This window comes from Erigeron canadensis, chromosome 4 (assembly GCF_010389155.1).
Source record: "Erigeron canadensis isolate Cc75 chromosome 4, C_canadensis_v1, whole genome shotgun sequence".
Classification (NCBI taxonomy): domain Eukaryota; kingdom Viridiplantae; phylum Streptophyta; class Magnoliopsida; order Asterales; family Asteraceae; genus Erigeron; species Erigeron canadensis.
Genome location: NC_057764.1, coordinates 25,708,301 through 25,779,810, shown reverse-complemented (window position 1 = coordinate 25,779,810; position 71,510 = coordinate 25,708,301). Strand labels below are relative to the sequence as shown.

At 33.1% G+C, this 71,510-nt stretch overlaps 7 protein-coding genes and 1 long non-coding RNA gene across 8 annotated transcripts in view; 2 read left to right on the top strand and 6 right to left on the bottom strand.

The window, feature by feature from the left end:
• The first annotated feature begins 6,096 nt into the window (after window positions 1–6,096).
• Window positions 6,097–8,101, top strand: LOC122594870 (peptidyl-prolyl cis-trans isomerase FKBP53-like). The gene is made up of 5 exons (XM_043767171.1): window positions 6,097–6,324; window positions 6,734–6,818; window positions 6,898–6,939; window positions 7,041–7,089; window positions 7,952–8,101. The coding sequence occupies exons 1-5, from the start codon at window positions 6,202–6,204 to the stop codon at window positions 8,037–8,039; spliced, it is 387 nt and encodes a 128-aa protein (XP_043623106.1). The 5' UTR covers window positions 6,097–6,201; the 3' UTR covers window positions 8,040–8,101.
• A 3,008-nt stretch (window positions 8,102–11,109) lies between these two features.
• On the bottom strand, window positions 11,110–18,837 carry LOC122596051 (CAAX prenyl protease 1 homolog). Its single transcript, XM_043768555.1, has 14 exons — window positions 18,702–18,837; window positions 17,817–17,964; window positions 17,614–17,698; window positions 17,433–17,528; window positions 16,875–16,940; window positions 16,628–16,726; window positions 16,438–16,551; window positions 15,858–15,968; window positions 15,378–15,440; window positions 15,070–15,162; window positions 14,452–14,565; window positions 12,836–12,907; window positions 11,885–11,950; window positions 11,110–11,502 (listed from the first exon to the last, which is right to left on the bottom strand). The coding sequence occupies exons 1-14, from the start codon at window positions 18,733–18,735 to the stop codon at window positions 11,386–11,388; spliced, it is 1,278 nt and encodes a 425-aa protein (XP_043624490.1). The 5' UTR covers window positions 18,736–18,837; the 3' UTR covers window positions 11,110–11,385.
• A 5,467-nt stretch (window positions 18,838–24,304) lies between these two features.
• Window positions 24,305–25,327, bottom strand: LOC122597240 (F-box/FBD/LRR-repeat protein At1g80470-like). The gene has a single exon (XM_043769858.1). The coding sequence runs from the start codon at window positions 25,325–25,327 to the stop codon at window positions 24,305–24,307; it is 1,023 nt and encodes a 340-aa protein (XP_043625793.1).
• Window positions 25,328–34,585: 9,258 nt separating this feature from the next.
• On the bottom strand, window positions 34,586–36,800 carry LOC122597725. The gene is made up of 3 exons (XR_006323450.1): window positions 36,190–36,800; window positions 35,159–35,241; window positions 34,586–34,697 (listed from the first exon to the last, which is right to left on the bottom strand). It is a non-coding gene; the product is annotated as an uncharacterized LOC122597725 (long non-coding RNA).
• A 4,684-nt stretch (window positions 36,801–41,484) lies between these two features.
• Window positions 41,485–49,534, top strand: LOC122597902. The gene is made up of 14 exons (XM_043770489.1): window positions 41,485–41,683; window positions 43,217–43,275; window positions 43,395–43,503; window positions 43,683–43,789; window positions 43,870–43,938; window positions 45,042–45,602; window positions 46,088–46,644; window positions 47,084–47,148; window positions 47,518–47,597; window positions 47,919–48,023; window positions 48,109–48,248; window positions 48,341–48,469; window positions 48,780–48,932; window positions 49,134–49,534. Exons 1-14 carry the CDS (start codon window positions 41,500–41,502, stop codon window positions 49,297–49,299), a joined length of 2,484 nt encoding a protein of 827 aa, XP_043626424.1. The 5' UTR covers window positions 41,485–41,499; the 3' UTR covers window positions 49,300–49,534.
• Window positions 49,535–49,813: 279 nt separating this feature from the next.
• Window positions 49,814–64,023, bottom strand: LOC122597239 (calmodulin-binding receptor-like cytoplasmic kinase 2). Its single transcript, XM_043769857.1, has 7 exons — window positions 63,565–64,023; window positions 54,481–54,871; window positions 51,493–51,728; window positions 51,199–51,367; window positions 50,853–50,942; window positions 50,463–50,764; window positions 49,814–50,385 (listed from the first exon to the last, which is right to left on the bottom strand). The coding sequence occupies exons 1-7, from the start codon at window positions 64,021–64,023 to the stop codon at window positions 50,179–50,181; spliced, it is 1,854 nt and encodes a 617-aa protein (XP_043625792.1). The 3' UTR covers window positions 49,814–50,178.
• Window positions 64,024–66,256: 2,233 nt separating this feature from the next.
• LOC122597238 (protein SRC2 homolog) lies at window positions 66,257–66,700 on the bottom strand. Its single transcript, XM_043769856.1, has one exon. It carries the CDS (start codon window positions 66,698–66,700, stop codon window positions 66,257–66,259), a length of 444 nt encoding a protein of 147 aa, XP_043625791.1.
• A 1,939-nt stretch (window positions 66,701–68,639) lies between these two features.
• LOC122596050 (probable mannitol dehydrogenase) overlaps window positions 68,640–71,510 on the bottom strand; it is a 3,187-nt gene continuing 316 nt past the window's right edge. Inside the window, exons 2-5 of the mRNA XM_043768554.1 lie at window positions 70,987–71,100; window positions 69,691–70,195; window positions 68,997–69,150; window positions 68,640–68,888 (exon numbers count right to left, since the gene is read on the bottom strand). Coding sequence (XP_043624489.1) covers window positions 68,686–68,888; window positions 68,997–69,150; window positions 69,691–70,195; window positions 70,987–71,100 — 976 coding nt within the window. The 3' untranslated portion in view covers window positions 68,640–68,685. The remainder of the gene's footprint in view (window positions 68,889–68,996; window positions 69,151–69,690; window positions 70,196–70,986; window positions 71,101–71,510) is intronic.

The window sequence follows — 71,510 nt, the reverse complement described above, 5'->3', positions numbered from 1 at the left end:
ATATAACTATATTTAATATCTAATTTAAAAAACAAAAGTTACCTGTGTCCTGGTATCGATCTGTACGTGTTAGATATTACAAATTTACAAGTATATCATGCGCGCATGTACGTCTATCCAAATTGCAGTCACCAACTATGATATCATAGTACGTGTTGCTCGACGTCAACACCGTTCCTTAATTAGCATTCGATCATTTTAGTAGTTTATACTTAGCAATATATATATATATAAGAAGAATCAGTTTAATTGGTTCGATATATTGGCCGGCCGGAAGTGCTTCAACTATTAACTCAGAATTCTACGAAGTATTTGACATAGCATATAGTACTATAAATAGGAATCAGTTTGATTAGTTTTATATATTGGCCGAAAGTGTTTCCACTTTTAACTCAATTTTATTTGACAAAGTATACTTATTTACAGAACCTTTTTGTTTCAACAACTTTGAAATTAAAAATCCTAAATTATGTATTAGGGCCTTAGGGGACTCTTTCACAAGGGATTTTCAGGGTTGGGCATAAGTTTTCTGAAAAAGAAGCTCTTTTTTTAAGAAAGCTTTGTTTGGATAGGATAGAGTACCTGGTTTGGGGATATTTTTTTTATTGTCAGTATTTTCTTCAATTTTTCATATAAACAGACAAGTGTTATATATACTAGAATGGTTCATTGCGACAATAACTGTACCAGTGAATGCTGATGGCAGAGTTCATCTGCTCAAAGAAGTGAAACTCGATCAAAGGCTTACAGCTAAACATAATTAACTCAAAGGATGGGTTGATTGGTTAACGGGTCAAAATGTGCCATTTCCTGAAGTGTCTACGGATTAACTTGACCTGTTAGGTTTTCTTATAATTCATCTACGTACGGCACCAGAAATTAATTTGATGCCGCCGGTTGTAGCATGTTTATAGTCCTTCACTAAGTGAACACCTCGGTCTTACCAACTTACCATGAGCTTCCTAAAACGTACGTCACTAGCATGTTCGGAACTACAATTATTCAGGTTAGTACCTGACAGCTTACATAGAAATATAGAATGTGTTATGTCAAATTTTTTAGTTTATTGCTCCTTTGAAGGATATCATGTTTGGAAGTATGTAGGCAAAGGACATGACACAACATTTGTGGAATGGAGCCGTATTGATCAAACGCTTCAGTGGCCCAAGGTGGAAGGTCCCATGAGTTTCAAGTCATTATTGGAGTCACTAAGGTTCAAACTTTTTCCTCACCCTTTTCATTGGACTCATATGGATCTTCAACCCTTTTCGTAAACAAAAAATCTATCTAGGTTGTGGCAATAAGTGGTATTTCGGGTCAAGTAATACATATAATAATCGTAAAGATGAAGAGATGAATAATATCCCAATTCGGGGTGAGCAAAACCGAAAACTGAATGAAACTGATTTTTGGTTTTCGTATTCTAAAATCCGAACGGATTTGTTCGGATTTCGGTTTTATATGCAAAAAACAATCAAAAATCTAACCGAACCCAATATATTATTATTTATTACGTATATATTTATATCATATTACATTTTTATTTTTAGTTTTTATATCATATTTTTCCTTATATTGTAAATTGAAAGATAAATTTATAACATAAATAATATACAAAAAGCGTAAAAAAACCATTTTTTTCCAGAAACCAAAACCGAAACGAGCCAAACCGAATTGAAAAAACTGACAAACCGAACCGAACCGAACCAAAATTGAATTTAACGGTTTTGGATTTAAAAACTGAACACATTGATTCGTGCTTTGGTTTTAGGCCCAACTGACCCATGACAGCCGTTATATAGAGTCTGTTTCCCCCCTTTTCTAACTTCCGTACAAACCCTTTTCTAACGGCCCTTAAAATGTCACCATCAACCACCGCTAACGGCCAGGTTCTTACCTCAATCCACAAACGCATCCGCACCCTACGCAAACAACTTAACCGGCTCACCAGACTTAAAGGCAACTCCGTCACCAAAATCAATGCACTCTTAAAACTCCGGCAACCGATAACCTCTGCTCTTGCCGCCATTGACGAACTCTAAAACCTCCGGAAAGAAATCTCCCTTGCCGTCAATACCCATGTTTCCGTTTCCGACGCTGCAAAACCCGATGCTGACGTCAACAAACCCAATGATGACGTCATCAATACGAAGTTAGCTGATAATAATAATAATAATAATGAGAATGATGATAAGAAAGATGATGGGAAAAGGGATATTGAGAAGACGTATCAGATTAGACAAAAGGTAGTATCTTTTTTTATTTTATTTTTCGGTCGATTTTCTTTCGTTAATGTAGCACATATATAGATACTTAATTATGTGAGCTCATAGATGTTGAAAGTGCAACACTAATAGTTTTAGACTGTGCTTATAGAAGTAGACTTTGCAAAGTGCATAGCTAAAAGTTCCATGACCGTAGATTGTGTTTAGGGGTCGTTTGGTTCCCATAATGTATGTAGATTTGGTGGAATGGAATTTAGAATTTTTACTGTTAACCTATCATGGTATGGAAGAAAATCCAAATTGCATTCCATCAAATTCCCTTTACATTCTGGAACTAAACGCCCCTTGTGCGTTGTTTTTTAACAAGACTATTTGTCTTGGAGTTGTTTGGTATTGACCCATTCAAGCTATTGCATTTTGTGGATGCTCACACGAATGTGTGTTATCTCAGTGTCTTGGTGTAGTTTAAGCATTAGTGGGTCAAGGATAACCCATAAAATACCAATGGGCAGCGATGCAAATAATAACATGAGGATGGTTCTTTGTAAGGTTTGAGTAACCAAATGTAATTTCTTGAACCATAAGCCAGGCTGCAAAGTGGCTCCATCCCTATAGCGAGCCCTGATAGAACCGAGTAGCCAGTAATGTTAGTAAACCCTATTGGTAGTGCATCACCAGCTAGCTCAAGGCTTCCTAGCTTTCCCAAGCATGCAACCGCAACCATGTTTTTTAAATAACTCACTAACCCTGTGGTGAAGAGTGGGAAGCCTATGGCTGTCATGATCTTCATTTCCGCCATTACCTACACAAATCGATAACATATAAGTTATATAACTTGAATAAAAAGTTTGATATGAGCATAATCCGACATCATTTGCTTGTATATGTTGAAATTCTTATATTTGATGCAAGATATTGATGTTTTCATGCATAAAAAGTGATGCTAGAATGGAGGGAGAAAGTTGTCAATGTTTATAAAGAATTTGTCACGGTTTTATAGTAGTGAAAGGTAGTGGGTGATACCATAGATGTCAAAGAAAAAGAGACGGATACTTTTAGTAGCTAAGAATGTATACTAGAGAATGTGAAGATTATTGAGATTAGTATACATCAACACATGACATATACATGTTTTGGATACCATCTTTTTTATCAATGTGTTATGTTGGTGCGTTAAGGGCTGCAACATGTGACAAACTTTAGTTTCAGAGCATGAACAATGTGAAGCTTAAGCAATATGTTTACATAATAAGTATGTCTTACTTATTTCAATCAAGGACCACTTTAGAAATTGCATTTAATAATGAAAATGCCACATTATCTTGCTGTTGAGTAGCAAAAATGGCTTAAAGTGATGAAGAAGTTGAGAGTTGGGTTCAAGTCCATGTCAAAGTAATCAGACAAGTTTTTAACATGCTAACTCTGAGATTCTTTTACTTGATTGGCATTCAAGGATAAAAACACTCCTATTTATAGTGTCAGGCGCCACTTGATTCACAAAGTTCTAATAGCATCCTGTCTATGTACATCTTATCCGCTTTCTATGTTCATAACATGTTATAGGAACATGCACACACGTTATGAACATGTATATATTCTCATAACATGTTCATTTACCATGACACGCTCGAGTTTGCAGTTTTTCTTGCACAAGTCTATCTTGCTTTGTATATCTGAGGCACTATGTCCTTTTCAATTATTCATCATTTCATAATTCATCTCATAAATTTAAACGGAATCTATTATAATATTCTGTTATTCGTTTACTTGTGTCACGTACTCACGTTCATATTATACTCTCTCTGCACATGATTAGTTGACAATCACACTAATGGTAATATGTTATCTCATCAGTGCCATTATCAGTTTATCACACTCAAATTGAAAACCATACATGTGTATTTGGTTACAACCTATGATAATGATTAATCAGTTGTCACCAATCAAACTTTCAATAGGCCTGTAGAAAAGTTGAATACTATTGATTATTATATATCATGGAAGAGATTTTACAGCTTCCAATTACATCTCGTCGTAACAACTCTCATGATATAGTTAGTTAGATAGATAGAACCAATTCTAATGATCTCACTCTTTTTGTTCCTTTTTGGTCTCAAATCTTTTAGGCATTGCTAGAATTTGAGTATTGGTTTAGTACTTCCTTAGAATGATTGATTGGATAGTTTACACTTTATATCCTTTATATGCACTGAAAGTGAAATGATACCCTGCTCCCTGTACCAACCACTAATTGCATTTAGAAATCTTTTTACAAATTTTACCACACAAGTTGCATCCACTTCCCCACATTGTGTCCTTTTTCTCTACATATTGTTTTCTGGATTAGCAAAAACACTCCGTATAAACGATCATGATGGAATATTTACTGTCATGTTTTTATGGGCTAACATGATTATCAACCAAACACTAAATATGTAGATCACAAGTTGCCATGTTTGTCTTACCACGTAAAGCCTAACTCTGGGTGTGACATCCCTAGAAAAAACGTTGTTAATGGAGAGATTATTAACTTTTAAACTAGAATTATCGGCTCATGGTGCTCCATTTCTTAGGAAAGGTGCATCCACTTTGCTTTCTGGTACCAAGGAAACTGCGATTTATGGTTTAGGATACATGGTAAAACAGAGGAGGTTTTCCTTGTTAGGGTTACCCGGGGATGTCGAGTCATCTTTTTGACTCAGATGCAGCGACCTAACTCGGTTTTTTTCACCCAATGGCCGGTTCTAGCAATTTCTGTTGCCACATTCAAGATATATGCCTAGGGCATGATCCGAACCTTGAGACTTTTTGTGAGCACTTTTTGCGAGGAAAAAAATACTTTTTGCCTCTTAGGATGTCCTCTGAAAATTGAAACATGTTATGTTTTTGGAAAGTTCTCAACCTCCAGTCAGATATGTTATTCCATTCGTGTGATTACAGTACATTGATGTAGTACACCTATATCTCAACTTAGTTAAAGACATTATACATTCTTCGAAAGATGAAGACTCACAGAATCGTCCTACATCTATATCTCAATTGTGGCTTGAACCCGCAGCTTCTTGTTTTGATAGGCTACTCAGATTAAGCCCTGCCAAAGATCTCCTATTATACATATAGATCAAATGTTGCAATGTGTGGTACAAAGGGGGTACTTTGTATACCCTTTAATCTAACGTAGCTATAAATTGTTTGAAATCTAGTAAAAGGTAAATTACAAGCATAGCTTTAAGTCCTTATCAAATAAAGTGCTCAAGGACCATTTTGATCCACCTTGGCTGCCCCCTTCGGAAAATCTACGAAATATCATGAAAATGTTATCTACTCAAGAGCAATATATATTGCTTTGGATTTGAAATTTAGCCCTGAATTTATTGTGACAATGACCTATAATAATTACCAGTATATAGTTTATTCTAGATAAGAAACCTATATTTGGTTTTTAGTTTTTAGAATTATATAGTACTGTAAGTATGTATTACAGTGGTGTTTAGAATATCAAAACTTGCACAAAGTATTAATGTTGCGTCTCTATACCTTTCGGGAAGGCATGACTGCCATCATCCTTAGAGGATGACGAGAAACTTTCTCCAGTCGTTGAACTTTTAGAAAGACGAGTAATGAGTTTACAATGTCACAATCCACAAATAACCATGTATTGTGGCCAAACCTTGTTTCTTAATAAATTTCTTTTAAACTTTATAAATTCTTTTGACTTCTTGGTTGACTAAGCTGTCAATTTGCCATCGATGTGCAAGAAATTTGATTTGAGGGTGAGAACAGTCGGCGGAAGCCAGATTCATGCTTTGTAAGATCTTTTTAAACCCGGTTCACCTGGAGTTTATGGAAACACATCAATAGAGTCGCTTCTGATTTATCTTTTTTTTCAATCAGATGTATAGAGACTTTTCAACATATTTCTCTAGAGGTATAGGTTTATATATTTTCAGATGTACAATGACAGGGCCTCTTCTTGATGTATAAAGGATCAGCTAGTGAAGCCAAACTGTTGCAAAGTAAAACTTATTGTACTGGACTTGTTATTCAGAAGCTTCGTATGGGTATACCAAATGGAGAGCAGGCAATTAGAGGGAAGAAGGTGAGTTGAATTCAGATCTCATATGCAAAGTGTAAGGGGGTGTTTGGCTTTGCGTTTGGGAACTGATAATATAATTTTTGTGACTTCTAGTCACATAATCAGTTTTAATATTTTTGGATAAACAAGTTATATATATTAGCTACAATGGATCTCTTAAATTCATATATTTATCCATCCTTATCAGGTTATGCCAAACTTACAAATGATCAGATTATTTTGTTTATTTTTCAGAATAATATATATAACTTGTTTATCCAAAAATTTACAGATATTACCCGTGTAGCCATCATATTTATTAACACATAAAATATAACAACTGCCAAAGGCCTTTAATTCTTTATAATCTAACTTCACCAGCTTTCTTCTTTTCTTTTCTTAATTAACATGAAAAATATCCATTTTCCACCAGCTTGCTATGTCGTACATTGGAATGCTTGAGAATGGGGAAACCTTTGACGCAGATACTGGGTGGCCTTTTTACGAGTTTCGACTTGGTACGTTTGTGATAAGTTGGCATTTGTATATCTTTGCCACATAATGTTATATACTGAGCCTTATTCTTTTATATTTTAGGTGCTCGGCAAGCGATACTAGGATGGGAAGTTGGTGTTAAAGGTAGTATTTGTATTGTTTCTACTTTATTTTTTTATTTTTTTCTTAATATTACATGTTTCATCGTCTTGTAATCTGCTAATTATGTGTTTTTTTTTGTTAAGGCATGCGTGTTGGGGAAAAAAGAAGACTAATAATTCCTCCGTTCATGGGGTATTTTCCTATTCTAATCTTAATATCTGAAGTCTATTTTTTGATTTGTACAAATTGCCTCATTCAGAGATATATGTTATCATGGCAGTTATCATGTTTTTTAATCATATTTAGTGCATTAATTCCCCATACGCCACCCCTACAGGACTGGGTTTTGTAGTTTATTTAATGCATTAATTATATTTTTATAGGGATTATATATCTCGTTTCTATACTTTGCAAAAGGAATTGATCCAACGTGTTTTTACCAGCACTTAAAATGACCCATTTCGTTCTGAATTTGTTTCCACTTCTATATTCTTTATGTACTGAACAGAATATGGATCAAAACAATATTTTCAACCTTGAATCTCAATTCAAAGAAAGAATCTAAACAACCAAAACAAATTCTGATCTCAGAATAAGAACAATCACACCAAATCCATCACTGGTGATGGTGGCAGTGACTGTTGTTGGTAGTGGTGGCGTTGTCGTCAAGTGGTGTAGGTAAATAATGTAAAAATGTTTGATTTAAAGAGGGTTGTAGAGATATTTCAGAATATAAGGAACTTGTGGTGTCATTTAATTCATTATGGGTAGTCTTGACATTTAGCATGTCCCAATTTATGTAATTTTCAACAAGGGATGATAATATATATATGTTTAGTCTTCAACACTTCTAGTCCCTTATCTTCTTTTCTTCACCGCTTCAGTCCTTCTAAGCCTTTTAGTATTTCATCACTAGTCCTAACTTTAGATAACATTTATAAACGACTTCTAAACAATTCAAAATCAGTCCTAAACTTGACCCATGATAAGACTAAATGACTAATCCTTTTAACATGTATTGGTGTCAAGTATGCCTATGTTCTTGTACATACAGGTATGGTACTAAAGGCGCTGGTTCAATCATAATCATACCGCCCAATTCATGGCTGATCTTTGATCTTGAACTTAGAGATGTGAAATAGTTGCAGAAGAATTTCTGGATGTCCTCTTTTTGTTGTTTGGTGACACTAAAAAATCTTTTAACTTTTGCAACTTTTGCTCATATGAGTATTGATGTTCCATATGCAAGATCAAAATGATATATGGTGTAATGCTTTGGTTACAACTTTGAGTAATGTTATGTATTATACATTTTGAAATTGCAATCTTGCCTTGGATGAAATGTAGAGTATATCTCCTGTTGGCTTATAACATTATCAAGTCTCTTTATAGTTTAATGCATTACTTTGTAATTGCCTGTCGTTGTTCTTTCTTCTCGTCTGCATGCATTTTCTATAACCTTGACCTGTTTATATCCCTCTTAAAGCTTCTTATCGGTTGACCAATCCACATTGTTGCTGACTGGTTTTGGCCAAGACTGATGTTTTTTGCTGTAAGACGCTAGTTTTGGTAAATTTTGTTTCCTGATCTTTAATACGACAGAATAAGATCTTTCCCTTTTCAAGAGTCTAAAGCTCACGAGTCACATTTCACTTAAAACTAGTTGATGTGATATATCAATTGGCAATGTTGCCAAAAGTCTGAGTCTTGATTGATTTTTCATTCTCTTTGCTAGAAAACTGTATATGATTAGAGAACTCTAAATGAGATTTTATTTAAACTACCCTCATTTGTGGTAATCTTGCCATGTCGTTTTGTTTCCATAATCGCCATTTTGAACACTATTGTTGTAACTTAGATACGTTCAAACATTCTCTTGACACAGTTTTTTTTAATAAAAGTTGACATGAGCCAAGTTATTTGATCAATAGTAATAACAATAACTTTTTAAAAAACTTTTTGGAAAACTTTTTTTTGCCGTTAAAGATACTACAAACACAAGTCTTTGAAGACATTACCCCTTCGAACTTAAGCGAATGTTCTAACGTTTAATATCCAATATACACATCATCCTATATGTCATACAAAACAATCAAATTGAAGGTAGAATTGATGCTCGATAGGTTTGAACTCAGATGAAGAAATGGAAAGATTTGATTGAACAAAGAATAGACATCCACGTCGAATACTAATGAAGACGGATCTGTGATTAATAGATGATGCTAAAGACATTAGTGGGTTTGTTAGATGAGAACTGATAATAAATGCGACAAGAGACAAAATCACTTAATGTCTTGTAGAATTACAAAAAGATTACCCAACCATTTAAATATATTGGTGCCAATACGGTTGGTGGCCCATTGGTAAGGTTAGGGATGAGCTTTATACCCGGAAACCCGTGACCCGTCTCTGACCCGCCCGTAACCGACCCGCCCGGAGACCAAACGGGCCGGTTCACGGGTTAGCATTTCACTGAATTCCCGAGTACGGTCCGGGCCGGGTCAAAACCCGTGATTTGCCGGTTTGACCCGTGAAACCCGAAAGTTGAAAAAAAAAAGATATGGAATTTACGATATATGATGTAAAAGGTGTATATTGAAGCAGGAACAAGAGGATGAGTAGAAGAATATATTAATATATATACATATATGATATATATATGTCCGTATATATACATGTAACATATATAAAATATGTATACAAACGATACCTTTTCGTGTGTATATATATATATATATATCTTATACTAACAAGAACAAGCCGATGAGAGCGGATGAGCAGAAGATTTAGAAATTTAGAATAATGATGATGAGATTTTATGAGCAGGATATATGTATTGCTTTATGTGTGAACCCAAAGAAGAAAAGATCTTGAAAATCTTGGTTAATGAAATGGTCCTATTTTCTATAAAGTCTTGACATAAATAAAATTAAATGTGTTAGAGAAGTAGACAAGTTTGAGTTTATGTATTACTACATCTAGATATAGTTTTTATAATTTAATATTATTATACCTTTTGAGTTCCCAATATTAATTAGTTTATTATATTTTTGTTTTCTTTATATAAAAGAAAATAAGAAAATCCAGAGAGTAGAAGTGGGGACACACATTAAAGTGTTCACACTTCACATCACATATATACATATATGTAGTCTGAGACAAAAACACTTCACCCACAAAAAGAAGAAAAAGGACGAGATGCACAACAGGGGCAATCGACGGGACCACCACTTTATAATCGACAACAGTTCAACACCGTCGTTTGAGATGACAAGTTATTCTAATTTATCATCAATAGGTATTCTTTTACTTCAAGATCATCATCGCCATTAACTCACTGCACCAGCCAACCCTATTTTCAGTAGCAGCCCAACAAATTTTCAGATCAACTCTTAAAACCCGAGCCCGACCCGGTAAAACCCGGGCCTGACCCGACCCGCCCGGGAGGTTTACGGGCCGGGTCACAGTTCAAATTTTCATGCAATCACGGGTCACGGGTCATGCCGGTTCGGGCCGGGTTGGGTCGGGTTTTGACCCGTGCACATCCCTAGGTAAGGTCTTTGACCTTGGAAGGATCCACCTGGGTTCGAGGGTGGATTAATAGGGGTTTTTCGAGAACTCTGATTTCCAAGCATATATATAATTTAGGGGAAGTAGAATATAATGTCGTTCAAAAAAAAAAAAAATTAAACATATTGGTTTACCTTGACCTATGTTATCAATTTAGGTGAGATTTCGCTGGTATTTCGATGATATACCAGTTTTCGGTAGTGGGACATAATTTCGGTTTTGATATTGTTACCGAAGTTTTCGGTGGTTTTGACCGAAATTTGACCGAAATACCACCGAAATTTCCGTGAATTCTACTTCAGCACTTCCAAGTTTTATCTTTTACTCTTATTTATGTATATATATATATAATATTAGAATTACCGAAATACCACCGAAAAAAACGATATTTCGTATACCAGTCCGTGACCGAATTGACTACTTATACCTTGACGAAGAATATCCATATATAACGTACTCTACCCAATACAAGAAAAGTGAAGGATTTCTATATAAACAATATACTTCATCAAACACCATTTGCTTCCAAAAGAAACATTTTTGGAGTACTAGTTGTATCGTATTTGATGATCATTCGGGAAAACATTGAAAAACACTCCATAATTTCGAAGAAGACCACTAATATAATTGTCAGAGACATAATTGAACGACAATCAAGGTTGGCATATACGAAATATGTTGAGCTACAAGGTCATAACCAGGACATCCAAAACACACAACCTAGAAGAACCAAGTTTTACAATGGATCAAAATGTTAAATCACAATCTACACAATATTTCTTACCCTTTAACTCAGCTCTTCCTCAATGTTTTCCAAATTCTAAATTCTAAAACTCAAATGTATCACTTTCAAAGGGTAGAAGGTAGCAGTGTGGTAGCTAGAGAATCCATGTAGTCTAAACTATGTGTATTGAATTGCTATTCTGTCTTCTTATCAGCTTCATCTATGGCAGCTAACCTTTCAACCAGTGGAGGGTGGGAGTAGTGATAAGCAGAGTACCATGGATCAGTGTTCATTGCCGACAAGTTTTCCTCCTGCAAATACGTATACCCGCATCAGCAAAAATAATAAACAAACAAATAGTAACTGATTCAAAAAAAAAAAGACAACCAGCATCAGCAGATAAGTAGCTGCCAAGCAGGAGCTCGCAATATTATGACTAATGCAATCATATTGAAAACTAATCTGATGTCATGACGCATAACAAGTTGCGGGAAATACATAACAGTTTAAGGATATGGCTCAAAATATCTGATCATTGCAGGAAGATTGCTCTTCATTCACTATGTATTTTAGGTAGTTAAATACTAGTAGAATATTATATTAAACTGCATATCCCATCAAACAATTGCATTATTCTTTGGACAGATAGAGTAGTCGACGCCATATATAACAAAAAGAAAGAAGATAAAGTACCTGCAGCTTAACTAGTCCATCTCGAAGTGGTTTAGAATAACCAAGCATCTTTGCAAAAGCATCAGCCTAGGTAACAAAACATATCGCAATTAGACAAAACCCTAAATCCAAGGACCAAGAAGTAGAATGACCAATCTTTGACTATCTCCAACCATACCTCCAAAACACCATGTTACTCCAAATTTGGAGTTTTTGAAATAAAATCCTTCTCTAACCAGTCTTAAAATATTATGAAATTTTTGAAAGTTGAATATCCTCCATATTTGGTGTATCACTCTATTCATCGACCAAAACCAATTAATCATTTTAACTCATTTTTATATTCAGTTTCAACTTATTATATTATGTCATTAGTTACTATTATTTTTTTATTTTTAACTTTTTAAAACGACAAACTATCCTATTTGTACTCCTAATGTACACAAATGCCTAAATTTCATAAAAAAATCAGATAATATATAGTTACGTTAATGAGTTGTATAAAAAATTATTTTGTATAATAAAGTTTTTGGAGTATGGTGTTTGAAGTATATTGTTGGTGATGAAATTTTTTGGAGTAAGAATATCCCATAAAGATGTATTTTCTGCATATTCGGAGATGAAGAAACAGAACTAGTTGGAAATAGCTTTAGAGGTGGCATGTTCAACACAGTTAATGAAATTTTTTGGAGTAAGAATATTCCATACAGATGTATTTTCTGCATATTTGGAGAGGAAGGAATAGAATGGTTGGAGATAGCTTTAGAGGTGGTAAGTTCAACAAAGTTAACTAAAAATAGGTTAATCCCGGTTTTATTTTGCCTTGGTTATACTTCAGTTTAACTTGGTTATACTAGCCAGGTCAAATAGATCAGAAGTGACTTAACGTGTATCAAAATGCTTACAACCTCTTAAATCACTCCCAAATTGCCACATCTAATAAATATGATATGGAACCAAATTTAAAGATACCTGGAACTCAAAAGCACGGCTAACAAGATTGAGAGCAAAGCTCACAAGATGCTGGATAGGAATTATAGTGTGCTGAAATAGAAATATGAATAAATCAGAAGATACAGTTATGATTAAAACAAAATAATAACCGTGCAGAATCAGGTCAGAGTGTTCGAACTTCAAACATCAGAGATTACTCTGGTCGCAAGAAGCATTGCATGAAGTTTTATTCAAAAACACTATCAGTGATGTCCTTATGTTAGTTATCTCTTCTGTTGGAGACTTAAGCCTGAGTTTTGTAATCCTAAACTCACTCAAAGTGCGGCATTACAGATTTATAGCATATAAGTTCACTACAGCTATCAAACAACACAAGAACTACAATCATCAAGACATCAACTCATCATCATTAGCTCTGAAAGCATCCATCCGGGTGATAAATTGCGACACCGAAGCAGTTATATATGGGAGTCTACCACTGGTCCTTCGTCTAATTTATCAAGACTCTTAACTAAAGTGAGCTTTCATGCAAAAACTCATGCTTAAAAGCAAATTTGATAAGTTATTTGGTTAACAGCAACATTCGCATCATAATAACAATACATCAACGGGATCCCAGTAATTGTTAAGGTCAAACTCAATCTAAACACGGATACTAAAAACAAATTGGGTAATGCTTAAGGAGAAATAACTATAGAACTGCATACAAAACTCTGGCCTCCTACTCTGTAACTTGACAAATGGCATATATAATATACAAAAATTATCGACTCCATACCTTTTGACAATACCATAATAAAATTTCCACACTTGTATCAGTTAAAATCATATCCCAGTTACCACAAACCAGACAACCTAGATATAAAATGCTGTAAAGGAATCACTGAAGCATCACGAGCAAGTGTATCTACGCTAACTTCATACACAAAACACACTTTTTATTTTGGGAATAAAAGAGGAACCGAGAAGAGACAAAAAAACAGAGCAGAAAAAAAGACGACAAAACCGTGAGGAAATGCTACATTTTGAGGCATAGACATGTAAGTGTGGACACCGCGAGTTGGGCAGCCAAGTCAACTTCTTTTAAGGGTATACTGCCTCGACTTGTACAAGCCATCATGTGACTTATACGGGGTTAACAACCATGCACTTCAACAATCCTGTGAAGTTAACGACCTATGGTGTTCAATTATATGTGTGTGACCCCAACGGAACAAATACAATAAAGGATTATTTTTATTGTCCATATAGTATTATACACAAATATTCATAGATTAAACCTTTTTACCTATCGTAAGAGAACCCACAATAATATAGAGTATCAAGAGAAGGGAAAGCCACCTCATTTCCATAGACTATCAACAGTTCGGTTTTTGCATAAGGTACTGAAACCGAACCGATTCTTTCAGTTTTTAGAAAACCAAAACCAAATCCAATGGATTTGTAATCAGTTTGGTTTTCTTTGGTTTTCCGGTTCGGTTTTTGCTCACCCCCATTAATGTTAGATCAGTTTTCAAAAATTTTCTTGTAGCTTTTAGATTTTAGATATAGCATTTGTGACACACCCACTGTATCCATGGTCAACTATGCAAACAAGATTGTCAGATTCATAAATTGTAGAACTCTCAACGTACCTGAAACAATATGAGCCCAATGAGGACTGGTTGAGTATCAAATCCAAAACTCAGGAATAGGTCCTTTGAGTTCTTCACAAGTGTATAACCTCCAAATTGCAAAAGTGTAAGAACCTGCAAAGTAAGTACGTTGAGAAAGTCGGTAACATATTTTCTCAAAATTATTGGTAAGATTTATTTGCCATAAACATGCATTTAAGAACAGACCAAAGGATACGAAACAGGATCAACACCTGACGTATTCATCATCTCAAGAGTACTATTAGCAGATGTATCACTAGACTAACCACATTTCACTGTATTAGCATGTGTAAAAGAGAATACTCTAATCACATTATACTACCACATGTTATAAACCCAAGCCGAGAATTAATCCAATTGATTCTCTTTCCGGAAATGTCCCATAAAAAACATACACATTTGCCGTGATTACCTCTGCAAATTAGTAATTGTTATTATGCTGATAGAATTGATGTAATCACTAACTTGAATTAGAAATATTGAACTCATGGTCTAATATTTCCTTTAGCCATTGTGCATAATTGATTTGTACTTGTTTCCATAATTAAGTTAATATGGTGTTATGCTATGATTACAAGAAATCAATAAACAGCACACCTGAACAGCAATGAAGGAATACATCGTGTGATTCAGTTTCCAATGACCAAGTTCATGAGCAATAACAGCAACAACTTCTTCCACATTTTTGCACTGCATACATCATACCAGATAAGCCAAATAGATTACAACAGAACATAAATGTCGCCCAACAGATTAACAATTCACGGAGAAACAGATCTACGGTCTGAAGTATAAACTACTCCCAAGAGCGATCCTTATTATGAAAAACATCAATATGATGAATTACTGCTGGGCTGATAAAACTATTATAGCAAAGAAATGATAAATACTTGAGAGAACAATACCTGCTGAATCAACGTATCGTAAAGAACAATGCGTTTGTTTTTAAAGAACCCATACATGTAAGCCTGCATAACATCAAGAAGTGATGTCAACGCATGGCAAAAAAATAAAAATCTAAAATGGAACTACTTGTAACATATAGCAATGTAGAAAAATATAGTAAAACTAAAAAAAAAAGGGCGGGGGTGTCAAAAATCAAGTAATTAGTATATAGAGAGCATAGACAGTTCACCCAATGCTCTAAATCAGAAATCACATTATTTCTTTGATAATTATTTCTTTGATGATTATTTTTTAGGAGGTCTTTTCTTATGGAAGTGGAAAGTTATATTCTGACAAAAATGATATCATGGCCCAATATAGATACAAAAAACCAATGCACAACATAGCTCCTAAGGCATAAAATCTCAATGTTATCATTCTTCAAAATGAAAATTATATTACCAGGGCTGATTATCACAACAAAAAAAAGGCATTCTCACATTGCTATGGCTCGACCTTGTAGATCCATCCACGACAAACAGCTTCTTCAGAGGAAAATTGAGAGAAGACGCAAGGGTCTCAATTTTTGTCCTGAGCTCACCCTCTGGTAGCTATTTTCAATAAAATGACAGATAAAATTTTTCAGAAACAAAACATATTCAGGGACTGTTTGAATGTGCATTTTGATAGTGATTATATGATAGTCAATTATCGGAATAACAGAGTGTTTTTGATATGCTTTTGTTGTTTGAATGTTTGCAAATTAGGCTTGTTTAAGGATTAAATAGGTAAAATGACCAACAGGATATGTTATGAAAGAAGAGGACACATTTTGTTAGATACACAACTTTAATATACCCTTAGATAATCAGTCATATCACAGCTCACAGCCGATACCAAAATGATAGATTTAACGCAAAATGAGAATACAATCAGAAGCAAAATTAGCTCATCCAAACACCAAAAACCGATTGTCGCAAAAACCAAATAATCATCCCCGAATATGCAAGTCCAAAACAGCCTCAAACAAGCAATCATGTTGATAACTGTCCATCAAAAGATAAAAGTTATAATACTTACTGGTGTGAACTTGTTAAACAGGGGTGCAATTAGAACTGGATAAATTGTCATCATGACGAGAGACAACACAAACATAAACCCCCAAAGATAGATAGCCAGATAGGGACCACCTTTCTGCAATGAAAAGAGGACAGTATCCATAACAAATTCTCAATATACAAGTACACACATATATATGAGCTACCAGTACCTGTACTATTAGAATGATGGCAGCCACAACAGGTGGTCCTATAACTACAGCCAAGATCATGCTCTTAATCATATCTCGAATGAACAGCCAAAACGTTTGCTATAAGAATAAATACCATGTGTTAACAACATAACATAAACCTGAACTTAAATCTGGACTCAAAAGTCAATACTCCAACATTAATTTAGATTCATATTCATACAAAGAGGTCAAAAATAGAAATAACGGATGTCCCATTGTATCGTACCTTGTTAAAACCATGACGCTCCTCGATAACAAAGGTAGAATAAAGAGAAAATGGCAAGTCTGTGATCTGCACAAAAATAAATTGGATAACAATGTAAACGAACAGCGAAACTGAAGCAATATTGGTAGACTTAACAAACATAATAATGAAAAATAGTTAGAAAGTACACACTAATATGAAATAACTTGTTTGTAAAGCATAAACAGCATTTAAGTCTTGACGGCGATAAATTACTTAAAAAAAACATATTTGTATCATTAACCTATGTGATTGGACAATACTTGTTGGGTTTGGGCATACAAATGAGTCATAGACTCATAGCTATCAGTAATTAGAAGTTTAGCAACACAAATAATCTTTTTCATATGGAAAAAATATAATCTGGTCGTTTTCATAATGATATTCTTATACAAACTTCACTATGCAAGACTTATATCCATGCAGTTGCACACTTATTTCCAAAGAGGATTTTGTTCGACATATATCAAACCAAAACAAGATCTTTATCTGTAACGAAATGAACTGAACTAGTTTTATCATGTGAAAATCTATATGTACCTGAGACCAAATCATGACACCAGCCAGGAATGCGAGTGTATGATATATTTCACTCTCTGCATCGATGCCAAAGGATTCCAAAATACCACCTGATTTCTGTGACCCATTCACGAATAGGATAAGAAAACTGCAGATCTGTTGAAAAGCATTGATTTTACAGAAAAGGGACCAAACTACACACCTTCCAAAACCAAGGTAGTACACCAAAGAGCAAAATAGCAGAGTCCATCACTATTGTCACAAACTCGTGAACAAAGTGGAAATTACTGGCAAATGTTTAAAGAACATATAGTTAAAAGAAAGATACGATCGGATAACTCTTTAAGTACGCAACAAAAGGAACGTTAACTTGCAAAGAAATATTGTGAGTGACAATGAGCATACCTTTTGTCAATGCTATAAGCTCTAGATTTTTCAAACTTATCCTGGCTAATCACCCCTTCCAAAGTTTTAGGAAGGGTCGGAAGTTTCAGAGCAGCATGCTGTCGTAAATCTAAGTATGTCTCAAAGATATACATCAATATCATGAACCCTGGGAATCAATAGTAAGTGTTATTAGCATAAATAACATCCTCCAGATTCAAAACTCACAGTAACAGGCCCAATAACATCATAAAGCCTCAAACGATAGACAGAACAACAAAACCTTCTCAAATTCCAGAGCAAATTTATAGAAAAAATACGAAACATTTCCCAGACCCGTTATATACAAAATCCTAGCAGCTATTCAGTAATAATCAAGATTTCAAGTCACAAAAAATACACATCTCGTTAAAAAACTTCAGCTACGAAAACATAGAACCATAAATTACAGTATCACAATTAGTACACGATACACCACTTTTGAGCTATACCCAGTTCAATTTTGCGTTGCAGCTCGCGCCAGACAACAAAATTAGCAAAAGATAGAAAATTTCGGTATTTAGTATGTTACTAACCCTAAATATATATATCAATTATTAGTCCCGAAATTTAACAAGAAAGAAAATCATTTCATAAAGCTTAGTAATATATTAATTACTTTCAAAACCCTATGCAAAATATTTCAAATCAATAGCATATATATTTAATACAACGACAACAATATCCAAATCCCGAGGATCGAGAGACTGTTTCTATAAAGACGCCCGACTAGAGCATATTTAATAGTAAATAATAATAAAATAGTAGCCTCTAAAACCCTAAATGTAAAATAAATACTATAAATAATGAAGAAAAAATTAGTATACAAATAAATTTATAAATTGAAAGAGGAAGAAGAAGAGATACCGACTACAGCTTCCATATAGGGAAACGCCGCCATGAGTGTGCCGGAGATATACAAAACGATCGGAGATGGAAAAGAGTGTGCGCAGGATAGAGAGAATTTGGTGAATGTGAATTTTTTTAAGTACACGGGTGAAGATATTTATTTATGTTAAGATAATAATTTATTTTTATTTTCATTTCAATGATATATTGATGATATTTGTAGCCTTGGTTATGTAAAGTTGTGAATATTCGACCCAACCAAAACCAAATATGAAACCGACCCAGAAAAATTGAGTTAAGCTATCCCCAATTGGGTGCTTTTTGGTGTCCTTTGCCGTTAAAACTTGTCTAAAACTAAGGATTTTTTGAATGATGTTTTTACCTAAGGGCATGCTCTTACTTGTCCTTACCTGATATATTTTTGTTTTCAGTGGAGGTAAAGGATATGTAAGAATGTTTGTATGGTTGGAGATAAAGTTATAAGATTTGAAGGATTTGTAAGGATATGATGTGGCAGCTCAAGGACGCCTAAGGGCGTACTTAGCATTGGAGATAGCCTTAGTGTTATGATATTTTGACCCGTCAATCTACTAATATGATTTTTTATCGGGTTGGGTCCAAGCTGAACTTTTGAGTTTATACAATTTTATTTAGTAAGTGGACGCACCAACCTATTTGGCCCCTCAATCCGTTTTTCCACGACCCATTTGACCTGACCTGACCACCAACCCATATACCTAAAAGCAACCCTCAACCAATCAACCTATCAGACCCGCAACCTGAAACTCAACCTACCAACTTGCTAACCCTATTTTTTTACAGGTTGGTAGATTGGATTCGGTTGACGGATTTTGGGTTATGATTGAAATTTTCGACTTGAAACTTTTAATAGGTTGCATTAGGGTCAAAGATTTTCAACCCGACAACTCAAACCCTAACCCTTTTACAGCCCTATGTTATTGATTAATTTATCACACTTTACAAGTGATAAAACAAACTATACATGTAAATGATACATTAGTGTGGTAATTTTATTATAAGATGTGGTATTAATCTATAATTTATAAAAATTCTAACTCCGTTCCCTTTTTTGAAATAGTTATACAAAAATGGTACATAGAAATGGAACCAGTTGTGTTTAACAAACCCCTTTTATTAGAAAGATTTATAAAAAAATACACAATTGATTTTAGTGAACCACCTTAAACGACTAAACTATTATTTTACTATTTTACATTCTAAACTCTTATATTTAAAAATATATACACTACCACCTTTACACCACCTGACGTTGTTGCCACCACCAATAGTCGTCACCATCGTCAGACCGTTTTTTTGTCACGGCCGTTGCATTACACGGGGTATCTTGTTAGTACTATCTCCCTTTTGTTATGGCTTTTTTTTCATACCTTAAACAAATTGTTACACTTAAACATGGTATATTTTTGGTTATTTTTTATTTGTTAGAAAAACATATATAATATTTGATATTTGATTGTAGCCAACAGATATAAGATGAAGTAGTTACGGGTATTATGACTATTTCCCATATCATTTATTTCATTTGTAAAAAGTATTAACTTTTTTTGATCATTCATATATTTTATTGCATTGAAGAAGTAGCAAGTGGCTAGTTGGTACAATCAAGAGCATGAAACTTCATGTGTCCCAGCACATAAAATATGAATAATGAAACATGAGGAAGAGTAAGTACAAACATAGAAGGAAGCTAGTTACAAGCAAAATAAAAAAGTTAAAAGTGTTCCATTTTTGCCATTCTACACGGATTTTCGTTGATCTGTTCACAGGTAACTCAGTGTCTTGATCTCCCTAGCTGGAAAGCGGATTGATGGACTTTTGTTGGAAAATCTACGGTTATTACGACACTTCCATATCACCTAAAAATAGGTAAGGATGATTAAGTTGATGATGATACGCTTGTCGCGATTGAGGTAAGTGTTTTTATGCATCTCAAGGAGTTCTATGGTGTTGGATGGTTTGATGATAGGAAGGTTACACCAACTGAGAATGAAGTTCCATAGAGTGGATGCAAAAGTGCAATGAAGGAACAACTGATCAGCGGTTACATTATGTTGATTGCATAGAACACAAGCTCTGGAGGCAATTGGGATGTTTTTCTTTTCAGAAGTAGATCAGTTTCTATCATGTTCATTTCCAGGCTCCATCCCAGGATGTTGGCTTTTAGAGGCGCTATGTGATTCCACGAGAAGGTCCGCCAATGTAGTCCATGGCTGTTTGATTGTAGGTGAAGCTTCATTGATTTAACAATGAATTTACCAGAGGTGTTATGCAGCCATGACCATGAATCATTTGAGTTTATGAGTGAAATGGATTGGGCAAGCATGTCTTGGAGTCGGTGGAGCCCTGATGGTGTTGAAAGAGGCCTCGACCAGGTCCATTCCCAAGGTGTAAATCTTCCCCTACTAGTACATTTCTCTTTAATGAAACATCGCTTGTGCTTTTCAAGTCGAAAAAGGTCGAGTTAAACTTCACAAAGTGGTGTGTTACCAATCCATAAATCAATCCAGAAAATGGATTTAGGCTCCATTACCTACCTGTGCTGAAAACGACTTCTCCAAAGATATATTAAAAGGACTAATGTTGGAAATTGTCTTCTAGGTCCCCACCAAGTCTGACCTACATATAAAAAATATTAATATATTTTGGCTGTAAGGGGGTTTCATTATTACTTACTATAATAAACCAACTGAATGTGAATAGTATTTTTTTGTCCTCACTTCAAACTTGCACATAAATACTTTATTTAACATTTATAACACAAAAGATCCTTTAGTTGGAGTGGTTGGGTCTTTGGTTTCAAAGAGAGCGATTATTGGTTTGAAACCCGCTATCCCCTCCCTTTTATGTTTATTTCTTTTCTTTTTTATTTCATTGTTTAGGGAGGTTTGGTGTTTTACATTTTACCCCCTCATATTTCATTTTTGATTTGTATCCTTTGATTTTAAAATAACATTTGAGGGTTTTTCTTAAACATTTTTGATTTGTTTCCTTTGATTTTATATATTTAACTATTTTTATGTATCATTTACTTGCATTTTTTGAATTTTGAGGGTTTTTTTAAACATTTTAGTATATTTTGATTTTATTTTGGAGCTCTTTTTAACAACTTGTTTTTATTTTTAAATTCGTTTTGTAACTTCTTGTTATTTTGACATTTTTTTCTTTAGAACCTTTTCGTTTTTATTATACTTTTCATTTTTTAACAATTCTTTTTGTAATATTAGATTATTTTCTTTGAAAAACTTTTCCTTTAAAATTTTGTTGTAGTTTTGTTTTTTGCATTTTTTATAATATTTTTTCTTTTGGTCATTTTTGAGAACATAAACATGATTATGTCATTGTAGTATTGTCCTTAAAAGGAAAAACGAACACGTTGCAACATCATGTTTTTTAATATTTGTTTTATTTTAAAAAAGTTTGTGGTTTTCTTTAGCACCAACCCATCAACGCATAAGTTATCAGAGACCGAAACTACCAATCGGACGGTATGGAATACCTATCTTTATTAAGACAGGTCTAGGTGAATAGTTAAAACATGTGACAAAACATAATGTACAACTTTTAAAACAATGACTAATGATTTACATAATAGTAACAAGGTTAAGTGGAAAAACCTCATGTGTTGTTTTTAGTTATTTTTTTTGTCATACCTTAAACAAATTGTTACACTTCGTACATGGCATATATTTTGTTTTTTTTTTCTCATTTCTTCCCACACAAATATAAAAAACATATATCATATTTGATATTTAATTGTAACCAACATATATAATATGAAGTAGTTAGGGGTATGAGTGTATGACTATTAATTTTAATTATAAATCTATAAACATATATATTTCTAATTTACGTACTGACTTTGATTATTTGTTCATAGTGTGTTTCGTGTTGAGATAATCAATAAATAGAATTTACATTAAAAATGGAATTTATTTTTCTTTTAAGTTAAAAGAAAACAACAGCTTATTAAAATCTTTTAAAACATTTTTATGGACTGAAAAATAAACTTCACGTATCACATAGATAGGAGTGGATTTCGAAACCACTCGTTCTGCGGCGGGATGAAGTTCTTTCTACACCAATTCGAATACCCACTGGATTACAACGAAATAAAAAAACGAGTCATTACGGTTTTGAAGAGATCGATGAGAAGAATTTCTCGTTCAAATTCTTCCGTAGTGTCTACCAAGTAAGTAAGTAAGTAACTGCTCAGTGCCGCCTCCCGCGGGTTTTGAGCCCCAATACCTCGACGGTGTATGGGGGAGGTTAAGATGTAGGCAGATCTTACCTCTACCTAAGTAGAGAGGCTGCTTCCAGTTTCTACCTAAATAGTAAAAAAGGCCCTCCAACCTTGTGCATTATACAATTCCCTCAATAGAGTTTTTCTTAATTAGCCAAAGTAATATATGCATCCCCACCAATCATTTGAACTATTGTCTAACAAACTCTTTTTTAATGTAACTTTTTCTGAATATTTATCGAAAAACGAACAAGTTGGAACCCATTTTTTTTCCATCTTCATATAAAGAATGAAACCATTCATTCTCTTTAATGAAGCTCGAATATATAGCTTGAAAATGATATGATGATTTACCCCAAATCAGCGTAGTGTTGTTGAGAAAAAAACATGAAAATACAGTACACTTATATATGATCGTAAAATAGGAGCCATAAGATATATAGCGACTTGCGTTATGATCGACTTTTACTACTTGCTATATTAACAATTTGTTCCATTGTTGTTGTACTAATTGTAGCAAGTTGTTGAAAATAGGCACTCGTACGACTTTGATTCTCATCACACTGCATCTTCGCTATTTTACTCGTGACGACTTCAACCTCGGCACAGAGACTAGAAAAACATGTTTCAATCATAGCACGTTTTGTTGCAGGTAGCTCTCTTCTGAGTAAGTCTTGAATGGAAGTCAACATGTTAATAATGGGATAAACCGTGGCTTTCCTTTTCTCAAGTTGCGTATTCAGATCTCCCCAATAACTATGCAAGATGCTTCCAAGTTGCATCTTTGCATTGGTGTCGCCTTCGATTGGTGCTTTCTCTCTGTTTGTAATAATGGTCTTGATATTATTAGCTTTCTCTTGCTCTAAAAGTACCCGCAGTTGGGCCATTTCCTCTTGTGCTGATGCAAAGTTCTCCTCTGCTATCATCTCCTGCAGCATGATCTCATAGAGTTATAGAAAAACTTTTTAATCATGGAAATCGAGTTAACACAATGCATAATGAGTGTTATACTTCAAATTGGGCGTAGTAGCTAGCTAGCTTACATACCTCACGAGAAAACATTGTGACGGAGGCCCCTGGTGAACTATCCAGCAAATAGTTTCTTACTTGGGTAGACAAACTGACTTTCCCTTTTGGACGGCTCCTCGTCTCCAAATCATCAACAAGGATTTCTGGATAGATAGTTAAACTCTCCAAGTTAACAAACGGACAAGGTTGATGAGAGATGAGTTCCATCGATTCAGAAAGAAGCTGCCAATTCATTCATTCATTTAACAACATATGCGTTCATTAGAATAGAAAAGCAATATTCTTTCAGATATATAAATGAAGTAACAAATTAAGATATATATACCTCAATAATCTCCAGGTTAAGTTTAAGAAATTTGACATTGTGGAGCTGTTGAAGCAGACCAACCATTTGAGGAGCATCATTAACATCTAGAGGATCAGCTAAAACCCGGATATCCGCCTCCTTCAAAGAATGGAAACCATCTGTCGAAAGGTGCAAAGGATAGCGACCTCTATACGCCAAGGAGGCAAGATTAGGGGCCGAAATCACATACTCCAGCATACCATCACTACTACAGTCGTCGTCGTCTGTAATAGTGAGATTCTCGAGTTGCGGTGCAACCACATTAACAGACCATGCTCTGATATTATAAAGAGTGAGATTAGATAGTCCAGGATGACAAATGCTCAATGATGATTTGTCTACTGTATTACAGCTTATTAAGGTGAGATGCTTCAAGTTTGTACACTTGGAGAAAAGGCCAGTAATAACACAGCAGTTGGCGTCGTCATCACTAGCGGAAGTGATACCTTCAAGATACAATGTTGTTAAAGCTGGGAGCTCCAATATTGACATGGCTTCAAGTTTTAATCGCTGATCTCTCGACCAATAATTATTCAAACTGAGATGTTCAAGAGACTTGGAACTGAACAGCGAGAGAGGAAATTCAATAAGCTGAAATCTCTTCCCCCAATGACCCTGCGGCATACAAGTAACTTCGACTCTTTGGATATTGTGAGAGAATGCATAACGCATAAGTTTTTTGACAGATGGGTCGGTAACCTGTTTGATCCCAATATCGAGATACAAAGAAGACACGTCTATTTGATTATTGCGACGTTGGAGAAAACAATCCACAAAGTTTTGCAAACTTGAAAAATCATCAGAGTCGAAATTGAGGTAAGGCATGGTAGTCCAGATAAATCTATATCTAGATGACAAAGCCATGGTTTTGACGGTATCATTGATGCTCACAAAAGAAAGGATTTTATGGATCAGATCATCCGACAAATTGCTCAATCTATCGGCTTTTACTCCTACTTCTATATTATCATGCGGCCCAGAATCCATTCTCTCCCTACTTCTATGTTTACCAAATAGTCTACGCAACAAACACCAAAATCCAAACTTTAAATTAACTTGCCTTCTCTTTTGTTTGTGATAACACAAGTAAGAAATATATAAAAAAGTTTTTTGTTTCCGTCGACCAAGAAGTCCACCAACAAAACCAAGGTAATATTATACGCCCGAGAGAACGAATTGAAGATTGGTAATATTTTTTGCTGCGGATTGGTAATATTTGCTTCCCGTTTTAATTCGACGACCCAAAAATTAAACCCTTTTAATTGTTGTTTGCCTTTTGCCGACCAAAAAAAGTTAGAGAAAACAGATGAGAGAAAGAAATCGAACAAGCCCAAGTTATTGATGTACAAATCGACCTCACCTCCTTTTAAAGGATAGTAACCGACTTCTAGGCCCGATATTTTAATGGGCCGGAGAATTGCAAATATACCAAACTTTTAGAGAATACTTGCAAATTTTTCCAAAATACAAGTTTTAATTTATCTTTCCTCAATAAAAAAAACCACCCACGAATAATACCCTTGTCTTTGATTAGCATAAGTTATTCATACGTTTAGGTTTAACTTGTACAAATCAACCCCCCCCCCCCCTATATAAAACCCAGTTTTCCATAGCCTTACCAAATATTTTAACCTTTATTATACACCGTCAAGCTGGCGAGGTATTAAAACCCAAAATCCGTGAACAACGGCATAGGCGTTGTTTACTTTTTTAAAAAACTTTTCTTAAAGCTTTGAGACCATTAGGTCACGGGTTCAAATCTTACAAGAAGGTCTTCTCATTTTTACTGGTGGTGGGAAATTAACTTTTTGCAAAGACAGTCACCGATATAAATAAAGTAAACCTTTTTTTTTAGAATCTTATTTTATATGTAATACTTGAAGATTTATGTGTGTGTGTATATATATACACGAGATGGTACCCGCGCAATGCGGCGACGGTGGCGGCAACGGATGGTGGTGGTAACGATGTGGCTATTAATTTACAAGTAATTTGATGCAGGAAGAAGCGCATTCAAATGGCTCAATGCTAACAGATTAAATCAAAGACCGAAAACATTGACAAAAGTCAATATTCATATAAACTTAATAATATTCAACTGAACTTTACAATCACCAAAATCCTTATTTATAATAATCTTAAATCCATTAAAATAGGAAACAAATCACTTAGTAATTATCCTAATAATTAAAAAGATAACTTACAAAAATAAAATATTACTTATTTAAACAAAAGATATTGTGGGTCGGGTCGGATCACGGGTCCTTGCATCATAATTGATGTAAATGTTAGTGCAGTACGTTATTATATGGTTAACAGTTTGTATATAATTTTATTAAGAGTTTTTTAGAGATATTAGGTGGAAATATTTAAATTAATGTATAAAGTAAAGATAGTTTGGATAAATATCGTTTGAGCTTGTTGATCGTCCATGAACTTTGAGTCGAGTCTTACCCTCTTGTACACATTCTTTCGGGTCCATTGGTTTCTTGTTCGAGTCTCTTGCGTCGTTCATGGTTGGGAGTCATGGCTAGAACAAAGTGAGACTCTTAACTTGTATTGTAATGTATATATTGATAGGTTCCGGACATTTGACGGTCGTTGGACGTTTATAGCTTGACTTATACGTGTAATTTCTTAAGCCAAGGTGAGTTTCTATATTTACTTTATTTAGGGTGAAAAGTGTACTTATCGTTTAAACGTTTGTCGGTCGATACAATTGATTATGATATGAAACGGGTGGTTATTTATCTATTTGTTTACTTGTGATACGTGTTATTGGACGTTTATATGTGACGAAAGACGTTATATTATATTGTATTAAGATGTTTGTTATATATTACGTAAGACGTGGACGGTGGATTGACGAATCCACACTCGGTATGACAATTGCCATATTACGATATTATGTTAAGACTTTTATTATATATTATGTAAGACGTGGACAGTGGATTGACGAATCCACATCCGGCATGATCATAACCGTGTATACGGGCTGTTTAACCTGTGTATGGATGATATATATATATATATGGACGATTATTGAACGTTGATGTTAACTTCTATTGATTTGTGATAACGTGGAACCTTTTAGGGTTTTCTTGGACATGATTAAGTATAATAATTCCTCGTATATCGATAACGGTTGATATCCTGACACATGATTTTCATTACTTAAACCTACGAACTCACCAACTTTATGTTAACGCGTTTTAGTACACTTTGCAAGTGAACAGGTAAATCAAAGACGTATTGGATGATTTCTTGCTTAATTATGCTAGGATTGGACTTGGACTTCATGGATCCGTGATTCATAGTTTCCCAATTATGTGCTTAGGATCATTACCAACTTTTAAACTATTATTTTGTAAACGTTTGATGGGCGTGCTCCTTATGCATTTTTGTATGATTCTGGTATTTGTAATTGATTGAATTGTATGGATTGTCCAATCCTTTCAATGCATTTAGACTTGTCTCTACTTAATTTCCATGTCGTGTTGTGCTTAGTATGTAACCTTCATGATTCCGCCTTGTTGGGGTGTTACATGACTGGTGGTGGAAGTCCTACTACCGTTCTGGAGGAAATCAACTAAACGCTAGAGAAAACCCTGATGCCCCACCCCATTGTTAAGGACTTCCCAATATGCCTTTCAAAAGTTTCGAACACGCGAACAACATTTAGTTGAAAGACATAAGGGGCATTAATTATATTTTTTATTGAATTAGCCTTTTTAATTGTATATAGATTCGATTTCCTTGTTAGACCTAGAATTAAAATTCTAACTCTTGACTTATATAAACCATACACATTATAACCTTATTTGATTAATCTTTTTCACATTAATAAAATTGTCTTTTTTTTTTTCAATTCTTCAAGTCTTATTATTTATATTACATTTATATTAAGTTATTAATATGAAGACTTAAAAAAAAAAACAGAGTTTACGATCCAAAATCACAAGACTATTTGCCGTCATCCACTATGCTTAAAATTTCTAATTTTGACGTGATTGTAATAATTTAAGGTAAATCCAAAACTTTAACCAAACATATATTATATTTATCATATCGTTTATTATAATTTGGCTTCGATCATCTGTTTATTTTAACCACAAACTATTTCATAGCCACGAATCGTGTACGAGGCATACTCGAAATTTCTTTATAATACAATATATATAGCTACCGTACATCGTACGTGTATATTATTAAGATGGATTTTTAATATGAAAAGTATAAATTTTTTATGCACTCCATAATTTTTTAATTTGGACTTGGACTCTTTAATTTAATACTTAACATTTGACTAATTAATAAAGCCGATTTTAAATATATATATATATATATATATAAATATATCACTACTATTATTGAAGGGAAAAGATGAAGATGATGTTCTTGGATTTGCTAGAGAGAAGAGAGAGATTGGGATAAGGTAAAGAGAAAGTGAAAGAAATTGAGAGGAATAAAAAGGGGGAAGGGAGGGTTTTGTTCCCCTCAAGCACTTTGGCGACTAATATCGGTTTCTCCCGACAATTGATTTGTTTACTTAAAACTTTTAACCTGAGACTCGTTCAAATACTTTGATGACATATTATTATCTGTTTCGAAATTACGTTTCTATCGACAATTCATATGCCTACCTTTTCATTACAAAAGTTTACTTTAGCCCATTTTCGTTTCAAATTTACTAGTCCCGTTACGTTGACCTATCCAAATGGCGGGTGTTACAATTAGCATATATTTAAAGAAATTACATCTTCAACCGTGTGACAACTAATCAGTTATATTGATGCCATGTGATGGGTATATCTCCAGTGCCGGCCCTGGCTATGGGCGAGCTGGGCGATAGCCTGTAGCATCAACAAAATAAGGGGCGTAAAGTTTGAGTCCCTCAACAACAGATTTGAGCTAATTTTGAGTGGTTATTATGTAAATTTTGGATGATTCAATATCTTTTATGCTAGTAATGGTGAAGTTCAGAACTAAAATTGAATCTTTTAGTTTTGCGTTTTAATGGAGTTTTCTTTAAAAGGAAGAAGATGCATAGTAACAAACTAGTTATGTCAGTATGACAATATGTGTGATTATTCCTTTTTCATTTTAATTCTTCAAAACTCCCTATAATAATCTAAAATTATAAATTAGTCCCTAAACTATAAAGAGAAATAACTATAGAGCTCTTTTCATCTTTGAATCTTTTACTAGTTCATATTTCCAATATATACATTGTTCCGCATTTTAGGTTACATACATGGTAATTTATCTTAACTTTTGGTTATATGCCTATTGAGTAATATTTTGATAGTGTAAGTACTTATGACCTTTAACTTTTAATTTAGATCCTAAAATCCTAAGTTTATGATATTTTATTTATTTTAATAAAAATGGGCAACAAAATAAGTTGGCTAGCCAACACTTTTGATAACTTATAGATATTTGATAACTTTTTTTCTATATAACCAACACTTTTAAACTATGTTGCCATTGTATAAAAATGCAATAAGGCAACACTTTTTTTTTATTCAAATGCAACACTTTTTATGTTTTTCTTTTTAATCTACTCCAACACTTTTAACTCTCAAATGCAACACTTTTGTGTCTTTTTAAAAATAAAAGAGCTAACACTTTCATAATCTAAGGCAACATTTTTTTTCATTGTATTATAAAGAAGCAACACTGTGTCACATAAAACAACACTTTAACTTACATAATGCAACACTTTTTCTGGGTAAAACAACATTTTTATATAAATTTTACATATAAGTTTTTATTTTCTTAAGAGTATAGGGTATGTTGCTCTTACGCCGATCACGAACACTGACATGGCAATCGGCACCGACCACATCTCCATTCCCCTCTATTCGGCGTCGATGAAGAGTCGGGGTTCTTGGTATATTTGCCGATGTCCGGGGTGTTTTTATCTTTTGGCTTTTAGTGAATATGTGGGCCGCATTAGATTATTTAATACAGTAGCATTTGTATGTATATATTGTGTGTTATATATGTGGATACAAACACAAGGCCGGATATGCTGGAATCACAGTTTAACCATGGGTTATACGCGGATGACTAGCTTTGATTTCTCCTCTCCCAAATCTTATTTTTCTTTTTATATTTAATTTAGTACCATCGCATATATATACGGAGTATAATTTTATATGTATGTATAAGAATTGCAGGGAAAGGGAAGGTGTATCATCGGAAAGATAAGTTTGTTGGGAAAGGAAAGTCAATAATGCAGTAATATATCTATAATCTATTTAATACGAGTAAAAGTTTAATTTAGTCCTTGAACTATTTGTCACATTCACAATTTAGTTGTATTAGTTTATGTTTATCTTTGCTATGTTTGATATAATATATATTTTATTTTATTTGTTAACATAATCTTTGTAATGAATAAAAAAATAGTTTGAAAAATAATACATGTAAAAGGTAATTAATAAAAATAAAAATGTGATATTCTGCGTTCTGCGTTGTTCTGCATCCATAACTGCCCAAAAATAATGAAGTGATAAAAACTGATGTAGGCGTTGAGGTGACGTTCTGGATGGTTCCGTATCCTTGAACCCTACCTGATGCTCTAAGGAAGTAGCCATACTAACATAAAAGAATTCTCCAACATAATATAGAAAAAACTTTGCCTATTGTCAAAATGGATGCCATTACAAGTATAAATAAACAAAAATATAGGCATCACATTACAATCTTAGATGTACTAATATTATTCTTGCGAATCTTGACTTGTCGCTCTAGATTCGCCAAAGAAGATACCACCTACATATGAAAACAATAAAGAATAATGTCAGTATTCTTTTAAGCGTTATGTTACAAATGAAGTTAACAAGCAAAAACATTATTTGTCGCAAATGGGAGTGGTCAAGGATTAAATTGGCCTGGTCGTAGCCTAAACCGGCCCGAAAACAGAATACCAACAAGTTGTGAAAGGTCTCGGTGAATCCATGTGAAAAACCATTTAACATCCTGTTGTGTGTTAAAGCCGGTTTAAGTTAGTTGGGATGTGGAAAAACGGATTCAGCAAACATACAAAGTATCAATGATTATAACACCAACAAACAATCAACTTTACATGATCTATATGTTTCTGTTACATTCTAGTAATTGTACCCTAAGGTAGTATGTTTTTTCTATTCCAAACAGGGATATTCAACCCAGGTATTATAAACAAGTTTCGTAAATACATGTCTATTATCGTAATGAAGCATAAAAAAAGAAGATAAGATAAACATGTTTATAAATTTAGTGACAAGTTATTAATGTTGTTATAATGTAAAGAGAACAACCTTTACTACATCATAAAAATATGTTATTATACATTAGGCTTGATAGTTTTAAAACGTTCAAATAAAAGGACTAAAAATAAATTTAGAAGATGATGTCATAAATCTATTAGATAAAAAATAAATAATTAATAAAAAAAAGTCTCAGGATGACAAATAAGATTTTTCTAAAAAATGTAGATATCATCATAATTTTACTTTATTTATATAAGAGATAAGAGAAGAGATTATTATCAATAAAATCTATAACAAAATCTACTAAATGTGTTCAAAACTTTTAAAACCTAGTAAAAATAATCACAAAAATTTTGCAGCCACTGAAATTTATACGAGTAATAAATTACCATAATCTTAATTACTTTACACATACAAAAAAGTTGAGTCTAAGATTCTCGTGACATTTTTTTAAAACTTTAACTTCAAATTTTATACATATTTATTCGCATATATGGATCAATAAAAAATGGAAAATGATTATTATTCCTAATCAAATAGCTTAATAATCCTCCTAGATGATGACATATGGAAAAAAGGGACAAGAATAGGAAAGAAAATTAGTGGATACCACATATCACCTTCTTAATGTTTTAGCAAGATTATTAGGTATTTTATAACAAAATATAAGTTTAAAGTTTATAAGTAACAAAATAACATTAAAATATCATAAAAATAATTTTTTTAAAAATTCAAAAAAATCAAAAAATGAAAATACCGGAAATACCAGAACGGTAATACCGGAAAATACTAGAAATACCGAAAATACAAGTCGGTATTAAATAGTGAAAATAAAGAATAAAATAGCAAAATAGTTGTACCAAAGTATCATCCGATAGTAGTATTACCAGTAATACTGGTCGGTATATACAAGTATTTAAAATATTGCTTCTAACTAATATTATTCTTGGATTTAAGTTAATTCCTATCACTACTAACTAGTCACATGTTCGCACGACGCGGTCCTATAGTGATGGTGACGATGATGGATGGTGGGGGCTCCTGAATGATTACTTGATTAGTGTGGCGTTCTTGTTTGATAGGGATGAACATTGAATATGAGGGTAGATATGGTATTTTTAGTGTGTTTTGGTTGTAGGTGCTATAAAATTTAAAGGGTATTTTTAAATTTTCAAATGTTGAAAAATTTAATAAAATAAATGACCATTTTCTTAATTTATAAGGGTTCACGTGTTCAACTGTTCAAATCATAATATTATGAATGTTGGAAGTTGAAATGTAAAAAGGATGTGAGAAATCAGAGTTACAAAGTTTGAAAAAAATAGATTGAAGAAAAACCCTTATAAACTTTTACTTACATGATTTATGAGACGGGAAAAAAGTTCACTACAACAAATATGTTATTTCCTTACACTTGTTTTTTCAAACCTTTAAAAAGTGTGAAGTTTTTTGTTAATTTAATCACATTTAAAAATGTGTAGAATTAATTTACATTTCAAAGTGTGAAGAAATTTAAAAAATCACAATATTTACACACTTATACATGTATAAAAGGAAAGTTCACACTTTGAAGTGTGTAAAAATATATCAATTGTTCACACTTAAGAGTGTCAAAGTTAATTTGTAACACCTATTTTCTTCATACATGGATGGTGTGAAGAAATCATGTGTTACAAATTAACTTTCACACTTTTAAGTGTAAAAATATTTGACGATTGTTCAACCTTTTAAGTGTTAACATTTTGTTTACACTCTTATAAGTGTGAACAAATTATAACTTTTGAAATTTGTTCCCACTTTTAAATGTAACTAATTTTTACACATTTTTATATGTGATTAAATTTATAGTTTTTTTCATTTTTTTTATAACCAAATGTAAACAAATGAACTTTTTTTTTGTAATGGTTGCATGAAAAAATTATTATATTTAGGCGCATGTTGGTAAAGTATTTGACTTTAATATAATCCATTTGGATTTGTCCACTTTTTACATTTATGGGGATGAATTATTGAGGGTTTTGAGAAGTCTTATATTTTATTTTAGACATTCATGTAATTTAAAAATCCGTGTTAAAAGTATGAATGGAATAATATGATCTCTAAAAAAGTCATTGATGAGTTATCACCATTTTAATTTATTAACTAAAATTCTTGTATTAAATTCATTTATTTATATATCTCGTCCAATGTACGGGATATAACCTAGAACACAAGCTTATACTTAACCATTCATTCCTTTTACCTAACATTTTTTTATTGTCATATGGCTTTACTTTCTCAGTTTCTCAACTCATACTTCACTATACTCGATAATACTCCACAATATACTAATCAAATAAAACAGATAAAATAAATAATAAATAAGAGTAATAGAAAAAAAGAAAATGGACTCACATTTTATCCATTGAGAATGGTTTCATCAATCACTATTTCACCATCTTTTCACTCTTATTTCATTGGGCTTTAATCATGATCTAATTCACCTTCTCATCACTTTTTTTTTATCCACCTATTTCACATTTCTTTTAACTATGTTATAAATAAAGATATAGATATTGGCCAAATTTTATTATAAGAAAAATCGAAACAATTACTTACCACAAAATTTTTAATGTAATATCCAGAAAACTGAATGTGTCTATTCATATGTTCAATATAAAAACATTTTGGTTTTTATTTCATCTTTATCCTTTTCATTCGAAACTATATAACTATGTATTTCTAACATTGTTCCACCTTGTTAACATGTAAATAAATTATGTTGAAAGTCAAGTGTAACACCCCAACAAGGCGGAATAATGGGACATCACAAGAAAATCATAGCACGACATGGAAATTAGGTATAGACAAATCTAGATGCATTAAAAGGATTGGGAATCCATACTAGTTAATCAATTACAAATCCGAGACCATACAAAAATGCATAAGGAGCACGACCATCAAACGTTTACAAAAGAGAGTACAAAAGATGGTATATGATCCTAAGCATAACCCATAAGCAGGGACAATGAATCACGGATCCACAGTAAAGTCCAAGTCAAATCCTAGCATGCAAACAATCAATTATCATCCAACATGTCTTTGATTCATCTGTTCACCTGAAAAGTGTACTAAAACGGGTCAACATAAAGTTGGTGAGTTTGTAGGTTTAAATAATGAAAATCAAGTGTGTCGGGATATCAACCGTTAACGATACACGAGGATTAGAATACCTAATCACGTTCACACAAATCAACACAAGTCAACGTTTACGTTTAATAATAGTTATAACAACATGACTTACATATTAAATAATGCGCGATGATTAGGCACAACTTACATGATGAACAATGCGCGATATACGTTTCTGGCACGACTTACATAATAAATAATGCGCGATATACGTTTCTGGCACGACTTACATAATAAATAATGCGCGATAAACACATACAATCGTTTAACCAAGCAAAACAAGTAAGAATCTAACGTCATATCATAACAAGTGAATCAACCGACAACCGTTTAATAACGAGTACACTTTCCACCCCAAATGATATAAAAGTAGGGCTACGAAACTCACCTTTGCCTTGTAATCGTCAAATTAATATTGAATTATAAGTATTTGACGAGTTTGAGTGTCCAGAAATCTTCAACGATCACGACCTATATTTACGTTCATATAATTTGTATATTAATATAAACGCGTTTATTTATATGCATATACACTTATATGCATATGTATATTAGGTTAACGTTTACTTGTTACAATTAAATTTAGGGTTTCTCGACATCCCTATTAATGTGAGTAATTTTTATACGTAGATAAACTTTTCTTATATTTACGTATGTACGTATGCTTTGCTTACACATTCGATTCGAGCCCAACAAACAACCGGAATAAACCCCAATGGATCAGTGACACGACCTAAAAGAATGGCCCAACTGACCCAAGAAAGAAGCCCAAACTTTGATCTAGTATTATGGGCCAAAATTAGAAAACTAATTTAAAAGAGGGAAAGGGACAGTAATTATATGTAGAGTTAATCTCACGGATCGTCCCTGTGGTTTACCCAAAACATCACGTTTCGTCCTTATGGTTTCAAAAAGACACGGGTGATCCTTTATACGTGGATAAGGTTCTGATTCAATCCTTTAGTTTAACGTCCGTTTATTAGGGTCCGTTTTCTCCCTCACGTGCTTCCCACGTGAGGGCATTTACGTCTTCTTCTTCCATAAAGGACTAAACTTGATAATTTTCTGGGATTTGTTTTTCTTCTACCTTTCACCTTCATGTTCATAGAAATATACAAACACCACCAGAATCACCTATATCTTCCATCTTCTTCCATATATAATATATATAATATATAGGTATACACACATATCTATACATATATTGGTCAAACCCTAATAACAAAACCTTTTCACTATCCATCTGTCTATCTATCATCATCATCACCTAAATCTATATCTATATATACATATACAAATCTCTCTCTCTCTCTCTCTATATATATATATAATATATGTATCTGTATCTATATTTATACATATGCACAAACAAAAACTTTGGCAGATCTCAACAAAAACTTATGAAAAAAGATTAGCCACCTAACATGAATTCCGATACCGCGACTTCCGGCCAAAATCCGGCCAATATGGCAGCTGGAAAAACGGATCTAGCCATCAGCCCATCACCATCCATTGCATATTTTCGATCTAGTTCAGTCAAACACACATAGCATAACAAATCCCATGTTGGAATCAATTAACTTTAAAAAAAAATCCTACCGTAGCATAACAAAGGAAGTTGGAGAACAGATCAGAATTTTGATGGAGCAAGGGTTTCGCCAGAAAGAAAATTGGATCGGGTTTTTATTATTAATATAGGGTTTTGATGATCAAATCGAGATTTAGTTGAAGAAAAGAAGATCAGGTGGAAGCTTGGAAGCCGGCTCTTGGTGGTTGTTTTCGGTGAGGGAACAGAGGTCCGGTGAGCGGTGGCCATGGTGGATTTGAGTGTTGGCGGCGCTGATGCAGCCGACAGGGAGTTACAAAAAGTCGCGGATATGAAATGGTATTTGTTGTATCATTTAATTATTTATCATTATTAATCTGGAAGTATGTTTGTATGTGTGTGATATGAAGATTTTGGATCTGTGTAACACAATTAGATATGCATATGTGATAGATTTATGAAGTTCAAATTAGCAGAGATAAAAAGTGATATCTACATGTATATGAATCAATACAAATAATACATTAGGCATACATTTTTTTTTGTTTTGTTACACAAGGTGGACCACAGAAAAAATATCACCATTGGTCCTTTGGATGTTTAAAGAGATGAAACCCTCATGTGGGTTGCACATGAGGGAGAAAATGGAATCCGGTAAACAGACGTTAAACTAAAGGACTGAATCAGAACCTTATCCACCTATAAAGGATCACCGGTGTCATTTTGAAACCATAAGGACGAAACGTGATGTTTTGGGTAAACCACAGGGACGATCCTTGAAATTAACTCTTATATGTATATACTTATATATATACACACACACATACAATGTTTTGCACTTGCCACCATATTCAGCTAGGTCTCCCCCCCCCACGCCACCACCTATCGGAGGATGACCTAAACAGTGAGTAAGAGGACCCCACAAGAATCAACTCGATGCAAGAATGAAGGAGGAAGGTTGGAACAAGTCTGAGAAAAACAGAAGATGCACACCACCGTAAGCTACGGTGGCAGCGACGTCCGGTTACGGTGAGGAAAGCTTGGGGCAGCGTAAAGTACGGCAGGGTGGGGCGTAAGGGACGGTGGCTGCTTTTGAACTGGCGTAAGGTATGATGGGTACCCACCGTAGGTTACGGTGGGCTGCAAAAGGTAGAAATGGCGTCTTGGGGGGCGTAACTAAAAGGATTTGAGCGTAAAGCTCATTTTGAAGATCTATAGCAGCGTAACCTACGCCCCAATGGGCGTATCTTACGGTGGTGCAGGGAGAAAGGATTCTGGGTAGATTTAGAGAAGAACATAGTTGACTTTAAAGTCAACTTTGACTCTCTTGATACAAACCTTAATTTCGAGCTATGCAAATCGATTTGGTGCAAATTGAGACTTAATTTGTATAATTTACACTGATATGCATGAAATCAAACTCAACCCGTTACCAATTTCGATTTAAATGTATCAGATTTAATGATTCTATAATTATTTATATTTTGACCTAAATGTATATATATATATATATAATATATATATAAACCCTAATTTCGGTTTTGGTATAATTTTCATCCGAAGTTCAACCTGGAATTGTTTGTGTCAAGCTAGAGACGTGATTTCAAACATAACCCACACCAAGAACTTGACTCAATTTAACAATTAATTGAAAAACCCAAATTTGACCCATCTATCCATTTAAAACCCTAAAAACGACCCATTAAGGATTTGTCTTGCAAAATGATTCAATAATGCTTATATATGATTAAAATTGAGCTTACAAATATAGAATGATGATATTGAGACAAGTTTTACTTACCAAAGCTTCCATCAAAGGATTAAATCCGAAATTTAGCTATAAATCAAGAATTCTTGCACTTGAAGCTTCCAATTTTTGATATGATGGTTACTTGATGATGAAGATTATTATTCTAGTATTAATTTAGCTTGAAACACATTTAGTGAAGTAAGAATGTAGTGAGAGATAGAGATACTTGCATTTAGTAAGGGAGAGAAAAGGGTTGGGGGATGAATTGAATGAGGGGAAGTGTAAGAATGAGATTGGGTGGGGTTTGGATAGGGTTGGGTCAATGGTGGTGATTCATGGGTCATGGGTCGATCCATGGATCACTCGATCACATTTCTAGTTATCAAATAAGTCGTTTCACGTTCTAATCCGATCAATACGTTCACATAGCCTCGTTTAACATAAAAGCACGCCCTGAATCCATAATTAAATGATTTAATTATTTAAACTACGAGAACAATTAGTCATTCAACACATTTAGGTCAACGGTTCAAGAATCGAATAATCACGTTTAATAAAAGTCAAACGGGTCAAAATTCATGGATGTTACATCAAGTAAAACTATAAAGAAAATATTCGTCAAATCATAAATCATATAATTAAATAAGATAGGGATTAGTGCGCCGGAATGCAACAAACTATGCCCAAAAGGTTATAGTGTGCACGAACTAACTTTTTTTCTATTGTATGCATAAACTTAGTAAAAATGTTCAAATCATGCAATGTGTATACGTGCCAGCTCATACGAGCTGCCACGTGTAAATTTTTTTTTGAACAGGCCACGTGTAAGAGGTTTTTATTGGTCGGTCACAAAAAATTGCATGATATAAATTTTTTTATTAAGTTTATGCATACAATAAAAAAAAACCGTTAGTTCGTGCACACTATAACCTTTTTGGCATAATTTATTACATTCTGGCAAATTAAACCCAATAAGATATGTCTATTCGTCAAATCATAAAATTATAAAAACAAAAAAAAAAAAGTTGGTGTTTTGTGGGTCTTTTCTTAACATCATATCTATGTCTTTCTTTAACTAAAAGGACACATCCTTAATATCGAAGTATTGATTCTTTTAGCTCGTTAAATAAATTGGTGACATTTTTTTTACTTTTTGAAAAGGTTGATGTGACCTTATTAATTTTTTTTCCCTTAACTAAAATGACATGTCCTTAGGGTTAATTTTGCAATTTAGAGTTATTAAAAGTTAGATTTTAATTTGCTTTTGGAGATTAGGTTGATATTAAATTATTAATTAGAAAAGTATTCGATTGTCTTACGTGAAATTTTAAACTTAAAAGTTTACGATTTCGTTAATTTGAGTATTTTATCTTATTTTGAATTTTAAGTAACAATAAAAAAAAGAGATAAGCTGGAATGTAACAAACTTTGAACGAATGTCTATAGTTATGAAATAACTAAAGTTGTGTGTATTGTATGTAAACAACTTTAAAAAATGTTTATTGTATGTAAGAAAACATACGTGACAACCATATAGAGGTGTCACTTGTCTGATTTTAATTGGTTGAATACATTTTTTTACATACAATAAACATTATTTTCGAGTTGTTTACATACAATACATACAACTTTAGTTATTTTCTACTATAAACATTCGTTCAAAATTTGTTACATTTCAAGATACTTATCCCATAAAAAAAAAGTCACAACATCGAACATTTCACCACTTTTTAGACCAATTTAATAAACATATTTTGATGAACCCATATTTCATTTTTTGGGCAAGGGGTTTTATTAGATTCGTTCAGTTTAATTAATTATAATGTGTCTTCAAAAAAATATACGGTATAAAATATGAGTTTTATAAGAAATTTTTGCTAAATATCTCATACCGTGATTAGGCATAAAACTTTTAACTAAACCATGATTATATATGAAAGTATCAATATGTGGTTTTGAACAAGTTGGTCGGGCCGGTCATACCTTGGTGGCACAAGGGTTTTAAGAAAACTGGTTAAATAGATACCAATTGATTCGTTGTAATTGAACCATATAGAACCATGTGAACGGTTATGGTCGGACCAAAACCAAACTATGTTCAAAACTTCAAACCTCATTTGGACCGGTCAAAGCTAATCAAATATCTTTTTTATTATTATTATTTTCTTTGAAGTTTTCAACACACATTTATATTTGCTTGTGTTTAGTAAATTTGTTACAAATTGTTGTATTTGAATTGTTTTTTAGCTTATTGGTCATTTCCTTAAAATTTAGTTTTAGATTTAAATAATTGATGCTAAAACTTATTATTATTAAACTTATGATGTTTTAAATTTGATTATTTTGGTATTTCTAATTTTCTATTATATATGTATATTTTTTTTTCGTGTTGGTTAGACATGATCTCACTAGTCAAGTGTGGTAAGACCAACTTATGTTCGTTTTGGTTTTTAAAGTATTGATATCAATCAATTGACTTTTTGCTTCATTCAAATCGATTTTTCTGATTGCAAAACAAAGATCGGTCCAACTGATTAGAGACACTCCCGATTTTACCCAAGATCTTGAGTTCGATCCTAAATGATGACAAAATCTTGGGGTTTTTTTCCTCTGAATACTTGTAATGGCCCATGGTCAACATCTAGTTGTCTAGGGTCCATGCAAGGCTTCACTATTATATAGTGAGATTTCTCCGATATTGTATACCAACTGAATGTTCGAAAAAAAATGAACTAAGCTAATATAGTTTTACAATTTACTTATAAGTTATAAGTACAACAATATAAGCCATATAATTCCTAAACATCTATGAATTTAATTACCAAAATATTGAAAGGTAATATCCTTGGATGTCTTAAAATTAAAAGAATTGATAATCGCACCACATACTTTAATGCATCTACCATAATATACATGTTTCATAGCATACTGTACAAGTATGTAATACACTAAAATGATAGATTTATCAATTTCTATAATACAAATATCATGTTCCTAAAATTAAAATCTTAGAATAATTCAAAATTCCCATCTTACATACTATTCATCATCCATTAAATGATCCCTTTTACAAGTACCAAAAAGAATTTCACACATTCAAAAGGGATCAGAGTGTCAATATACAAATACTAATTACCATAAAGAAGAAAAACTGTGGTCATGAACTGGTCAATGTCACTGTCACTGTCAAATTAATCAATAATTTCTTTATTTCTTTTACTAAATTTTCATCCCAAAAATCACACCAAACAAATGCAAACACCATTATATTATATGTATCTCACTCATAATTCATTCATCAATATATATATATATATATATATATCTGTATCTATACTTATAGGTAAATTATATCAATCACATTTATAAAAAAAAGTAAAAAAATCTTGTGAATAAAATGATTTTGTACCCACTTTCTAAAAACAGATTCAAAATGGAAAAGGAAACAAGATATTCGATTCTGGGGTGTCTTTATTCGAATCAAGTTTACTACTTTTTTAGTATTTGTTTGCTTATTTGTTGTTGTGTTAAGGAAAGTAATGCTGATTCTTTCACTATATCAAGTTTTACTTATGGTAGAACTGTGCTCAGGCCTTATGATTGGCGCTATATTAGAGGTAATTAATTAATGTAATGTTTAATTATTACTAATTATTATTATTATTGGGTTTATTTTTTTTTTAAATGTTTGATTGTGTATATGGTTTGTTAAATATTTTTGCTGGGTGGTACTTGGATTTGTGTAAAAGGGGGAAGATTTTGTTGTTTAAACCACTTTTTAAAAAACCCGGGTTTCACGAATTGTGTTTTGGGATAATACAAAGGTTGTGTTTCATGTTTTGTTTTATTTATGTTTTGTTAGAAAGTCGAGAACTTTGTTGCGAGATAGTTTCGTATTCGTGTTTGTATTTTGTATAGTTGTATGTATAAATTGCCCAAAGTTTTGGAAGTAATGGGCAGTTGTAGCTCAAAAGTGGTTTTTCAGATTTTACAAACAGTTGGTAGCAGTTACAAGCTAGTGGGTAGTATTATGCTCACTGATCAGCTTGTTCGCCAACATGAGTCAGCTCCATCTGATTTCATACTCACTGAAAATGCATTTCAAGGAGTGGTGCCGCTTGACCCGTTAAGCAGATGTGTCTCTATTGGCCCTTGATATGGGTTTGGGACCCACTGACTTAAATGGATGTGTGCTCTGCACCTCTTGACCCACTCGTTTCCAAGTTCAACTTTGATTGGCCAGTTATATTATAACTACTAGCAATGTTTCTTTGTTATATATGTCTTGTGGATTGAGGTAAATTTTGGGAAGTTTCATGTGTATTAGGCTCAAGTTTGGGCCTTCTGAATTTGGGTAATCTTGCAAATGGTGATAATATAGGGGTTAGTAACGTATTGATAAAATTTATCATCTTTGCGATTAATTAGGTTCTAGCTGTTGTTTTGACTTTTTACATTGATTTATATAGTGGATCAAAGTTAAAACATGGGATTTTTTGAAGCTGATCCCTGGATCCATGGGATTGATGGTGTACTTCAATTGCAGCTATGTGATTATTGGAAAAAATTTATATGAACCGAGGTTTTAAAAACATAGTCATCATTTTACGTTACCTGTGATTGTGTATAAACATAGAAAATGAGCTGTTTAAGTTTCTTGATGAAGTTTTTTCTTAATTTATTTTCAATTCTCATCATCTAATCTGTATTTTCTTCTATTTGAAAAGATCAGATATTGTCTTTAACTTTTGAGGTATATATAGCCGTAATAGTTCGTTTTAATTGTTGAATTTGCTCAAGGATTTCGCTATAGACTGTTTGCGGGCAAATTTGTCATTATGGCAAACAATTTGTTGCATGATAACAGTATGTATCCTATGGCAACTAGTTTGGGCTAAAAAACTTGTTGCTTGTGATGTTAAGGGTTGTGCTGATTTGCTCATGACATGTATCTGATAATAATCCGTTATTGGCTAGTGCTATGATATATCAAAATGTCTAAAGATTCAGGCGTCACTTACTTGAATGCTACTTTGTAGGATGGAAGAACATTAAGAACTAAAGATAATGATTACAAGTACTGTTTAATTTGATTTATTGATAGTTTTTCTTGCTGGATATTGATTTGTCATTTGTGTTTATTGATGCAGTTGACTTACCAACATGGTTCTCTTCGATGACTATATCTTTAGAGTCGGATGTAGACTTTGTAAGTATGATCGGCTACATTAGTACATTAGCAAAATCACATTGTTTGTGTGTCCCATATTCATTTGTATTACTTTATCTTTTGATTTCTTGCTTACCATAAATATTAATAATTTGCAGGATAAAAATAGCATCATGATGGCAGATAAAAGTAATATACCGATGATTTGTGCTCGTGAAGGCAGTCCTCCTTTGCCCAACACATACAACACTTCTTTTATTGGTTTAGGTACATTAATCTTCTTAATTACTTACCTTCTTGTATAGTCCAACTTTTGTGGAAGTTAATGCTCTGCTTTTTTCATACGATTATCTCTTCATCCTCCTTTTTATGATATCCCATTAAGCTCTGTTGATACTTTGATGTAGATTCTCTTGATATTTTTGCTTAATTGTTTGTTGTTTCAGTATTGGATCCCATTTTAAATGGATCTTTGGCAGTAGAAGGTCTTCAGTTTGCTGAGAAATGTTATCATATGCAGAAAAATATTCTGATAAGACTAACAAACGAGCAGGTAATTTTTTCTTTCTATATGTTTACATTTGGAGTTATACACATACTTGGTTGGTAACTGAACATGGTATTGTTATACAGATTTCTCCTGGAGTGTGGTATTTTGGTTTATTCAATGGCATTGGATCTACGAGGACTCAGTCAAAGATGGTAATTAACTCTTATCTTCAATGTTTATAGTTGTCGTCATTCTGAGTTTTTTCTTTCATCATTAGTAGTACCCTTTGTCCATGAACATTGGGTGTAGTTTAAAGAAGTGTTTTTACTATGACAAATTTTAAAATACCCTGTTACAGTGACTTGTGGACCTAAATCATTCCAGATAAATTCTTCATACAGGCAATAGCCAATGGGCATAATTGAAAAGATTGTCAAAGGAACTATTGCCATTTTATGGGACTTAAAATATATTTTTGTTGTTTCTTTATTCATGGTCACTGTGGGTAAGACATTGTCCTTGTGTTGTGGGTTGTGACGTCATGTGTGGGGAAATGAGTTGGTTGGGTAATATATGTAGGATCAAGCCGCCTTGGACTGCAACCACTTTTTAGTAAAAAAACTCTCTGATTCAAATATGGGTACGGAATCAATATTATTACAATAATAATTCAACTTGTGATCAAAGCAATTTAGGTGGCTAGATGCATTAAAAAATTCATTTTTTGGCACTTGTTTCTTCCGTTTCCTGTATCAAAGATTATAAGCTGATAAGATACTATGCAGCAAATAAGTTCCACAAGACTATGCTCAAACTGAATCTACAAAACACATTTTTTCACTTTGAAACAATTTATTATCATATGTTCTTTTTATATATTGCACAAGTTGTACAAAAATAGAACATGTGTCTTTTTTTATTATAGGATTAATCGTAGGGGTTTATGCTTGAATATCTTTTTAGCTTAGTTTACTATCTCTTGTGTCTTGTGTAAATAACTCATTAATTATTCAGCAAGACATATTGCCAAAAATGTCCTACTTTGATTTTTTTGTATGCCTTCTGTTTTGATTTGACCCTTTTGAGATAAAAGATAACCAAATTCACCAATCCGTAAGTAAATGGCTCAGATTGCTAACCCTGCCGATTATCACCATTCAGGAAGCTACAACGCGACACATAAGCTGTTCAAAAATAAATCATTTTGATCCTAGAACTTATTATAAGGGGGTATTTCTCCTTTTTAGCTGTAAAATTTTAGCAAATAAAAGATGAATATTTTCCATAAAACCATGTCTTGGTCCTCCCATTGCAGATAAATCGTGGTTCGGGGTATTCTTTTAGTGGAAATGTGAGCGTTGATGGTTGTTGGAACCCATCCAGCTCTGGGCAATTCTGTAACCAAACAATCGATCATGTTTCATGTGCTGACCAAAATTCAACGCAAGGAGTCATTACTTCTTGTAAAAACGATGGTACACGTTCTTGCATTCGTGGCAACGAATCAAAACTCTACTCTTTTGACTTGTTGGCAGTCTCGGAAGAGATCATTATATCAGCGACCAGTATCATATTTAACCAAACTCGATCAAATGATGCAAGTAACGATAGTAATATTACATTGATGTGTTATGTTCGACATGGTGGCATATCATCATCATTGACACATGATTTTTCTGGTAATATCAATAATGAACCTTTAGTTATACGATCCCCGAAGGTTGGTCGGTGGTATATTACCATTATACCCCTCAACCTTTCAAACGGAATAGTGGGGAGCATGAATAACGTATGCTATACATTGGAGTTGAAGTTGCTTCGTTGTCCAATGGATAAAGCTGGATTGAATTGTACCTCAGAAAGGTACATGCTTCAGGTTGGTGAACATGTCTTAATCAGGTCATTTAAACATGAGAGTCGCATCATTAAATAATATGATTGTTGTTCATTGACTCTGGATTCTGCGTGTTAGAAGTATAAAACCTCTTAAACCAGTCTACGAAAATTACATTGTTATTATTGACACATAAAGTTCTGTAGTCATATTTGATAGTTGAGACACCAATCTTTCATAAAGATTTTTGGAATTTGGACAAAAGAGTTTCTGGTCAATCCAAAGTTTGTCTGTTTTGACCTGTTACCCAACCCGCCCGATACACCCATTTTGCCATCTCTAAAACTCATTTTCTTTTTCTCTCCTTGCATTAATTAGATAGATGAGCATTTGTGTTTTGTCGGCCTCCTTTTATGTGATAAGCATTCTCATTTCCTTGAGGGGAAATGAAGATGGGCGACACATCTAAATTCCATGGTCATTTGTTCTCATAATTTATTCTTACAGAAAATGGATGGAATATGCAGACAATTTTGAGGAGGAGTCCCTCTGTACCTTTTGAATCATATTATTTACCCATCAGCGATAAAGTCTCTTCAAATTCTCCGAATTTCCTTCTTGAACCCCTCCTTAGCAACTCGTCACTTGGTCAAAAGCCATCTCAAAATTTTGGTTGGACTTATTTTCAAGTAGACATTCCCGAGGGGGCGTCTGGAGGAAGTATTCATATTCGATTGAATTCAGATACAAAGATAAATAACCAAATCTATGCATCATACGGTGGACAACCAGCTGAAGATAAATGGGATTATTTTTACGCAAACTCGACTAGCAATAGCAATGGTTCTATGTTCTTTAAGCTGTATACTTCGGATGAGAACACAATTAGTTTCTATATCCTGTATGTCAGAGGAGGAACATGGAGTTTTGGTGTAAAACATTTGCTTTCTGCTGGCAATGCCTCGGAGGGTCAGACTCAAAGTCAAACTACCATGTCTATTTCAATTGAAAGATGCCCGAGAAGGTGCTCGTCTCATGGATCATGTCAAAATGTCGTGGATATGAGTGGCTTGTCTCTGTACAGGTATTTATGTGCACATTTTTATAAATTTAAAGATGTTACTAGATTTGGCAATTTTAACCCCATTTACTAATGGATGGGTCAAGTTGGGTTCTGTTTTATATCTGCTGAGTCAAATAGTTATAGTTAATTTCTTTTAAATATGGGTTAAAAGTTTCCCAAATTCTAATTTTATAAATGCATACATCTTCCTAAATTTATTTATTTAAAAGGTACATCGCCGTTGTAATTGTGAAAATTTTGTATTCATATTCAACTCATTATTTATTTATAAAGTTCTCATAAATGACAACGAAAAGGATTTTAGGTCAACACAATCTGACCTGTTTCAAACAGTATAATTTACCCTTTCTGTACCGTATATCTGACCTACCATTTTGCCATGTCTAGTTGACAGTTGCTTAGATGAATAGATTCTGACTTGTTGCTATATTTATATCAGCTACTGCTCATGTGATCGGAACCATGGTGGATTTGACTGCAGTGTTGAAATCGTCTCACATCAAGGTAGACTTATCTTTGTCCATTCATAAGATCAAGATTTCTTGGAGCTATAAATAAGTACGAAAATACCTTACATCTCAATATTGATCAAGTCTTTTATGCTGCACACTTGCTATCATAGAGGGTAATCTTTCTGATATCTATTAATGGACATTTAATGTGGGATGGAAGATCTTTTACTATGTGTGTATTGTGTTGTTGTGTCTTTTTTTTTTTTTTTTTTTTGTTGCCATTTGAAGGATAGACAATCACACAAATACAAGAACATTTTCAAGAACTAAAAGTTGAACACAGTATATCAGTGGTTTTACAGTCATACCTATATTATTTAAGCATTGATATTGTGTTTAAGAATCATGCAATACCTTGTAGGGCATATATGGCAATCAGTGTTACTAATAGCATCAAATGCTGCATTTGTGTTTCCGGCTTATTGGGCTCTCCGGCAGAAGGTATGAATTACTGAATTAGTCATGAGTTTTAGAAGTAATAGAATCCTATTTCATGTTTGAAATTACTATTAGTTCCATCACTTTTCTAAGATCCGAATTATTAAATATACTCTCTTTCTTATTTGTTTCAAAAGGTATCTGGATAGCTGTCAAAATAGTTAAAGAGTTTCCAGAAACTATGCTAGAAGTCATACATTCTAGTTATTCACTTATTCATTACAAGTCCTTAACGTGTCACTAACAAGTATTGAATCTGGTTTAAAGTTGCAGTGTTTCTTTTTTCTAAATGTCAATCTTGAGCATGTAATGTTCTTCTTGTAGGCATTTGCTGAGTGGGTGTTATACACATCAAGTGGAATTTCAAGTGGGTTGTATCATGCATGTGATGTCGGCACGTGGTGTGCTTTATCTTTCCATGTGTTGCAGGTGCAAATTTTTTAAAATTTTTATATTGTTCTTAGTCTCTAATGTTTTATAAAGATGCTCACATAATTTGGGTGTCATTCTGCAGTTCATGGACTTTTGGCTTTCTTTCATGGCTGTGGTAAGCACTTTCGTATACTTAGCTGATATCGATGAAGGGTCAAAAAGGACAATTCATACTGTTGTTGCCATTCTTACAGCCCTTATGGCCGAAACCGGAGCAACTAGGTAAGCTTGAATTGCTTTATGGGTTTTTAATATGTTCATCATCAGTTATTGTTTTGCTTCTTAAACTGGTTATCATGCTTGCATTTTCACAGATCCTCCAACATTATTCTTGTTATAGCAATTGGAGCAACAGGCCTTTTTGTGGGCTTTATGATTGAGTTTTTTAGGCATTATAGGCGATTTTCGTTTTCGGCAGAACTTTTCCTAAATCTGCTTCGTAGGTGAGCTTCTCTCTATATTTTCAGTTCAGCGATTTTCATGCTCATAAATCAATACAAGTGTCTTATTAAAAAAGGTATTTCCAGTTTTCATAAATCACTCATTTTGACTTTTTAAAGTCAAAGCTAGTAGATTTCAGATTCACGATGTAGGTTCCCTTTTTGTAAAAAAGAAAGAAAGAAATTCAAGCCAACATTTTTATTTGTTGGTGCATTTTTGATAATGGAATTGAATGCGGGTGATCAACCTTTCACCTATACTCTTAGGTTGATACAAGGCCAAGGTTTAAAATCAGCCCATCTCATTTTTCAGGTGGCAAACAATAATAGAATGGTGTCGTAATCTTATAAAAACAACTCTTAAACGTTTTCGGTGGTTTTTTGTGCTTGCTGGATTTACGGTGTTGGCGATGGCTGCCATAAGTTGGCACCTGGAATCAACCAGTAGTTATTGGTTCTGGCACAGGTTAGTTTATGATTACCTTTCGAGTTATTGCATTTTACCTCTTTGTAATATCTCGCTATTACACCATAGATGTCAGTGGCAATATTTTATCATGGTGATTAACGTCATGAGAATGACTGAAAGTACACACCGAAATCCCAATTTACACTGTTTCTGCTTGCCTTGATTTTTGATGTTTTGGTCTTACAATTTGGTTTGCAGTATGTGGCATGTATCGATATACACTTCTTCCTTCTTTTTCCTCTGCTCAAAAGTAAATGCCATCGGTTGTGCAAATCAAGAGCCTGAAAACACTAATTATGAGTTGGCTCGACAAGACTCCCTCTCGAGACGTCAAGACCAACCAGAAAATGGCCAAGTTAGGTAGATATATATTTCTCAAGTTTTGTGATTTTCCATTGGGATGTTGTTGTAAGATGTGAGCTAGAAATGTAAATGTGTAGGCTGATAGAACTTGTTACATTAGCAACAATTCTTATTAAGTTATTATCACGGGGTTGAGGTATGTAAATCAGTGGGGTCTGTTGATATTACGAGTTAACGAGGAATTGGAGATCCGAGGTTCAAAGCTAAGCCAGAAACAAGAAACAGAAAATTTACAACCTGTTGTTGCATACCGATCTCCCTTTAGAGGAGTTTTACCGTGTTCAAGTTTATTAGCTGGTGAAGCGCAACATTGATGATGGAATTGTGCTAATATGATCCAAGTGAAATTTTTTAACAATGAAAAAAGTTACATGTCACCCTAAGTCAAGATGATTTACCTTCTGGGCCAATCAAACTATTCCGAAAACTTCATATAAAACAATCTCATAAAACTGCTCAATGTAAGATGTTACATTCCAAGGCTAAACTTTTCAAATTTGAAGTACAAGAAACAATTTTCTGAGCCAGTAAATCACTATATAGATTTAAAATAAGAAATTGGCAAATCAGTATACAATACAAATTTAATGACCATGAATTCATGTACAAAAGCCTGTACTCTAACATAGAACACTACACAATATATATGTTGAAACAGTAAATAAAAATCCAATTTACAATTTTTGTATTTTGTTGGTGTATGTACCTCAATCAAGCCTTGACAAAATAGACATTCAGAAACATTTGTATCACATAAGTTTCTAACATCTTTTGTCATTTTTTTGGTGGAATCTAAGACGGGACTCACAAATTCAAAATAACAAACCCACGAATGTCCGCCTCCTCGTAATGAAGGAAGAGTGACAATGTAACACAATGGTCAAAGTAACAAATCTTTGTAGTCCTTTCGGATGTTCCACAAAACTTCAGCACATCTCCTCATGGTAGGTCTGTTTTGTCGATGAGAGGCAACACATTGTAAAGCCAGTTCTAGAATCTTCTCGAGAGCCAAACCATTGGCATCCGATTTTTCAAGGTTTGGATCCAATACCGAAATTGCAAGACCATCTGCAAACTTCGTCATTGCCTGTAATTTCCACAAATGAAAATGAGAACCAATACTATCAAAGAAAGGGCAATTTTTTAGCCTTTATAAGCACATACCCATTTAGCAGTTACACGCTCGCTAAGTTCCCTTTTGGCTTCAATAGGCCTACGACCAGTTACTAGCTCAACAAGCAATATACCAAATGAATAAACGTCACTCTTTTCTGTAAGTTGATACGTTCTGAGGTATTCAGGATCTAAATAGCCTGCAGTCCCTTTAACCTGAGTCGATACATGGGTCTGACCCAACTCTGCATCTGCTGCTAGCCGTGCAAAACCAAAGTCAGCAACCTTGGCTCGTAGTTTTTCAGTGAGCAGGATATTTGAAGACTTGATATCCCTGTGTATGATAGGATGATCTGCATTCAAGTTATGACAATTAAACCATCCCTTAGTAAACTGTGTATAATATTGTTCATTCTGGTTAGGCAAAGAATAAATGATCACCTGTATAAGTATGCAGGTAAGTGATAGCGTGTGCTACATCTATAGCGATATCTAAACGAGAGGCAAGACTAAGAAAATTTCCGTTTAAACCTGCATTTGTCAATATGCTTCATTAATATGAAAGTTCAAGCACTGAGATTGCCTGATAAAATTAAGCGAATTCCTCATTTATTCTTGAACTGTTGTAAGTCCTTAAAGAACATTTGTAAGTGTCAAACTCATAGATGTTAAGTTATATTTAATGTTGATTGTTTAAAGGATCTCAAAAACAGAACTGTAAATTTGAGTAATTCTTTTTAAGGACAGATATAAGTATCTTCTCTGATTCAAGTAAGAAACCACTTACATTCTAAATGTTCACGAAGCGTTCCATTAGAAACGTATTCCACAACAATGATTCTTTCATCTCCATGATGCAAGTACCCGTAACATTTCACGAGATTCAAATGCTCGACCTTTGTTAACGTCTGGACTTCACTCTGAAACTCGCGACCTAGATTCTTGTCGTATATACTCTGCACATAAATATCAAATACAAGCAACGTCTCAATATTAGAATTAAGACCACAATTTAATTTGTTATCAGATGAGTGCTATTGGACACACCCTAGATAGGTTTTGTGTTGTAGTATAATCTGACCTTTTTGGCACGTTTCACGGCTACAAGGGTTCCATCTTGAAGCTGACCTTTATACACGGTCCCAAAACCGCCTTGTCCTACTTTAAGAGCAGGGGAGAAGTTCTTTGTTGCCTTGTGAATTTCTGCCATAGTGAACTTTGTACTTCCAGGTTCTCTATTGTGTGTTGAATCATTCCGGGTTGCGTATATACCACGAGGTGCAGCTCTCTTCTTTCCTTCCGTAGAATCAGAAGCCTCTATAAAAATCAAACCGTTTGAATCAGAAGCTCTGAAAATTCAAAAACTCATAGCAAGTTTGCTAGTTTGTGGTAAGCAAGAGCATGCTTTCTATCGTTGTATACTAGTGTCAATGAGCTTATGACAAGAATAAAACAAAGTTGCTACATTTACAAACAGATTCTCAACAAATTTTTATATGCCACTAGGCATAACATCTTTTCCCCCTACTTTATCTAAACTTTATATATTGTTGGTATTTTAGTGTAATTGGGTTAATTGGTTATTTAGTCATAATAATACATCATATAAGTTTGGTGGTGCGGAGTGTACGCTTATATGAATTTATTATGATCTTAGGGGCGAAGCCCCTAAGGCACGGGGGTCCGGGGGCAGCGCCCCCGGGAGCGGGGTCCAAGGGGCAGAGCCCCTGGCTGGGGTCGAGCTTTGGCAAAAACGTCTCAGAAATTAATTTTCGGAACTTGAGGGACTAATTTTGTCAATCTTGGAAACTCGAATTTAACTGCCATAAAGGCAGTTAACAGACCCTGGTTTTCTCATTCTGTTGTTACGAAAATCAGAAAGATTTTCTCTCCCGTTTTCTCACAAAACTCAAACACAAATCATACAGAAAATTCTCGAATCACTCATTGTATCCGGTTGAATAATTTGGGGTGAACCACCGAATTGATTCAATCTGAAAGCGTATTGCGCCTTCAGTGATTGTGTAATCCAGTTTATTTTCGTTTTTTACTGTATATCCCCAACATATATTGGACCATCTCACACACCATACATGTAAATAAAAATATATGTTCGTAAATGTAGCGATTTGTTCATTAAATTAATTTACATACACAAAAATTTACAACAATTAAAAGAGGGAAATGATTGCCAGGCCTCCTAAAAATATGGTGAAGAGATCAATGGCAAGGAACGAAAAGAATGATACGTCTCAACATGTCAAAAATCCAAGGCATTAGAATTATCTTTAGACATATTTTTTAGGTCTATTTATCATTACACATAAAACAACCTTGCAAAAAAAGAAAGAATACATGATTTAAATTGTTGGATTGATGTATATGATCGCACTTAATTCATATTAAAGTTTTTCTATTTTTGTGTAAAACTAGGGAAATATCAATGTTATTTGTCTAACATGTCCTCTGGTCACACATTAGGTGCCAGTAATAATGCACTAATTAAGTGCACCTTGTGTGTGCCCATAAAGCACATATTAGATAATCTTTTGACAATTACATTGGGTTCGCCCTGCAATTCTAATGTTTGTTCCAAGGGCAGCATGACCCAACAAATGTGGGTCTCGGGAACCTAAAGGCGACACACCGTACTTGCAGTTTGCTATCAGTCAACAGTACTTAACAGTACTTGAACTATTCCTAGTAGTAAATTTTGAGCCCTCAAGAATTTTGAAACATTGTGTTTTTTTTGCATATAGACTCTCAAGTGTCTGCTACGGGCCATCCTAGTGCAGGGCATGGTCCACATGGATACACCCTTACATTTTAATCAGGTAAAATCAATTGATCTACCAAAGCCTTCAGGTATCCATTCATTAACACTTTCTTTTTTACAATAGTAAATGTTTTAGATTGAAAGAATTGTCAATATCCAACAAAGAATCACAAAACCTTGTGCTCTAGTTCAGCTATTGTGTGTGTCCTACTATTAAAACATATATTGAATGTATCAAACTTCCAATTCCTATCTATTTTATGCATTTTTGGCATGTTATAACTCGTACAACGATGGCGTGACACTGGTTTTGACTATGTGAACATGACAACCTATATGAATGTCATATGAGCGAAAATACTTGTCACTTAATGAAAAGGTAACCAAGTATACACATATAAATAAACTTTCTTAAAAGTTCAACAGTCAATACCGCAAAATAAAACAACTTTAATACTCATATCTTACGGCTTAGTATCTATAAATGTACTCAACTATGGAGGAATGTTTATAGTGTGAAAAAAACTAAAGTTGTGTTCATTGTATATAATGAACTTTTGTATCCTATGCACTGTATGTATTCGGGTATATGTGGCAACCGTATAAGCTGCCATTTGTAAGTTTTTGGATTAGTCACATACATAAACTGCATAAGATTTGAAGGTTCATTATATACAATGAAGACATTCGTTCACAGTTAGTTACTAGGGGCTGTTCAATACCCAATAGCAAAATAAAACAAGTTTGTAAATTTTCACCATATATCCTTGAAAAACTAACACCAGACAAGTCATAACATAATGACAATACATCTCATCATTTATGTGATAACTTTACCCTTTCAAAAAGGCCGCGTGAACGATAGTACAAAATAGGCCGCTATTGTAATGTCAGAGTTGGTTGTAACAGAACCCGATTAAGATAACCGACTATCTTGAGGGCGCTCTCACCTTCATAGTGGGGCGTGTTCTGTTAGACGTTTAAAAAAAACACATACTTACCATAATATATGATATTAACTTCAAAAACACCTCTTCTTTTTGTATAAGCTAAAGTTTTTATTTTATAAAAAAAAACCCAACAATTTATCCTTACACATCAAATAACATATGTTAGTTGCCTGTCCTAATCGATATAAGCGTAAAATTGTCATATAACAATTAACATTTGTTATCTATGAATCATTACTTTTGCTACATCATTTAAAAAAGAGTAATTATAATAACAATTTAGTACTTGTCAAAATAAAAATATATATATATGTTATATAAAATAAAAAAAATAAAAAAAAACCTGAAGTTGAGCTGAATGCATCAGACCCACAAAACGCCGACGAGCTATGATGATGTGTTTCATCTTCCGGCGGAGTAAAACAAGACACAAAAACTCCGGCGACCGATTTTGCGGCAACTTTGACCCTGTTCCGGCGACCAGTTGACTTTTCCGATGAGTGTGTAGAAGAATATGAACTTGGTGACGGTGAAGAAGGAGGGTAACTAAACTGGTTAGGTGTATGCATGCCGGATATATCTTTCCTGCTAAGTATATATATATATTGTATGTATATGTATATGTTTGTGTGTGAGAGAGAAAGAGAGAGAGAAATGGCGGGGAGGTGAATAAAATTATATGAGTATTTAGGATATGCGAAGACTTTGATTTTTAAGTTTAACGGTGGGTGTGACTAACGTGCGCTATATAATTGGCCACTTGGTATTTATTGTGTTCCAACGACTAACGATTTCATTTTTAATTTGATTATTATTTGTTGAAAATTTATTCAAAAATTATGATTGTAGAGATCGTGACTAACATATGTGTTATCTTCGTGTTCTTAATAGGAATTTTCTATAGACATCGGTTAATTTTTTTTTTTTTTAAAAAGTGTGGATCATTTGCTCGCAACAGGGGATTTAGCTTACGTTATCTTAACTTTCAATACCTAGTAGGAGGAGAAACTCCAAATTAAACCGTCCGGAGACACAACATTTAATTGGGATAAAACCTATGTCCCATCTGCAGAACACAAAGTTGCTTCACTAGAGCGCTTTATTGTGAAATTCCTTTAAATGTCCTTCTCATGTCTCGAACTCGAGACCTCCAACATGTAAAGCTGATGCTCAACGACAGAGGCGGTACCAGAAAAAAATTCCAAATGGGGCAAACTTAAAAAACTTATGAAAAATAAATCTAAAAGGGGGCAAAATGTTATAAACCTATGGAAAACTTTTAAAAATTTATGAAAAATTTAAAAATACATAACAAAATTTAAATTTGGAGGGGGGCATTGGACCCCCTTACCCCCCTTTAGTACCGCCCCTGCTCAACGAGCAATAAGTAATAAGTCACACAAGTATGTTGTTGTTAGCAACTTTTAACATGCAAAAGGATACATTTGGAATATGACATCTTTGTGTTATTGATTTGCAAAGAACAAATAAACGTTTTATTACGTTATATATATATATATATATATATATAATAGTAAATGTGACCAATGTAACAATAGCCCAGTAGTACTCATCTCTTTTTATGCGTGAGACTCTTTGGGGAGTCTGATTTCCAAATGAACACGCAGGTTCAAATGTCGGTTTGTTCCTAATAACTATGGGGAACCATTGCTAAAAGTTTAACCAGGTAGGAACCTCTTGTGAGGATTGAAAAGCTAGGTACTAGTATTGTACATAGGATATGAGTGTTTCCATCAATCTACACTTTTTTTTTCCCAAATAGTAAATGTTGGACACAAGAAATAGTTATTGTTGACATTTTTATTATTATGCAGCCCTAAATACAGGATTTAACGTACACAAAAAAATTGTGCGTTCTATTTAAATTATAATAAGTATATATATAACTATTTAATACATCTTATCTACAGCCCTTACAACTTCTTCTAGCAAAACCATCTATTTTATTATCATCATACTTATGCCCGCGCAATGTGGCGACGGTTGGGTAGTGATGACGAAGGTGGTGGTGGTGACGATGGTGGGGGCGGTGATGGGGGCGGCGATGGTGGTGAATGTAAAAGTAGTTGATGTTAAATGTGGTATTGTAGTTATTTTTAAAGTGTTGGGGAATCTATATTGTAAATTATTTCATTAAGGTTATTATAGATATATTAGATAGAGATGTTTAAAATACTGAATAAAGAAGAAGAGTATTTTTGGTATTTTAAAGGCGAAAAGTTTAATGGAAAAAAAATGGTTTGTTTTATTCGATAGTATAGATATATTATGGATCGTTGTTAGATTCTCATAAATTGGGAATTTATTATATCTAAAGTGTTTAAATCTCTTTTAAATTTAGTTGATTTTCCAATTAATATAGTATACGCTTTTGTTACTAGAAAATCTTTAGAACTCTAAATCTCGATTTATTAAAAGATGACCCTCACATTTTTGGAAATTTAGTGTCAAAACACTTTTACTTGATCAAAATATCAAATATTATCCAAGTTTTGAAGCATTATATATTGTTATAAATTAAGACAACTAAACTATTTCGAGAACATGATGCCTAATTATAGGTGGCTGCTACGTACTTTAGCAAGTCAAGCATGCTTGTGACATGAGAGACCGTCTTATATATATGGAGACTTGCGATTCAATTTGTTGAAATTCTAGTTCAGCAAGTCAATTAATTTGAATTTCGAAAATTCTTTCTTCAATGAAGACTGCACGAGATACCTTCATATATATGTAAACATGCGCAAACCGAGCACATTGATTCTATATGAGTCGGTATACATGATATTATTTTGAATCGTAAGAGTTGAATTGATGCCCAAGTTTGTACAAGCTTGTATGAGTCATGGGGAACCAAGTTTGTCCAAATCAATTCACAATTTGGATTTATACAAACCTAAATATACATGAATGTCGAGTCTATTTAACCTTTAGAAGAGCTAGGCTAGTTTACAATACCTAAAGGGTATACTTGTCTTTTCACCATATGGACACGCGACAATGCATTGTGGTCAAATTTGGGGGTTGTTTCCAAAATATGGATCCCCATTTAACATAAAGCCAACATATTGGTCCATAGTGAAAAGTCTCACCAAATTCAATCAAATTGGTATTGCATCCAATGGCAAAAAGGGTCACGTTTCATAATGTATCAATAACACAACGATAGAAAATATCTGAGATAATGAGGTAATAGATCATAAGAGGTGATAAGTCATAAAATGTAATAGTCAAATGTTTTAGCCGGCTCCATTTTCGGATTTAAAAATTCGTCGAAAATATATTAAATGATATCTCTAATGAAAGAGCATGTAATTTTAATAATACCTATACAACTTTTATAATTTATCGATATACAGTTTTTGAGCTACAAGATTTTTAATGAATTAGAAAAAAAAATGATTTATGAAACGGGGGGGGGGGGGGGGGGGGGGTGGTTAAAATTTAAGGAGAGAGATGAAAATGAGTGGTTGAAATTTAAAGGTATTATAAGTATATTAGGTATAGATATTTAAATTAGTAAACAAAAAAAAGGTATATTAGGCATTTCAATTCATTAATTTTGAATTTGAAATAAAGTACCCCTTATTTATAATGTATAATTTACCCTCAAATTAAAACCTATTGGGTTTATGATGGTACATACAGAGACTTGATTGAGTCGAAACTCATTTTAAACAAAAAAAATAAAATAAAAAAAATAAAAAAAGAGAAACTTGATTGACAATCACACAAACACCTTACAGAAGGCAATTTTGTCCTTGTTGCTAAAAATATAAAAAATACGGAGTAGTAGAGGTGCAAGAAAAAACCGATTAACCGAACCGAACCGATTTGTAACCGGTAACCGAAATCGGTTAGTAACCGAAATAGTAAAAATCGATTATAGGTTACTAACCGATTACTCTTTTCAAAACCAAAAGCGATTATTAACCGGTTAACCTATAACCGGTTAATTTTCCAAATAATAACCGGTTAATCACATATTATATATTTATATATATATGTATGTATATAAATATATATATATCAGTCATATTATATACATACACTGATATATAACCAGAAAAATCGCACCGTCAGATGATTTCGTAAGCTTTCAATATATCTATACTAAATATAGATTAATTCTTATTTCATCCGATCCAACATCAATTGTTTGTTGTTTTTGAGATTTGGGATGATGAAGTTTGTTGTGTTTAGAAAATAATGTTTATTTGGAATACAGATTTTTTTGCAATATGGGTTCGTCGCTTAGGCTTTGGAATATGTTTAAAAAAACCGAATATCGATACCGGTTAACCGGTTATTATTAATCGAAATCGGTTAGATAGGTTTCAATTTTAAAATCTAAAAACCGGTTATTAACCGGTACAAGTTAACCGTAATCGGTTATTACTGTTTCAAAAAATAACTAAAACCGCTAAATCAGTTAACCGCTTCTTGCACGGAGTAGAATAGATTTCATTACTTGATATATCACATACGTCAACATCGTATTGAAGTTGTATTATAAATATAAAAGTAGTTATAAATATTATCATTCTTACTTGGTTTTGTGGGTCCTAAAACAAATCGTTAACAGACAGATATAGTCTTTGACAACAAAAACTAACTCAATTCCATTCCACATACAAAATCAAAACATTACATATATAACAAACCAAACTTTATACCAAAATAAATCAAGATATTACCTAAAAATCCATGGGAAAAAATGAATCATAACTAATGATTACTTATCTGATACAACATGTTTATCGATTTCAATTCGTCGTATAGTGCGGACTTCATGTTATGTAAGCATTGTCGAATATTACAAAGAGTCTATGATCGTATTTCAGAATTACAAATTTTATCTTTAGAAATATCTATGGTTGATTTTCACTAAATCATAAATAACTAACTTTAATTAATATTAAACATTAAAATAGAAATTTAGTTGGTTAATTGACATTTTAGTTTAACTAAAGTTTAATGGTTGATGTATTTTAATTAGACATTTTTGTATTATAAAGAATTAAAAGATTATGAAAATGTTAAAAATTGCTTTACAAATATTATTGATCTTATTTCTTATATCACAGATTTGATTAATTATTTCTGTTCTCAGGTTATGAGAATACAATTTAGTTGTATAGAAACAAAGGTGATGGATATATATCTTTTTCTTTTGAATAATGACACAACAGTGATGGATATATATCTTTTTCTTTTGAAAATAATGACCCAAACTTTAAATGAAATATCGTGTGATCGAGTGTGCCTATCAATCGATCTCAGCACTAATATACATCCATGATGCTTTATATGCATAAGTTAAAAAAAATTTACTTATTGAATTAATGCAAAAAAATTCTGGCACAATATCGTTTAATTAGATCGTCATATAAACCCTAACCCGCGGTGGCGCGGTCCATTGGTGTTTGACCCAATTGACCCTTACCCAAGATCTCCACGGCGTCGACCCAAGGAATGGCACCACTTGTGATCTGAAGACAATGGTATAATGTGATAATGTGGATTCTTTAACTTACAACAAAACAGCATACAATGATACGATTATTTAAAATGTAAAACATATTGGTAAATAATTGGCAAACATAAATTTGCTAACTACAAAAGGATGGTTGAAGAAGTCATATCCTAAGTTGGTAAAATTTTGGGATTCTTACATGCCACTTCATTTAATATATGAAACTTTCGTTGCCATATCACAGTCAAAATATAGATGTAGGGACCCACTTGCCGTTCCAAAAAAAAAAAGAAGATGTAGGGACCCACTTGAGATTGATCAGTACATTAATGGGTTAATCAAAAGGTTGGTAATTTGGTAAATTCAGTGATAAGATTGTAATTTAGAGATTATGAAGCCAATTAATTAAGTGTCTTTGATCATTGGTTCATTAATGACATGATGCTTAATCTTAAAGCCATGGCAAACACCATGATTTGAAGGGTATGAAATTATGTATACTTGACTGACATGTTTTTGGCCTAGCAGTATTATGGTGACCCAATGATCAAATGGTAGGTTTAAGAGACATATATGTATTAAGGCTTGTTTATATGTATATGTACGTACTCTATTAACAAAATTAAAGTAATTGATGAACTTGTGAAAAAAACAAAAACAAATGATGATCTAGTAAGTACAGTCCAGCTGCAGAAATAGCAAGCCAAATTAACACTTATGAATTATGATCAGCTTAATTAGGTAAGAACATGATAATATACAGAGGCTTAACAGTACTATAAAACTAGGCGATCGCTTTAGACTCCCAAAATTCCATGACCTCAATATTTTGTATATTAGATTTAATGTTTGGATTTTAGACTAAATATCATTATATAATTTGTATTGCAATAACACTTTTATTGTTTTTTGCACCAACATTTGCATTTTTCTATGACTAGTGATTCAATAACAAAAGTCGAACTACTTTTTTTTTAATACTTTAACTTATATGGTAATGAACTAAGTCTCTAAAATTGATCTCGTTTGAGGCATCCAAAAACCTTACGTTGCCATTGATAATATATATATGGGTAAATTACAAAAATCATATCTGAGGTTTGTTCAAAACTACATTGGTCATACCTACAATTTAAAAATTACGAGAGTCATACCCATCGTTGTCAAAAACTTACATTGACCATACCTATCACTGACGGCATTCAATTTGGCCATTAAGTCAAGTCACGTGCTGTGCATGTAAGGTATCAAAACCGTAATTACGTGTATACTTCATGTATCATTTGTGTAATTCACCATTTCACCCTAATAAAAATTATTAAGATATTTATATTTATATTTCATTTATTAAAATGGGTAGATATTCTATATTAAAATTCACACACACACACACACACACACATATATAACCTATTCGAAAATAAAAATTAAAAAAATTATAAAGGATGTCATCATACAATACAAGTTTAGGCTTAGAAATTTTAAGATTAGACTAACGATTAACCCTGGAACTTTAAAGACAAAATACTACAAATTGCTAATTTTGAGATATTATCTAAAACCGTAACGAGTATTCGATATTGCTATACCCTTCTAATCTGAGGGGGATGTCAACAAATCTACGAAAAAATTATATTGCTTTTTAAAATTATATTTTTTAAATAGGTTTGTATTAAAAAGAATAAATCATAAATTAATAATAATAATAATAATAATAATAATAATAATATAATAATAATAATAGTAATATATAAAAGTGAAAATTCTAGTGGTTTTGGTGGTTCTCATCCTTGTTATATTCACTATACACATATAACAAAATAATAATGACATGTTTAATAGTAAATGTATTCTTGTATCAACTATTTTTCTCGATATACTTTTCATTATAAAAAGTATTGTTTCATAATAAATGTCATATCTACCCAACTTAATAAATGAAGTATAGATAAAACTCTAAAATTCTTAATAATTATTTTTATGGTGAATTACAAGGATAATACCTGAAGTATGCACAAAATTACAGTTTTGATACCTCACATGCATGACATGTGACTTGACTTAACGGTCAAATATACGATCGTCAGCGATAGTTATGGTAAGTGTAAGTTTTTGACAACAGTGAGTATGACTCGCGTAATTTTTAAATTGTAAGTATGACCCGTGTAGTTTCGAACAAACCTCAGGTATGATTTTTGTAATTTACTATATATATATATATATGACAAAATCATGGTGATAATTAATTTTTAAGAACTTGACTCTATCCAAGTATTGCTTTGTTTTGGCATGCACTAGATTTCTAGTAACCGTAGACACTTGTTCAGGTCGAAATACTACTTAAAAGACATTTTTTTTTTTGAACCGCTGAGTTAGTTTTAATCCACTTTGATCAAATAATTATTCGAGTCAATCTGATAAGCGATAATCACCAAACACATACACAATATAGAATTAAAAAAAGAACTGAGATTCTAAAATTTAACCACCTCTGATCATACTACATTGTTCATGTTAGAGATTTATAGTAAATTATTTTAAAATTGTAAGAAAAGTACACTGGCAATCATGTGTATCTCTCATGAACTTATGAATAGATAATTTCAGAATGTAAATATTGTCAAGTCTTGTGACAAAACTTGCATGTGAAATGCAACAGTACATATATACTAAATCAATACTTGAATTTGGGAGTTTAAGTATATGAAAGACTAGCTAGTAACATTTAAAATTAATGTAATTGGGTCAAGTTATCAGTGGGCTTGGGCCAGAGGCCACAATTAATCAAGGCGCCAGAGAATGTTCGGCTAGTACCCAGTTACCCACTGCACCCGGCCTGTAAAAACAGCCGAAAAGATGAGGCTCTAGGCCTCTAGCTAACTTGGTAAGGCATCCAAAGAATCAAGTTGTCCCGTATCACAACTCACAAAGTCACAAGTGAAGTAGCTAAAGTTGGCAAGACTACAAACAAAGACTTGCATGGTGGGATGGTCACCAACCGCCACTCCCTTTGTAAACCCAGGTTCGAATCTTGTGGTACATGAGCTTAAGGGTTTCCCAATAATATATTCTTTCTATGTTGAAATAAAACTGTAGTTCGTGAACTGGGTGGACTTGTTGTTAGAGCATCTTCAATGGTTAAATTTTTATATAAAGTTTTTTTATAAAAAGTTATTGAAAAAGCTTTTGCTCCAATGATAAAAAGCTTTTGAAAGACTTTTTTTTTTAAACAAAACCATTGTATTACAATTAAATATAGATGAGAGAGAGTATTTATTTCTATCAATAGGTTGAAGAACTTCAAGCTATTTTTTAAAAAAGTCATCTTCTTGTAAAAAGCTTTTGGAAGACATTTTTAAAAAAAAAAAATTTTTTTTGCTTAAATTACCATTGGAGATGATAGTTCCACCTATGCTAACTAGACTCCCGTGACAACTAGGATTAATTAATAAAAGGTACACAATGATTTTAATGTTTGTCCGTACATATAATAATCATTGTATCTATAAATCTTCGGCATTACTTTTAAATATTTTTTTGCCAATAGAGTTGATGGCTAAAGTCTTTGATATTTCACCAAGTCTCACTTTCAACATTTGTAGGGTATATTATTAGGTGATTTTCAAGAGTCTTGGTTACATACCAATTACATCCGTGTAATTTGTAATAGTACTTATATGCGAGTAGTTTGCTTGTTAAGAAAAAGAAAATCGTAATATTTTCTCACAAAAGAAACATAAAAAAGAAAATTAAAGGTAGCTATAAAAATATAGTATCGATCATCTAAGCTTGAAAATATAAATCAAAGTTATATATATCCACGAGAAACATACAAAAAGGAAAAGAACATATATATAAAAGAATAAGAAATTTAAAAATTCTAAAAACAGAGGCACGTATGTGGCATATATATAATTTCGTAGCAACTACTGCAGGCCGCTGCTGTTGAAGAACATTAACAACCGATTTTGGTACTTGTATTTCGCCAAATTCGTAAGTAAGTATTACATGCCCTTGATCTTCGCCATAACGTAGTAAATCAAACTGCTCGGTTTTGCCTTGTTTTGTTGCACAGCCGTTTGAAAGCTCTTTAATTGGAATTTTAACTCGACCTAGTTTCTTGTCCCAAAATAGCCCAACGGATTTGATCTTGACAACTAAGGTTAGTTGGTTTTTTTGAGCCGAAGTTTCAACAATGTTGACCTTCATGGGATGGTTCCATTCCGAGTTGGGATTAACAAGCGGTGTTCGCTCTTTGTATAAAACGTGGTTCAATCGACGGAGGGAAACGACTGCATAGATATTCTGCTTACTGTCGTATGGAAGGGATTTTACTAAAGCGGAGATAAGAGTTATGTCTAAAGTTCGGTATTGAGTCATGAAGTCCATGATTGATTATTATGTTATTATGATCGATCGATCGATCATGTATATGGATATATAAAGGAAAAATTGTCCGTAATAACTGACCTAGAGGGTTATGTATATATGGCAATTTATGGCATTAATTGATTAAAAGTATATTTCCTTATAACGAATTTAATTATATAAGGAATTAACGTTTTTTATTTTATCGTTTTATTTCCATATAAACCAACTGGACCTTTAAACACAAGTGGGCATACGTACAAACCCCCTATATTTCTGGACTGGACTTACCTAAGCAAAAGCCCAAAACACATAAGGCCCAACCAACACAAACACAAGATATAATAAATATATCAGGCTATCATACACATATATTAGTTTTTAAAAAATAACACTTTAATCCTTTAAAATTTAAGTGATAATCACCAAACTCATATACAATATAGAATAAAAAAATGACATTCTAAAATTTAACTACCTCTGATCATACTACATTTTGGTAATGTTATAGACTTTCCCAATTTTGAAATTAATGAATGATACACTGGCAATGTCAATAACTTATAGCTGATTGATTTTGAAATTAATGAATTATACACTGGCAATATCAATAACAAACCGATAAAGAACATCAGATTTTTGAAGACGCTCAATGGCAGAGTTAATATATATGATCTACTAGTTTTCAGCCCCGTCTGATGGACGAGTAAATTCAAAAAACATTTTACAGGTTTCTTTTTAAGTAAATTAGGTTTTGTTTGAAATGATACATATTATAGATTCCGTATCAATAAGTTATAGTTTATATGTTAAGATATACATTTTTACAGTAAATAAATATTTTCAATAGATACATTTTCATCAATTAGATGAGAGTTTATTGTATACATAATCAATTGTATACAAAGTCAAATGGGGGAAAAAATTATCGGTTTGTAAATGTTCTACAAAGAATTTCAAGATAGAATTAGGTCGAATTGTTAGAAGTCGTTGTGGAAGATTTTTAATTGAGGTTTTTTAGCCTTTTCAATTATTATGTAAACGTAAAAGTAGAAGTAAAATAAATAAAGGGGTGTTGGCCGTGTCCAGGAGGGGTTTCAATTTTTTTTTCTTTTATGTTATATTAAATTAAAGTAAATTAAAGAAAAAAATGGTAGAAATAAAAGGAGGTGTAGGCGGGAATTTGATCTCAAGAAGAGCTTTGGTGACTCAAATGTTTCTTTAGAATCCTCTTTTGCGGTATTAGATAGATAGAGATAGAGATGAGCTCAATGTCGGGGCTGTTATTGTTGGAAAGTCATAAATCGTAGCTAGCGTGTATTGGGTCAATTAAAACATTCAAAATTAATGTAACTGGGTGTCTGGGTATTTGGGTCGAGCTATTAGTGGGCTATTGGAGTCTGGGCCAGAAGCCAAAATTAATTAAAGAAACCAGAGAAACTTCGGCTAGTAGCACACAGCACCTGGCCTATAGAAACTAGTAACAGCCACAAATAAAAGAGGCTCTATCTAACTTGGTAAGGCAAAGAAAAACCTTATCAGCAATGACAGAATCATGAATCAAATTGACTCGTATTACAATTAACTTAAGTTGTCAAGACTACAAACAAACGAGAACCGAGCAGACTCGTAGCTTAGGTTACCCTCATAAAATAGTTTCACCTATGCTTACTCCGTGACAACTAGAATAAAAGGTACACAGTGATTTTAATGTTTGGAAGTACGTATCATAATTAATTAATCATTTTGTTTCTATAACATCCCCGGTATTACTTCTTAATACTTTTTGTTGGATGTCCCATTAATAATAATATGTGAGAGTATTTCAGCAGAGTTCAAGTCTTACTTTTTACGTTATAGGGTATCGTATTGGATGGTTTTCAAAAGTCTTCATTACATCCCAAACATCCGTGTAATTAGTAATAAGACTAGAATAGTTTGATGTTAAAAAAAAAAAAAAATCTTATAAAAGAAATTAAAGGTAGCCACATAAAAATATATATAGTATCGATCATCTAATCTTGAAAATTCAATTAATCGAAGTTATATATCCACAAGAAACATACAAAAAGTAAAAGAACACATCAAAGAATAAGAAATCAAATTAATCAATCCTATATAAAAAAATCTGCAACGTCAACTGTCTTAACCACCGCCGCAACCGCCACCACTATATACATATGAGATCGAAGCAATATTATACAATTACGTAGCAACTACGTACTGCAGGGCGCCGCTGCTGCTGAAAAACATTTTAAACCGGTTGTGGTTGAATTGCGTTACGTGTTTGGCTAAACTCATAAGTAAATTTTAAGTATCCTTGATATTCGTCATAACGTCCAAGTACATTGTAAATACGACCTTGTTTTGTTGCACGGCCGTTTAAAAGCTCTTTAATAGGAATTTTAACTTCAGCGATTTTCTTGTCCCAACGTAGCCCGTGGCCAACAGATTTGATCTTGACAACTAAGGTTAGTTGGTTTTTTTGAGCCGAAGATTCAAGAATGTTGAGCTTCATGGGATGGTTCCATTTTAATCCGTATTTTTTGACCGGTGTTCTGTCTTTGTAGAAAATGCGATTCGAACTAGAGAGGGAAGCGACTGCATAGATATAATCGCCTGTCTTACTGTTGCATGGCATAAGGACTGAGCAGATGAGAGTTATGTCTAAAGTTCGGTATTGAGTCATGTATTCCATGATCGATTTTTTAATGTTAATTATGATATGATGGTCGATTGATCAAGTACGTATATATATAGATATTTATTATAGGGAATTGTACGTAATAACCGACCTAGAGGGTTTACGTATATATGGCAATATGGTATTTATTGATTAAAAGTTTATTTCCTTATAAGGAATTAACGTTTTTGATTTTATTTCCTTAAACAAACTGGACCGTTAGTACAAAAGTGGGCACACGTACAACTCTTTTTTCTGGGCTAGACGAACCAAAAGCCCAATACACAACAACGCCCAACAGAAACAAACACAAGACCTATCTTACCAATTACTCGTAGATTTTTTTTTTTTTTTATCCTTTAAAATTAGTGAATCCTTTTTAATTAAAATTATCTAATTCTCTATGATTATTAAAACCTTTAAAATAAAGTTTATAATTTACTTATCAAAATAATATAATAATCTCAACCTTTTACATACATTGTCAAAGACAATAATATGACACAAAAACCCGAAAAAAACGACATTGGGTTTTACTTACTTATTATAGAGCCAGATTCGAACCAAATACTCTTTCTAGGTAAGTCTCTTCCAAAATAAACCACAAACATTTACGGAATGGTACCGCTTGATCCGAAAAACGTTTATAATAACTTACAACAAAACAACATACGTATATACAATGATTCAAAGGATGGTTATAGAAGTCATATTAAGTTGGTAATTTTTGGGATTCTTACATGCCACTTGTATCAATATGAAACTTCGGTTGCATTAATGGGTTTATACATCAAGGGTTGGTAATTTGGTATATTCACATTTTCGGTAAGTGCCTTTCAAGAGTTTTTTAGGAAATTTAACTTTTAATTTTGACTAATAAACTGTTATGATGTTAAAAGTTTTGTTTGTATACAACTAGCTTTAGTTTTTATTTCAAAGAAAAAACTTCAAAATGAAATGCTACTTGTAATAGCGTTTTAGAAGTTTTTAGTTTGGATTAAATTTTTATTTTTAAAATTACACCATAACAAACGCCTCTAAAAAATAAAAAAAACTAGTTTATAGTTTTTTAAAAGTTAGAGCTATTTTTGTCAAACATACTTTCAGTTATAAGATAGTTAAGAGATTGTTAAGCCATTTTAAATGGAGAGTGATATATTTACAATAATTATTAGCGATTTACAACAATATATGCTTTACAACAATTGTAGACTAAATGTCTTTGATCATTGGTTCATTAGTGACATACTAATCTAGTAATCTTAAAGCCAAGGCAAACACCATGATTTGCAGGGTATCAGATTATATACTTCATACTTGACATGTTTTCGGCCAAACAGTATTAAGGTGACCCGACGATCAAATGGTAGGTTTAAGATACAAAAATGCATAAGGCTTGTATATGTATATCAGTATATATATGTACTCCAAATTAACACAAGTAAATGATGAACTTGTGAAACGAAAAAAAAAAAAAGAGAAAAAACCAAATGATGAGTAAGAACAGTCAAGCTGCGGAAATAGCAAACCAAATGAATACCATGATTAGCTTAATTAGGTAAAGACATGATACGAGTAATATAGATGACAAAATCATGGTGATAAATTCTTTTTTAGTACTCTACTCTATCCGAGTATTACTTTGTTTTGGCATGCACTAGATTCCTTGTAATCGTAGACACTTGTAAGGGTCGAAATACTACTCAAAGACACAGTTAACCCAACACGATTAAAGAATTATTCGAGTCAATCGAATAAGTGATAATCAGCAAACCCATGTATACAATATAGGCTAAAAACACTGCATATCAAATTTAACCACCTCTGATCATAATAAATTGATAATGTTGTAGTAGCAAATTATTATTTAATAAAACTGTATGAAAAATACACTTGCATATCATGTGTATTTCTCATAAACTTATGGCAAATTATTTTAACAAGTCTCGTGACAAAATTTGCATATGAAATGCAACTGTAGGGAGTTGAAGTATATGAAACTAGGTGGCTTTTAATGTGTTGGCCACATCAATAACAAAGCGATAACGAATATCAGATTTCTGAAGCCGCTCCATGGCAGTATTGATATAGTCTATAGGGATGAGCTCAATGTCGGCTGTTATCTTGTGGCTTGCTGCAAAATCAATCATCTCTTGTGTCTCTTTAATTCCTCCAATCAAACTTCCTCCCACCAGTTTCCTCCCTGCATCACAAAACCTTGTTAGTACATATTGCAAGTTAGAGCTTGACATGAAGTCAAACTTTATATATCTATTCTACAAAAATGGGAAACCGAAAAGTGGAGTCATACCGACAAGCAATGGGAAAGCTGGTACTTCATGTGGCTCGGTGGGAGCACCAACCAAGACCAACTTCCCATTGGGCTTTAGAATACTAATCAAAGGCACGAGAGGATGTTCAGCAGATACGGTGTCAATAATACCATCCATAGTACCCACAGCACCCTGTACAAACAGCCAAAAAGACAAGACTTAAATCATTTTGGAAGTCGAATTTAACCATCTAGATTTTCTCTAAATGTGATCACACATAGATATAATCAGGATATGCAAGGTTGGACTAAATAGAAATTTCTTGGTCCAAATGGCCAAACACTAGGTCATGTGGTTCCTTGCTGGTCATTATTTTGGGTTTTATTAACAACATATCCAAATGACTACAAATGTGCTAAAGCTTGAACAGTTGTTAGGAACTTTTGGGTCAGACAGACCGGGTTGTGTTAACACTCTAATGCCGATTCATCATTATTCTTTGAGCTTTATAAACTAAAGTATTACTGTATCAATGTAAACAATCTATAATAAAATGATTGAAGAAGGTTGTGTGTATTTAGTTCGGACCAATTACATTGCATAACAGGCCAATTGTTAAGTTGGCCCATTTTGATCTGTAAGCCAACCCAACTCTTCCAATTCGACATGTCTAGGTTTGATCTTTTAAAGAAGCGAGTAAATGCAAATTTAATAACTATATATAGGTGTTACCTGCATCTGGTCTTGATCACGGCTGACCAGAAACGAATCAGCTCCAAGTTTACTTGTAGCTTCATCTTTTTTGTTGGGGTTAGTGCTGATCACAGTAACCTTAACACCAAGAGCTTTAAGAAACTTTATAGCTACATGGCCTAAACCACCAAGACCGACTACACCAACGTGCATCCCAGGCTTATCGAGCCCATAGTATCGCATTGGGCTGTAAACAGTAACTCCGGCACATAGGAGAGGTGCACCACTTGATAGTGGAAGGTCTGCGGGCCAGGATATAATGAAGTGTTCATTGACAACCATGTGGTCAGAGTAGCCACCATAAGTTACCTCAAAGGTGGCATTGTATGTCGCTACCTGTTTTGGGCAGTATTGCTCTTGATCAACACCACATTGATCGCATGAACGACAAGATCCAACCAAACAACCCACCCCAACTCTGTCTCCAACTTTGACTTTTTTGACCTTGCTGCCCACCGCAGTCACCTCACCCACAATTTCATGGCTGCAATATAGCAATGAGTTATTAATGTGCATGTAGTCATGTACTATTAGTGTGTGCAACCATCTTAGTCTTTAGAACCAAAAATAAACAATTGACTAAAGTAAGAATGCTCTGAATATAGTTCTAAAAGCTTATATTTATGTTTGCAGATTCTTAATGCTTATGTAAACCACAAACTCAAGGTGCATTTAAGGTACATTTTCATCAACAAGTGAGGTTAATTTTTCGAACCTCATCTCGATCAAAGGTTCAGAGTAGAGTGGATGTGAATATGCCATTCAAGAAGCAACAATGCAAAAAGAAACAAAAAAACAAAAGTATCAGTGTATCACCTGTATATTGCGAGTCAAATGGGCGAATTGCTAACATCAAAATACAACACTTTTTTTTCTTTCGAAATGACCAAAATGACTATTATCATTCATACCTTCGTCCCATTCTAAATGTCCTAGTTTGACTTGTTAAGTCATTTTCTTCTACCGCAAATCTTTTTATTTGTATTATACAATGCTTAAAAAAGGTTATATCAATGAATAATATGTTTAAAAGTCATGTCATTCATGTATTTTATATTAAATATTATATGACACAAACAAAAATATCTACGATTAACGGTCAAAGTTGGAAAACAAAGACTCAAAAAGTAAAATTTGGGCATTTAAAATGGGATGGACTAAACATAACCTGGGTATATATAAAACTGGTTAATCACTAGTCGCAAGATAGCATAATACTTATTAAGGCATTTAAAGTAACAAAGAACATATTAACATACTGAATGGAGGGATTACCCAGGGACCAAAGGGTACTTAGCATTGAACCAGTCATTCTTGATAGAGTGAAGATCCGAGTGACAAACACCGCAATACAAAACTTTGAACCTCACGTCTTCATCTCCTGTTTCCCTACAGTTACAGAATTAACCATGAACATATACAAATAACTGTATACATATTGATCAACAAAATAGTTTCTCATATATAAACAAATTAAAATGTATAATATATCATTCGTTCATATATTTATGGCTGGTGATCCATCATTTTTTTGACCGTACACCACCTTCACATTATTGTACTGTACAATACCTTAATGCATATTTAGTGGTGTGCAGATCACTCCCTTATATATATTTGTGTACAAGTGGTGAAAAATCAATTTTTAAGCTAAATTTTCCAACCTAATGAGAGTGATATACGATTATACGAACTCCATTATAATCATAAATGAGACACAAAAGTATCAACAAAATATACTTTTGCTATATAATTTTCACGCAAATACGTAACATTTATGTCGATGATCAAGTTTCAAA

Excerpts from the sequence above, each read along its gene's own strand:
- LOC122597240 (XM_043769858.1), bottom strand. The coding sequence starts at position 25,327 with ATGGATTCTGGGCCGCATGATAATATAGAAGTAGGAGTAAAAGCCGAT.
- LOC122596051 (XM_043768555.1), bottom strand. The coding sequence starts at position 18,735 with ATGGCGGCGTTTCCCTATATGGAAGCTGTAGTCG. Across the intron at positions 11,951-12,835 it reads GCCGTGCTTTTGAGTTCCAG|GCTGATGCTTTTGCAAAGAT; the intron begins GTATCTTTAAAT and ends TTTGTTACCTAG. Across the intron at positions 11,503-11,884 it reads ATGGACTAGTTAAGCTGCAG|GAGGAAAACTTGTCGGCAAT; the intron begins GTACTTTATCTT and ends ACGTATTTGCAG.
- LOC122597238 (XM_043769856.1), bottom strand. The coding sequence starts at position 66,700 with ATGGAATACATGACTCAATACCGAACTTTAGACATAACTCTCATCTGC.
- LOC122597902 (XM_043770489.1), top strand. The coding sequence starts at position 41,500 with ATGGAAAAGGAAACAAGATATTCGATTCTGGGGTGTCTTTATTCGAAT. Across the intron at positions 47,598-47,918 it reads ATTGGGCTCTCCGGCAGAAG|GCATTTGCTGAGTGGGTGTT; the intron begins GTATGAATTACT and ends TTCTTCTTGTAG. Across the intron at positions 48,933-49,133 it reads AGTTATTGGTTCTGGCACAG|TATGTGGCATGTATCGATAT; the intron begins GTTAGTTTATGA and ends TTTGGTTTGCAG.
- LOC122594870 (XM_043767171.1), top strand. The coding sequence starts at position 6,202 with ATGTATAAAGGATCAGCTAGTGAAGCCAAACTGTTGCAAAGTAAAACT. Across the intron at positions 6,325-6,733 it reads AGGCAATTAGAGGGAAGAAG|CTTGCTATGTCGTACATTGG; the intron begins GTGAGTTGAATT and ends ATTTTCCACCAG. Across the intron at positions 6,940-7,040 it reads ATGGGAAGTTGGTGTTAAAG|GCATGCGTGTTGGGGAAAAA; the intron begins GTAGTATTTGTA and ends TTTTTTGTTAAG.
- LOC122597239 (XM_043769857.1), bottom strand. The coding sequence starts at position 64,023 with ATGGACTTCATGACTCAATACCGAACTTTAGACATAACTCTTATCTCC. Across the intron at positions 54,872-63,564 it reads TTCAACAGCAGCGGCCTGCA|TCACACCCACCGTTAAACTT; the intron begins GTAGTTGCTACG and ends AGCGCACGTTAG. Across the intron at positions 51,729-54,480 it reads TGCATTCAGCTCAACTTCAG|AGGCTTCTGATTCTACGGAA; the intron begins GTTTTTTTTTAT and ends TGATTTTTATAG.